The 70,612-nt window shown below is 51.0% G+C and overlaps 2 protein-coding genes across 3 annotated transcripts; one reads left to right on the top strand and one right to left on the bottom strand.

The window, feature by feature from the left end:
* The first annotated feature begins 17,897 nt into the window (after positions 1-17,897).
* LOC113928050 (olfactory receptor 2H1) lies at positions 17,898-27,591 on the top strand. Its single transcript, XM_035728360.1, is given in 3 exon segments — positions 17,898-17,907; positions 26,742-27,056; positions 27,059-27,591. Coding segments are annotated over 3 exon segments (858 nt in total).
* A 7,135-nt stretch (positions 27,592-34,726) lies between these two features.
* On the bottom strand, positions 34,727-61,276 carry GABBR1 (gamma-aminobutyric acid type B receptor subunit 1). Of its 2 annotated transcripts, none has more exons than XM_027603334.2 (23): positions 61,001-61,276; positions 60,537-60,627; positions 59,686-59,889; positions 58,741-58,926; positions 57,368-57,388; positions 55,877-56,037; positions 52,650-52,784; positions 52,190-52,360; positions 50,940-51,041; positions 50,296-50,361; positions 49,681-49,872; positions 45,653-45,895; positions 45,029-45,092; positions 43,717-43,794; positions 40,039-40,189; positions 39,479-39,611; positions 38,313-38,429; positions 38,116-38,223; positions 37,668-37,761; positions 36,961-37,088; positions 36,365-36,493; positions 36,035-36,229; positions 34,727-35,793 (listed from the first exon to the last, which is right to left on the bottom strand). In XM_027603334.2, the coding sequence occupies exons 2-23, from the start codon at positions 60,625-60,627 to the stop codon at positions 35,620-35,622; spliced, it is 2,943 nt and encodes a 980-aa protein (XP_027459135.1). In that variant the 5' UTR covers positions 61,001-61,276; the 3' UTR covers positions 34,727-35,619. The 2 variants fall into 2 exon arrangements, with proteins under 2 accessions (XP_027459135.1, XP_027459137.1); XM_027603336.2 differs by having other exon boundaries at positions 36,035-36,178; positions 61,001-61,273.
* Between the last annotated feature and the right edge of the window lie 9,336 nt (positions 61,277-70,612).

Genomic DNA, 70,612 nt, shown 5'->3' with positions numbered 1-70,612 from the left:
AAAGTTAGCAGAAGGAAGGAAAAAATAAATCCCAGAGCAGAAATAAATGAAATAGGCATTATAAAAACAACAGAAAGGATTGATGAAACTGAGAACTGGTTCTACGATTAAGATAAACAAAATCAACAAACCTTTAGCTAGACTGAGAAAAAAAACAAAAACTCAAATAAAATTAAGAGTGAAAAAGGAGACGTTAGGGGCGCCTGGGTGGCTCAGTCAGTCAAGTGCCTGCCTTCAGCTCAGGTCCTGATCTCAGGGTCGTGGGATCAAGCCCCACATCAGGCTCCCTGCTCAGCATGGAGTCTGCTTGTCTCTCTCCCTCTGCTCCTGTTCCTCCCCTGCTTGTGCTCTCCCTTTCTCTCAAATAAGTCAATAAAATATTTTTAAAAAAGAAAAGAAAAAGACATTACAACTGAGACTGCAGAAAAATGGGATTGTGAGACTAAACAATTACAAGCCAAAAACTCAGATAACTTAGAAGAAGCAGATCCAGTCCTAGAAACAAGCAACCTACCAAACTGAATCAGGAAGAAATAAAAAATCTGAACAGACCAATAGAGACTAAATAAATTGAATCAGGAATCAAAAACCTCCCAACACAGAAACCTGCCCCAGGACCAGACAGCTTCACTGGAGATTCTTCCAGACAGTCAAAGAAGAATTAACACCAATTCTTCTCAAACTCTTCCAAAACACTGAGGAGGGAATACTTCCAAAATCACTTTGTGAGGCTGTAATACCAAAGCCAAAGAAGGACTCCACAAGAAAAGAAACCTACAGACCAATATCTCTGATGAATCCAGATGCAAAAACTCTCAACAACATATTAGCAAACTGAATTCAAGAACACATAAAAAGGATTATACATCATGAGCAAGTAGGATTTATCCCTGAAATGCAAGGATCATTAAACATACACAAATCAATAAGTGTGATACATCACATTAATAAAATGAAAGGAAAAAATCACATGATCATCTGAATAGATGCAGAAAAAGCACTTGACAAAATACATCGTTTCATAAAAACCCTCAGCAGATCAGGTATAGAAGGAATGAACCTCAATACATTAGAGGCCATATGTTATGAGCCCATCGCTAACAGTATACTTGCTGGTGAAAAATTGAAAGCTTTTCCTCAAGGAGCAGGAACAAGATGTGGATGCCCACACACACCACTCTTATTCAGTTTGGTATTAGAAGTCCTTGCTAAAGCAATTAGGACAAAGAAATAACAGGCATCCAAATCAGGAAGGAAGAAGTGAATCTGTCACTGTTTACAGATAATATGATTCGGTATATAGAAAATCTAATAGGCTGTTAGAGTTCAGTCAAGTTGCAGGAAACAGAATCAACTTACAGAAATCGTTTATGTTCCTATACACTAAGAATGAAACATCTGAAAAAGAAATAAAGAAAACTACCCCATTAACAATAGCATGAAAAACAATAAAATATTAGGAATAAATTTAACCAAGGATGCGAAAGTCCTGTAGAGTGAACTATAAAACTTTGCTGAAAGAAATCAAAGAAATGGAAAGACAAGCAAATGGAAAGACATCCTCTGTTCATGGATCAGAAGAATTTATATTGTTAAAATGTCCTTCTTGAGGAAAAAAAAACAAAACCAGAGATATCACACTTCCTGACTTCAAATTATACTACAAAGCTTCAGGAATAAAAACAGTATGTTACTGCATAGACAGACAAAAATAGACACATAGACCAATGGAACAGAATAGAAGGCACAGAAGTGAACCGCTGCTTATACAGTCAAAAAAAATATTCAACAAGGAAGCCAAGAACACACAATGGGGAAAGGACAGTCTTGTCAACAAGTGAGGTGGGGGAAAACTGGATGAGTACATGCAATGAAATTAGACCCCTATCTTACACCAGCACAAAAATTCACTCAAATAGATTAAAGACTGAAACAGAAAGACCTGGTACTGTAAAACTCCTAGAAGTAAATATAGGGAAGAAGCTCCTTAACATTGGTTTTGGCAATGATTCCTTGAATATGACACCAGCAGCACCAAAGACAAAAGTGAAAATGAACAAATAGGGCTCCAGGAAACTTAAAACCTTCTGCACAGCAAAAGGAACCATTAACAAGACAAAAAAGCACTCTACAGAATGGAAGAAAATTTTTGCAAGCCATACATTGGATAAGGAGTTTGGTTTTTTTTTTAAAGATTTTATTTATTTATTTGACAGAGAGAGACACAGCAAGAGAGGGAACACAGCAGGGGGAGTGGGAGAGGGAGAAGCAGGCTTCCCGCAGAGCAGGGAGCCCGATGTGGGGCTCCATCCCAGGACCCTGGGATTGTGACCTGAGCCAAAGGCAGACACTTAATGACTGAGCCACCCAGGCACCCTGGATAAGGAGTTATTACTGAAAATATATAAAGAACCCATACAACTCAAAATCAAAAACAATTTGACTGAAAAATGGGTAGAACAAGACCTTTCTTCCAAAGAACACATCCTAATGGCCAACAGACACATGAAAAGATGCTCCACATCACTCATCATCAGGGAAAATGCAAATCAAAACCACAATGAGCTATCACCTCACACCTATCAGAAGGCCTATTATCAAGAAGACAAGAGATAAAAATTGCTGGCTAGGGTCTGTAGAAAAGGGAACTCTTTCATGCTGGTGGGCATGTACATTGATTCAACCACAATGGAAAACAATATGAAGCCTTCTCAAAAATTAAAAATAGACCCAACAATGATGCACTGTGATTCCACTTCTAGGTATACACACAAAGGAAATAAAAAGAGTTTTTAAGAGAGATATGCACTCCTATGTTTACTGCAGTGTTGTTCACAATAGCCAATAAGTGAATGGATAAAGAAGATTTGGTATATAAATACAATGGAATATCACACAGCCATGAGAAAAGAGGACATCCTGCCATTTGCAACAACATGGTGGACCTTGTGGAAATTATGCTAAGTGAAATAAGTCAGACAGAGAAAGACAAATACTATAGGACATCACTTATAAGTGTAACCTAAAAAAGCCAAACTCACAAAAACAGAGAGCAAAATGGTGGTTACCAGGGGTTGGGAAGGGGAGGGGACAGGGCAGGTGTTGCCTAAGGGTACAAATTTATAATGAATAGTGAGCACAGACAACAATATTGCATTATAATCAACAAACTTGTTAGGAACCTAGAACTTAATTATTCTAATGACTAAAAAGACAGAATAATTATATAATATGATAGAGGTGTTAATTGTTGCAATCATATTAAGATATATAATGTATTAAGATACATAAATATATCAACATGGACTCCTTAAATTTACACAATGTTATATGTCAAATAGATCAATTAAAAAATGGATCAGGGTCAAGATCTGGGTAAGTCTATAGCGTGAATATCAAAGCAAGGCTGTGAATCAGGTCACAGTCGAGGACAGGCTAAGGGCCTGTGTCAGTTAAGGATTTGAATAAGGTTCAGGGTCGGGATCAGGGTTCAGGGAAGTTTCATAATCAGTATGTGGCTGGATCAGGATCGTGAGGATCAGGAACGTGATCAAGTCCAGCAGAGGTTCAGTTAGATTACTGTTAGTGGAAGGGTCAAGGTCGGTGTTAGGGTGAGAATCAAGAAGAGGGTGACGGCCAAATTCACATGAAGTCCTGGGTCAGGGTCAGTGTCAGAGTGAAGGTCGGAAGGATCAGGGTCAGGTTAAGGTTGAGTTTTGTCAGTAAGGTGTGAGGGTGTCTCGGGGCCTGAATGACAATCAGTCCCATCAATCCAGGGTTGTTGAGTGTTAGAATCAGGGCCAAAACCAGGGTTAAGAGTAGGCTCTGATCTGTGTGAGGGACAGTCTGGGTGATGGTTGGGTTTTGGAGTCAGGGTCAGAGTCCAGTTTATCAATAAGGGAAGATCAGGGCTAGGGTCAAATTTAGATGACTCTGAGTTTTATGGTCCAGGTCATGATAAGAGTCTGGGTGAGGATTATGGTCAGAGTCAAAGCAAGCCTCAGGGTTAGAGTTAGGATAAGGTCACAGTCAGGGTCGTGGTAAGGGTCAGATAGTATTAGGATATTTTCAGAGTGAAGTTCTGACTGAAAATCAGGGTTATGTGAGGGATGGAGTCAACGTCAGTGTCAGAGTCAGACATGATCAGGGGAGGTTCTGGGTGAGACCCTCAGGTAAGAGTGAGGTTGAGTGAAGGTCAAGTTGTGGGTAGGATTAAGGAGAGCATTACTGTTAGAGTGAGGGTAAAGCTTAGGGTAGAATCAGAGTCAGGATAATAAGTCAAGGTCAGGGTTAGAATTAGGGTGTGTGAGGTTGAGGTTCAGGGTTAAGTGTAACAGGGTCATGGTGAAGGTGAGGGTGAAGGTCAGTGTCACAGTGAAGTTGGTCAACAATCCCTTCCCCACCACCCAGCACCACGTGCAGTTTTTTTTTTTAAGATTTTATTTATTTATTTGAGAGAGAGAGAGAACGACAGAGAGAGCACATGAGAGGGGGGAGGGTCAAGGGAGAAGCAGACTCCCTGTCGAGCAGGGAGCCCGATGCAGGACTCGATCCAGGGACTCCAGGATCATGACCTGAGCCAAAGGCAGTCGCTTAATGAACTGAGCCACCCAGGTGCCCCCACGTGCAGCTTTTGCAGATGCCACCTCCTGAAACGCTCTCCTGCACTGAGCTCACCTTCTTGGGAGTCCTCAGTGCTGCCTAACCCTCCCTGCAGACCTCCACGGGGATACAAGTGTCATGAAGGCAGGGATCTTGGAACAGAATGTTTTGTACATTGATGGATTCCAAGCACTCAGAAGAATCTGTGGCCTACAGTAGGTGTTCAGTTGAAAGCTTATTCATTAAGCAATGAGTATCCATTAAGGTATTTCTAGAAGGAAAAAGTACATCTGGAAATGTACTTTTTTTTCCACAGTAGTTCTCTCTGTGGAAGAATTACAAGAAACGTTCATGGTTGACTTGACACATGTCCAAACTATTTAAAATTTTTAAAAATTAATGTCAATTATTTTATAATGACCAAAAATGGATTCTTCCACTTTGAGAAAAAAACAAAGAACTCCAGGTAAAGTTCCTGGTAAAGTGACAAGAGACTCATTGCACTGTAGCTATTACCCAAACCTCAAACAACTGGCAGTCTTTTGGGGAGCCTTGGAGCATCCTTGAAGAAACCCTACTCTAGTTCTCTTCTCTAAGGAGGAAAGAGAAACCAAGAGACAAGACAACACGGAAGGTCTATTTATTCAACAGCAGCTTTGAAAATGAATCCTTGAGACACTGAGGCCATGTACTTCCCCATTTCTACTTCACTCCTTTCCCACATGGTTCTGTCCTTCACAGGCTAGAGCCTGATGCAGAAAAGGTGACTGTCTTAGATGTACTTAGACACGACCCTGGAGGGCACAGTCTGGAGGTGCAGACGGACAGACATTTGTAAAAGTGGGACAGCAGAGTCTCACTTTAGCCCACCAGGAATTAGAACTTGTGTGCAGTAGAACTTGTGTGTAGCCCACCAGGAACTAGAACTTCTGTGCCCTCAGGACCAGGGTACAGATCTCCAACTGGTTAGCCCAGCACTTTAGGATCAGCTGGTCGGCCAGACACCCTGGGAAGGTGCCCAGCATGAACTTCCGGAGGAAAACATCCTCCACGGTTCACTCTGCAGCATGGTTCTCCCCATCCAGGTTACCTGAAAGGAGAAGGGCACCTCGAAGACTCAGCAGAAACTCCAGAGGTAACATCCAAGAGCCTGGGCACTCAATTCCACCCCGACTCTGGCTTCTTCCCTCTTCTTCTACAAGTGGAATAAAAATAATAACACTTTAAAGTTCAAAGTACATTATTTCATTACATTTGCAAACAAATCCTGTGAAGTAAGTATTATCAGTTATTGCAAAAGGGAAGACTGAGCCCTTAGCAGGGCACAAAAATCAGATGATCCTTTCCTGCCTAGCCTTTCCCACTCTTTCTGGACATTTAGAGAAGCACTGGCCATCCCTTGGCCCAGAGAGATGAGGCCACCAGCTACTTCTGAGACTGTGGACATGAGCTCTATAACCGGCCAGGGCCATGGCCTCAACCAGTGGACTCTCAGTGTAGATCCTTAGACTCCTACACCTCGTACAGTGTGCCTGAAGAGCCTCCACACCCAGACACCTGGGTGGCTCAGTTGGTTAAGCGACTGCCTTTGACTCAGGTCGTGATCCTGGAGTCCTGGGATCGAGTCCCACATCGGGCTCCCTGCTTGGTGGGGAGTCTGCTTCTCCCTCTCACCCTCCCCCTCTCATGCTCTCTTTCTCTTCATTCTCTCTCTCTCAGATAAATAAATAAAAATCTTTAAAATAAAAAAGCCTCCACACCCATCCCCAGACCTCCACAGCCATCCCCAAACCTCCTCATCTATCCCCAGACCTTAGAACCAGAACCTGGAAAGGGTGGGGGACAGGAATCTGTATTTTAAGTTCTCTAGACAGATGGATCTCAAAACACCCAAGTTGAGAAGCCTCATACTAACAAAACATAGCTGATTCTCCTTAGTTCCCAGTAGTTATGGTCTATAAAGTCACCATGAGCAATGAGTTAGGGAACACTGAACCCTTGCTCCTTGGGGAAAACAGGGTTAAGTCTCTGAATGCTCCGAATGCCCTGGGTTAAGATAATTTGATCAACCTTGTTTCATGTGTGTCTCTGCTTAAAGACCCTTTCTTTAATACACATGACCGATTAACACTGAACTCTCTGCCAACGGCATTATAACTTGTGCCTGAAGGAAGCTTACCTAACATGCATATTTTCTCCCCAATGTATGTCACACCTTCCTATGCTTCACACTTCAGCATTAGGGCTATTTTAAGGCAGCAAAATCACTGACAAAAGCACAAAACTGTAGCTTTTTTCTTTTGGCTTTAGGCTTGGTGAGGCAAAGGTGCAACTTTCTTTGGTCGTCCCAAATCTGGGTTCATCCAACACCCACCACCTCCGCCATGCCACCTAAGTTCAACCCCAATGAGATCAAAGTTGTGTACCTGAGGTGCACCGGTGGCGAAATTGGTGCCACGTTTGCCCTGACCCCGAAGATCAGCCCGCTGGGTCTGTCTCCAAAAAAGGTTGGTGATGACATTGCCAAGGCAATCGGTGATTGGAAGGGTCTAAGGATTATGGTGAAACTGACCATTCAGAACAGACAGGCCCAGATTGAAGCGGTACCTTCTGCCTCTGCCCTGATTATCAACGCCCTCAAGGAACCACCAAGAGACAGAAAGAAGCAGAAAAACATTAAGCACAGTGGAAATATCACTTTTGATGAGATTACCAATATTGCCCGACAGATGCAACACTGATCTTTAGCCAGAGTGGGCTGCAATGTTGATGGCCGCCACCCTCATGACATCACAGATGACATCAACAGTGGTGCCGTGGAATGCCCAGCAAGTTAACTACAAAGGAAAATGTTTCAATAAAGGATCATTTGACAACCAGTGGATGTTTTGATGTGGTCTCTTCCTCGCGGGAGCTAGCTCCTTTGTGGTCAAATGGTGGGCCAGTGGGGCCAGGGTGGCAAAACCTGTGAAGTAGTAGCTATTTGGGTAACAAGTTCCTTCTGGGTAACAGATTGATGCCCTGTATGGGAATAGCTCAGAGAAGACACCTGGAAAGGAAGTTCTTGGCCTTTTGTAGGCTGCATATGCATAGAACTCTTCATAAGAATAAAATTCTTTGCCAAAATAAAAAAGGCACAAAACTGTAAACATGGGGCACGAATGGATTTCAAAAAGAACACTTGTTTACAGCATAAGCACAAACAAGAAAGCATGCCCTCAGTGAGGAAGGTATGTGCAGGGTGCCTGGTCTACCCACATCTCACAGTGATTCGGAAAGGGTTCTGAACAGGAGAAAATGCATGCCCATCCCAGTGAACCCACACTTACAACAGCCACATGGCCACAAAACCTGAGCCTGACACTCACCCTGACCCACACCCTCAACTCAGCCCCCCAGGAAGCTCACCAAAGCTTGGGCCATCAGGCCTGCCATGCCCCAAGGTCCAAACCCTAACCCTGGTTGGCTTCTGAGGGGTCTGTCCCTAGAGTCAGGGCTCCAAAGCCCCAGGGATTGGGGAAACGTGAACAACACCAGAGGACTCAGCCTCCCACCAAGAAGGAAACTGCACCATTTAGAACTCCGGAAAGGATTCAGAGCAGGAGAAATCTGCACGCCCACCCCATTGAACCCCTACTTTGAATGACGCCCTTGTCACAAGTGCTGAGCCTGACACTCACCCTGACCCATGCCCTCAACTCAGCCCCCCCAGGAAGCTCACCACAACACCGGCCAGTCAGGCCCGCCATGCCCCGAGGCCCAAACCCTAACCCTAGGTTGCTTTGGAGGGGTCTGTTCCTAGATGCCGGGTTCCAAAGCACAAGGGATTGGGGACACCTGAGCAACACCAGAGGACTCAGCCTGCCACCCAGAAGGAAGCAGCGCCATTTGGAACTTCAGAAACGATTCAGAGCAGGAGAAATCTGCACGCCCATCCCAGTGAACCCCCACTTTCAGCGGGCTCCTGGCTGGCAAAAGTGAGCCTGACCCACACTCCAACACAGCCCCCTGGGAAGCTCAGAACAGTGCCGAAAGATCGACCCTGCCATGCCTCTAGGCACTAACCCTACCCCAAGGTTAGTTTTTAATGGCTCTGTCCCCAGTGGCCTGGTTCCAAAGCCCCAGGGACTGAGGACACCTGAACAATACCAGAGGATTCAGCCTGCCACCAGGAAAGAAAATGTGTCATTTGGAACTCCAGTAAGGATTCATGAGCAGGAAAACTCTGCATGCCCATCCCAGCCAGCCCCCACATTCAGCGGCCCACTGGCCACAAACCCTGAGCCTGACACTCACCCTGACCCATGCCCTCAACTCAGACCACTGGGAAGCTCACCAAGGCAGGCAGACCTGGTCATCCATGCCCCTAGGTTATAACCATAACCCTAGGTTGGCTTCTGTGAGGTCTGTCCCCAGAGGTCTTGTTCCAAAGTCCCTCATACTGGGGACACCCGTGCAATAGCAGAGGACTCAGCCTGCCACCCAGAAGGAAACCGTGCCATTTGGACTTCAGGAAAGCATTCAGAGGAGGAGAACTCTGCATGCCCATCCCAGCAAAAACCCTACTTTCAGTGGCCACTGGGCTGCAAACCCTTAGCCTGACACTCACCCTGACACACGCCTTTAACTCAGACCACCAGGAAGCTCAACTCAGCAACAGCAGATAGGGCCTGCCAGTCCCAGAGGTCCTAACCATAACTGTAAGTTGGCTTACAAGGGGTCTGTCCCCAGGTCCTGGCTTCAGAGCACCAGGAATTAGGGACACCTGAGTAGTACCAGAGGACTCAGGCTGCCACCCAGGAGGAAATGGCCACATTTAGAACTCTGGAAAATTTTCAGAGCAAGACAAATCGGCATGCCCTTCCCATTCAGTGTGCCTCTGGCTGCAAACCTTGAGGCTCACCCTCTCCCTGACCCACGCCCTCAACTCAGGCCTTTGGGATGCTCGCCACAGCGTGGGCAGATCTGGCTTACCTTGTCCCAGGTCCCTAACCTTAACCCTAGTTTTGTGTCTTTGGGGTCTGTCCCAAGAGGCCTGGTTTTAACACCCCAGGGATAGGGGACACCTGATCAATACCAGAGGACTCAGCCTGCCACCCAGAAGGAAACCGAGGAATTTGGAACTAGGGAAAGCATTCAGAGCAGAACTCTGCATGCCGATTCCAGCGAACCCCCACTTTCATTGGCCCTCTGGCCACAAACCTTGAGCCCGACACTCACTCCGACCCACCCCCTCAACTCAGACCCCAGGGGAGCTCCCCACAGTGCAGACATATAGGGCCTGACTTGCCCCTAGGCCCTACACTAACCCTGGATTGGCTTAGGATGGGTCTGTCCCCAGAGTCCTCGCTCTAAAGCACAATGTACTGGGGACACCTAAGCAATACCAGAGGACTCAGCCTGCCTCCCAGAAGGAAAATGCACCTTTTGGAACCGTGGAAAGCAGTCAGAGCAGGAGAACTCTGAATGCCGATCCCAGCGAACCCCCTCTTTCAGGGGTCCCCTGGCTAGAAAACCAGAGCCTGACGCTCACCCCGGCCCACACCCTCAACTCACCCCCCGGGAAGCTCGCCATAGCGCAGGCAGATCTGGCCTGCCATGACCCCGGGCCCTAACCATAACACTAGGTTGGCTTCTGAGGGATCTGTCCCCAGAGGCTAGTCTCCAAAGCCCCTGAGCAATACCAGAGGACTGGTATTGGAGGACTGAGACTGACACTCACCCTGACCCATGCTCTCAACTAAGACACCTGGAAAGCTCCCTACAACACCAGCAGATAGAGCCCACCATGCCCCTAGGCCCTAAACCTAACCCTAGGTTGGCTTCAGAGGGGTCTCTCCTCAGAGGCCTATCCCCAAACCCCAGGGATTGGGGACGCCTGAGCAATGCCATAAGACTCAGGATGCCACCCAGAAGGAAACCACGCCATTTGGAACTCCAGAAATCATTCAGAGCGACAGAACTCTGGAGGCCCGTCTCAGAGAAACCCCACATTCAGTGGACCCCTGTCCGCAAACCCTGAGCCTGACACTCACCCTGACCCACGCCCTCAACTCAGACAACCGGGAAGCTCCACACAGCATCAACAGATCAGGCCTGCCATGCCCCTCGGCCCAAACCAACACCCTAGGTTGGCCTCAGAGAGGTCTGTCCCCAGAGGCCTGGCTCCAAAACACCTGAGTAATACCAGAAAATTCAGCTTGCCACCCAGAAGGAAACTGCCACATTTGGAACTCTGGAAAGTCTTCAGAGCGGGACAAATCTGCATGCCCTTCCCAGTGAACACCCACATTCAGTGGGCCTCTGGCCACAAACCCTGAGCCTAACACTCTCCCTGACCCACACCCTCAAAAAATACCCCCAGGAAGCTCACCACAACGTGGGCAGATCTGGCCTGCCATGTCCCTAGGCCCTAACCATAACCCTAGATTTGCTTCTGAGGGGTCTGTCCGCAGAGACAGAACTGGAGGGTATTATGCTGAGTGAAATAAGGCTGTCAGAGAAAGACAATTGTCATATGGTTTTACTCATATGTGAAACATAAGAAATAGCACAGAGGATCATAGGGGAAGGGAGGGAAAACTGAATGAGATGTCATTAGGAGGGAGAAAGAGACTTTTTTTTTTAAGATTTTATTTATTTGACAGAGAGAGACACAGCAAGAGAGGGAACACAAGCAGGGGGAGTGGGAGAGGGAGAGGGAGAAGCAAGCTTCCGGCCGAGCTGGGAACCCGATGCAGGGCTCGATCCCAGGACCCTGGGATCATGACCTGAGTCAAAGGCAGACGCTTAACCATCTGAGCCACCCAGGCGCCCTGAGAAAGAGACTCTTAATCATAGAAACAAACTGAGGCTTGCAGGAAGGGAGGTGCATGGGGGGGATGGGCTAACTGGATGATGGCCATTAAGGAGGGCATGTGATGGACATTGCTGCTATAAACATCGGGGTGCACGTATCCCTTCGGATCACTACATTTGTATCTTTGGGGTAAGTACCCAGTAGTGCAATTGCTGGGTCCTAGGGTAGCTCTATTTTCAACTTCTTGAGGGACCTCCATACTGTTTTCCAAAGTGGCTGCACCAGCTTGCATTCCCACCAACACTGTAAGAAGGTTACACTTTCTCAACATCCTCACCAACATTTGTTGTTTCTTGCCTTGTTAATCTTTGCCATTCTAACTGGTGTGAGGTGGTATCTCATTGAGGTTTTGATTTGGATTTCCCTGATGCCGAGCGATGTTGAGCACTTTTTCATGTGTCTTGGCCATTTGGATGTCTTCTTTGGAAAAATGCCTGTTCATGTCTTCTGCCCATTTCTTGATTGGATCATTTGTTCTTTGGGTGTTGAGTTTGATAAGTTCTTTATAGATTTTGGATACTAGCCCTTTATCTGATAGGTCATTTGCAAATATCTTCTCCCATTCTGCTGGTTGTCTTTTGGTTTTGTTGACTATTTCTTTTGCTGTGCAAAAGCTTTTTATCTTGATGAAATCCCAATAGTTCATTTTTGCCCTTGCTTCCCTTGCCTTTGGCGATGTTTCCAGGAAGAAGTTGCTGCGGCTGAGGTCGAAGCGGTTGATGCCTGTGTTCTCCTTTAGGATTTTGATGGACTCCTGTCTCACATTTAGGTCTTTCAACCATTTTGAGTCTACTTTTGTGTGTGGTGTAAGGAAATGGTCCAGTTTCATTCTTCTGCATGTGGCTGTCCACTTTTCCCAACACCATTTGTTGAAGAGACTGGTTTTTTTCCATTGGACATTCTTTCCTGCTTTGTCAAAGATTAGTTGACCATAGAGTTGAAGATGTGGTATATATATACAATGGAATATTATGCAGCCATCAAAAGGAATGAAATCTTGCCATTTGCAATGATGTGGATGGAACTGGAGGGTGTTATGCTGAGCGATATAAGTCAATCAGAGAAAGACATGTATCATATGATCTCACTGATATGAGGAATTCTTAATCTCAGGAAACAAACTGAGGGTTGCTGGAGTGGTGGGGGGTGGGAGGAGTGGGGTGGCTGGGTGATAGACATTGGGGAGGGTATGTGCTATGGTGAGCGCTGTGAATTGTGTAAGACTGTTGAATCACAGACCTGTACCTCTGAAACAAATAATACATTATATGTTAAAAAAAAAAAAGATAGTAGGAAGGGATAAGTGAAGGGGGGAAATCGGTGGGGGTGACAAACCATGAGAGACTAGGGACTCTGAGAAACAAACTGAGGGTCTAGAGGGGAGGGGGGTGGGGGGATGGGTTAGCCTGGTGATGGGTATTAAAGAGGGCACGTACTCAATGGAGAACTGGGTGTTATACTCAAACAATGAATCATGGAACACTACATCAAAAACTAATGATATAATGTATGGTGATTAACATAACATAATAAAATTACAAATATATATATATATGTATGTATAAAGGAGGGCACGTGATGGAATGAGCACTAGGTGTTACACACAACTGATATATTATTGAACATTACATCTGAAACTAATGTACTATAAGTTGGCTAATTAAATTTAAATTAAACAAAAAGAACCCAAACAAACAATCTAAAAATTTGTATGGAAGCACAAAATATACTGGACAGCCAAGGCAATCCTGAAAAAAAAAACAAAGCTGGAAGGGTCACAATTCCAGATTTCAAGTTATACTACAAAGCTGTAGTCATCCTAAAAGTATGGCACAAAAATAGACACAGCGACCAAGGGAACAGGACAGAAAGATTAGACATAAACCCACAATTATGGGATCAATTAATCTTCCACAAAGCAGGAAAGAATATCAAAAGGGAAAAGGACATTCTCTGCAACAAATGGTGTTGGAAAAACTGGACAGCTATGCACAAAAGAATGAAATTAGATTGCTTTCTTACACCATACAAATAAACTCAAAACAGTTTCAAGACCTCAGTGCGAGACCTGAAACCATAAAAATCCTACAAGAGGGCACAGACAGTAACTTCTTTACATGGACCATAGCAACATTTTTCTAGATTGTCTCCTGAGGCAAAGGAAACAAAAGCAAAACTAAACCATTGGAACTACATCAAAATAAAAAGTTTCTGCACAGCAGAAGAACAATGAAAATGTAATAATAATAAGACAACTACTGAAAGGGAGAAGATATTTGCAAATATCATATGCAATAAAAGGATAGTGTACAAAATATATAGAACTGATACAACTCAACACCCAAAAGACAAATAATCCAGTTAAAAAATAGGCAGAAGACATGAGCAGACATTTCTCCAAAGAAGAAATACAGATGGCCAACAGTCACATGAAAAGATGTTCATCATCACCCATCATCAGGAAAATGCAAATCAAAAGTACAATGAGATATTACCTCATACTGTCAGAATAGCTAACATCAACAGCACAACAAACAACAGGTGTTGGATATGGAGAAAGGGGAACCCTCGTGCACTGTGGGTGGGAATGCAAACTGGTGCAGTCACTCTGGAAAACGGTACGGAGGTTCCTCAAGACATTAAAAATAGAGCTACCCTACGACCCAGCAATCACACTACTGGGTGTTTACCCAAAGAATATGAAAACAATAACTCAAAAGGATACATGCACCCTTATCTTTCTTGCAACATTATTTACAATATCACAATATGGAAACAACCCAAGTGTCTGTTGATAAATTGATAAATTAGATGATAGATGAGTGTGTACACACACACAAACACAGTGGAATATTACTCAGCCATAAAAAGAATGAAATCTTGCCATTTGCAGCCACACAGGTGGACCTAGATAAAGAGTATTATCCTAAGTGAAATCAGTCAGTCAAAGAAAGACAATACCATATGATGTCACTCTCATGTAGAATTTAAGACACAAACACACATAAATAAAGGAGAAAAAAAGAGACAAACCAAAATACAGATTCTTAACAATCGAGAACAAAGTGATTGTTACCAAAGGGGAGGTGGATGGAGGGATGTGAAACAGATGAAGGGGATTAAGAGTACACTTTTCCTGAGGAGCACTGAGGAATATACAGAATTACTGAATCACTCTATCGAACACCTGAAACTAAGATAGTACTGTATGTTAACTCTACTAGAAAAAAAGATTTATCTTTCAGTAACCTATTTGAAAAAGCTTTTGCTGGGCAATGTTCATAGGCCCTACTTGGGAGTATTTGCTCTACAATAATTGTTCACTCTGCGCCTCGAATTCAAATTTCACAGAGTTCTTATCCTTTACCTGTTAATCCTAGCTCTTGGGAGCCATGGTCCCTTTATGTCCAGACTCAGCACCTATGCATTCAGGAGCCTACGTAGAGACCGATGCCACTTCAGAATCCAGGAAGCTATTACTGTTTCTGTTTTAGTGTGAGATGGTCAGAGTGTGGGACAGGTTTCAGAGCAGGTTTGTGACGTATCCTGGATCTCTAATTCAATGGTCATTACCTGGATCCATGTGGCTAATAGCTTCCCTGTGGATGGGCTTGCCTGCCTCCTATCCGGATAAAGTTTGTCAAATGTCACAAATTAAATACAATTACAAAGCATCCCAAATTATATACCAGATGCTATAAAGAGCTCCTAAAGAGAATTCCCAAGACCTGTCAGCCTCATGGGATGCTCACACACTGCCCTCCATGACCAGTTTAGAAGGAAACCCTGGCCAGGACACGTATTCTCTGTACTCCTGGTTTCTTTCTTAATGTCCCATGGTCTTGTAATAACACACATTACAGTGATACTGTGTTCAGTGTGACTCGTCTCACGGACTTCCTGTGTTTTTATATCTACCTATGGCAGAATATGATCTCCTCCTGTTGCTAGACCAGGGCCTCACTCACAGAAGGTAGGGCGAGATCTAGGTCTTCCTTCCATAGTCTGAAGCTGGGCAAGCTCACCTCTGTGTTGTCACTGGAAAGCCTGGGAGGACTTCCCTCACGCTCCATTCAAAACCATCTTCCCAGTCTGGACGTCACAGACATTTCCTCACTGGACCGATGCCCCTCCATGCTAAGGACCACCTTGATGCCAGCCCATCTATAGTGCACATACTCTTTATAGGCCCGTGTATCAGGTCATTAACAACTTAGAGTAAATGAGTTTTGTGTGCCTCTCTTTGGGGAGGAGAAGGGAGTTGGAGAGCCAAGGGACCCCTAATCAGAAGAAGGAAAAAGGGCTCCAGACAATATTCCCATAGTTTCAAATCCAGCCCTGGGATTACAAAGTCCACGCCCACTTCCCACCATCCTCCCCTGACAGTGGCCAGTCGGGTCTGACACACAAGAGCATTCAGGAGCCAAATGAGCTGCTTCTAGTCCCAGAATCTTCCTTCAGCTTCTGTAGCTATCAGAGCCTGTCTCAACCCCTGCAGGATGCCTTCCCAGCCACTCTGCCCCCACATCCCTCATAGACTCGCTCCACATCCCTTGGAGGTGCTTTTTCTCTCCCCATCCCCACTTTCAAGCCCCAACTTACACAGAGGCAGGAAGCACTGGATGCCATGTTTGCAATCAAAGGAGCAGACACAGGAGGCTGAGGAAAAGGACTTGTGTCCAGCTTATATAAGACCTGAGCTGGAAATCCCCTGCCTGAACCACTGTGCCTGTGCCCTTTGTTTTCATGATGTCGTGAATTTTCTTTCACTTTCACTAGGGCAGAGTCAATAAACAAGAATACTCTCTGATCAAACACATTCCTCTGTTCAGAACCTCCCCAGTTAACAACCCACCACTCCCAGTCCTGACTTATGACTGCCCAGCATGGGGCCCTGGGCCCTTACCCACTTCAAGACCTTTACTACTTGATGGTGATCTCTTGCTGCTTTTGAGAGAGGACCCGCCCCATGCCATCACTCAGGGGCCTTCCTGAGAGCAAGGGTGCCCAGGAGAGGATGTAGGAGTCCATGAGGAGTGATGAAACCGTGAGCAGACAGTTCACACCAGCCAGGCAGAGTGGGAGGCATGACTCGAGATCACACAGGATACACAGCCTGCTCTGAGAGGAGATGGGAGTTCAAGTCCCGGGGTGCCACTTGCTACCTTAAGTTGTGCAAGTCTGTTCAACTCCTTAGATGCTTGTTTTCCGGTCTGAACATGAGATGATTGGAGAGAATTCAGAAAACAGCTTGTAAAATGGACCTTACATTCCTGGGTGTTGAGCTCTCTAGCACTGTTCCTATCCTGTCACAGAACCTGCAAACCAAATCTAGTGCTTAGAACAATCCTAGCCCAACAATCAAGTGCTAAGCCCACCTTCCATGTAGCAGAACAGCACACATCGGCTCTCACACGACGGTGACTCTGTTTCCCACCTTCACTGCTGGACACTCGCTACTCCCTGCACTCTCACACACACCCATGATGCTCCTTCCTCCTTGGCTCTGGAGGTTTTGATCGGGACAAAAAAGGGAGGGCACAGGCTGTGTGCCCTCAGCGAGTTTACTTGACTACTCTGATCCTCCTAACATTCCAAAGGAATCACTGCCCTCTCCTAAACTCTCAGGACAATGCCACAAAACACAATCTCAAAAAAGCCTTTATGAAAGGTACTCCCAATTTTTTCAAAGTAAAAATCCCATAAAAATGTCATTATCATCTTTTTTGCTGTGTTCTTAGTGACCATTTACTGTACCTTCAGCACCAATAGATGTCAAATGATCCCATTTTACTGCAGGACTTTCCATGCTGGAGAACTTGGGTTTATAAAAGTGCCTATATAGAGTAATGGGATCCAAGAACCAATCCAGTATTTCAAAAAAAACTCAACATAAATCAGGTTCTTCTATTTGAAGCTCTTATTAGATAGCCATAAACTTGGAAAATTATTAATTAGGTGTATTTTGCGGGGTAGACATACTTTTCAAGCACACAGGATGGGTGTGAAGGGGGAGTGCCTGATGGAACAGCCTGAAAACAGTGGGCCCTGCCAGTCTCCCTTCAGATGCCTCTCTGGGTTCCTATCATGCCCCGCGTGCAGAAACCAAGATTGTGATCTTGGATGCAAATTATTTACCCTCCCTGAAGCTTAGTACTTTCTTCTGTAAGTTGGAGGTTTCACTCAGGATTAGGCTGTGCTACCGTTAACAAACATGTGAAAAGACATGGCTTTACAAGGACAGAAGTATATTTCACTCCACGTCAAAACCCATAGGTAGACGATTCAGAGTCAGTATGGTAGTTCGCCCCCAAAAAAACTCAGGGCCATGCTCCTTGGAACTCTGCTATTCTTAGCATACAGCTTATATGGTTACGGTCCAAATGGTCATCAGCAGTCGTGCTCTGCTCTCATCTATGCATTGAGCGGATCCATCATGAACCAAGGTCAGCTTCTCTTCATTCCATCATTGTGTCATAAGGTACACCTCCCTCCAAGGCAGATAAAGGTAGTTACAAACTCTAGGACAATCCTCCCACCAAGGGAGTCTATTCCCATTCCTCTCGAGTCTAGGTTGGGCTATGACTGTGTTACGAGAACTGGCGGTCCCACCCTGGTCTCTTACAGCCCTGAGTCATCATGTAAGAAGTTTGACTACCATGTCTGAGGGACCACGTGGGGAGGTCCTAAGAGAACAGGTGGATGGAAAGGAATCCAGAAGAACTGAGACTTACGATTGACAAATCAAGGTACTAAGCATAGGAATAAAGCTTTCTTTGACACTCTAGAGTAGTCCATTTACCGCTTGCACCCCTCCAAGTGATCCCTGCTGATGCTACATGGAACAAAAGAAACACCAGCCAAACTTTCCCTGCGTCTGGCTCACAACATTATGAGATACCATTAAATAGTTGTTGGCTTAAGTCACCAATTTTGGGTACAATTGGTTATGCAGCAGTAGGTAACTTGGAGCACCCCCAGTGCAGCCACTGGTGTGAGTAAATGGAGAGGTAGAAGCAAGAATGTGGATGGCGTGGAGAGCTGAACCACTTGCTTATAGGCCTCGTGCGGCACTCGGTTTTGCTCATTCTTGATCTGGGACATTGTATTTCTATCTTATGGTAATGAAAGCTGTAACTCCTGACCTTATCCCTTGATTGGTTTGATAGAACCCAGCTCATGATGGGCAGTTCCTGACGACCCCATGGACATTTGATGTCACATGTCTGGAGCCCTGTCTCTACTAAAGCCCAGTAGCGAGCCAGGAGCTTATACACTTCTTTGCAGTAGATAGCATGGCTTGATCAGGAACCCAGGGGTTTGTGTTGTGACTCTCCTTTGGGGGCTTACCAGCAGGAACACCACTCTGAATCTTTTCCCACCACGGCGACCTCTACAGCCTGACGATCTGTTGGATGTGGTGGAGCTACTACAGAGCCCCGTTCTGTTCTGGGCTCCAGTCAATCACTGGAAATAGTCTCATAAATGTAAACATGTTGCCTCTAGAATAAAAGGATGATGAGGCATTAGTGGTGTTACCCTTAACTGTGTTAAATATGACAAGGAATAATCTGTCCTTTACTTTAGAGGCATGACCTGGCATGCTCCAGACCAATGGCCCTCTAGAAACTTCAGGGATGTGGAGGGCCTTGAATGTTCACAGGGTTCTCTCTCCCACTCTTGGGAGTACATTTATCTTATCAATACCACCAACATATTCACAATTCTGGCTCATCTTGCTTGAATAATTATATATCATCAATATGATGGAAGCAAGTAAGGTTTTGTGGAATGTACAGAAGGCCCATGTCCAGAGGGTACTGGAACTGCCTCATATTGTCTCATGAAAGGGGCACCTGGGTGCCTCAGTGGGTTAAGCAGCTGACTTCAGCTCAGGTCATGATCCCAGGGTCCTGGGATGGCGCCCCTCGTTGGGCTCCCTGCTCAGTGGTGAGTCTGCTTCTCCCTCTCCCTCTGCCACTCCCTCCCCACCTCCCCACCCCCCCATGCTCTCTCTCAAATAAATAAATAAAATCTTTGAAAAAAAATATCATGAGAGCTGTTAGATTTTCAGGCATTTTGCAAACCAGTTGTTAAATACAGCCATTAAAAATAAGTCATTATAAATTTGTAAGTGTCATTAAAAGCAGAGATAATATTTAAAACTGATCATTTCCTAGTTATTTTACTATATTCTGTGATTTTTTTTACTTTTATTTGCATTTATTTCATCCAGAATTTACTCCCAGGCCATAGATTTTTGTTTCTTCAGTTTCTTCTGGGATATCTTTTTCTTCTGTGCAACCTCCCCTTCTGGTTTAGGAACAATATGCTCTTTCTCGGTAAGGATCATCTCAGTGTGACAGGGATAGCTCACGTGTGGGTGAATCTGACCTTGAACCAGGTAATCTGTATCTCATCTTGGGGCTTTGCTCACCTGGATGTGCTCAATGACCAGAGAATCTACATCTAAACCCTTAAGCTCAGCATTACTCTCTGCATTTTTAAGCATGTGCAGTAAAATTCAGCACTCTTTTTGGGCCACCAGCCCTGTGTCCAGCCCCACCGTTTGGCCAGGGCACACCTCCCAACTCCACCGTTGTAGCCAGGGAGTGGCGCACGCTGCTTCTGCAATGTGACATCCTTCAGATACTTGGTGGCTTTCCAGATATGCATATTCTTGATGGCATGGGCAGTTTCAGGTGTGTTCCTAAAGTGAACACAAAGATTCGAACCTCTTGACTGGCATGATTTTGTAGGATTTTCTGGGCCAAGTGAATAGTGAACTATTTTCAGAGATCACCTCAGGCTGCTTATGGAAAGAGCTATATTTTATGCTAAACAGTCTTATTGACATCTATTGTGTCTATATGATAAAAAAAAAAATACTATAATATACTGCATGGGGGTGTGTTACCATGTACAGCTCTCCAAATCTGCATTTTCAGTAAAGTCACACCGGCAGCTTAAAATTGGGTGTGGTAGAAATATTCACTCTACAGAAATCAGCAAATAGGACAAACCACACTTTTCTGACTATAGTACCAGCACATGCTGTCCACGTCCCTTTGGACCATGTCATGATGCCAGAGTTATGATATAGTAACATAAATGTACAGTTGTACACACACCATATGTGGATGCAAACTGCTTCTCGTCCTCCATCCTGATAGTATTTGAAAACACATTCACCAGTACCCAAGAGCCATGTAACCGAGCCCCAAACCACCGTTAATCAGGCATGAAAGCTGCAGTTAGGACAACTACCTGGTTGCATTTCTGGTGGCTCATTGTCTTCTTCCAGGATCTGGTCTGGTGTTTGTAGTGACCAGAGTGGTCAATGAAGTGGAGAGGATAGGAACAACCACCTCCTGCATCAATCTCCACCATTTCCTTTGGATTGTGATATTGCTCTGGACTTAGTGTCTTTGTGGAGAAGGGAGTACAGATTTGGGACTCCCACTCAGCATCCTCCTACCATATCACTTACTCCACTGGCCCAAGAACCAATGTGGGGATTCTGCCAAACACCAGGTGTATGCATTCCAAGTGCACATTCAGGAACTGTAAAAATGACTACTAGGTAGGTCCATGGACCTCACAGAGCCACTGTGATTTGGACCAGGGCCAGGGTGCCATTGATTAGCTGACCCCATGAGCCCCTACTGCAATGGAGGACAGGCATGTTAATGACTCAGCTATGTTGTATGAGCCTTAAACTGTTCCAGCCCTAAGGTTTTGTGATTCTGTGCTGCTGCAGTCAGGTCCAACTCAGACAGAAGTCGATGGAACAGAAGGAAGTTGAGCACTTTAAAAAAGTGGGATCCTACATGATTGGATCAGAGGCTTGGGGGAATATCTAGAAGCCTAGGGGAGTCTCTGGAGTGGTAGGAAGGAGACCACCTTGTTATTCCTGACAGAAAGAAGCAGTGGGGGACCTCTTTACCTACCACAGGGATAGCGAATGCTGGCATGGTTCCTCTAGATAGTCCCCTGCCTCTCTACAACAATCAGGGACTAATTGTCTGTGGACTGTGGGACCCTAAGTTCTTAATAAAATTAATGAGCTTTGTCTCCATAGGATGGGAGTCATGCAATCGCTCCCTCCAGCACCAGATCAACCCTTCTAATCCCTGTGCCCCTGAAACAAGCTACCTTCTCCCCAGCCCGAGGGCAAATGCTGTTCGCAAGCAGGAGCGTCTGACCTCTGGGGGCCTCACCTTCCCTGCAGGGACACGGTATGCTGAGGTTGGCATGCAGCCCCTGCAACCAGCCCACTTAGGTTCAAATATCAGCTCTCATGCTCACTGACTGTACTGTCTGAGACAAGGGATTTAATCTCTCTCTGCTTCAGATTCTCTACATCAAAGGGAGAGGGTGCACAGAGTTGCTGTGTGGGTGATCAGAGGCATGCTGGTAAGTGTTTGGCAACCAGTTTGGTTGGGGGAAATACAGCCCCCGATTGAAGGACTAGCCAATTTCTGTGGTGTAAATATTCCTAAAATGGCTAGTCCAAGCTACCAATAGTTTAATTCTCTCTCACAAAAGTCCCCAAAATTTAACAGTCAGGAGCTAGTATGAGCCAACTCCAGCACATCCCATGTCCATGTGCCTAGAGAAGTGCGGATTCTGCAACAGACAAATACAAAGACTTCTAAGGGATGGAGACTTCTAAGGGATTCACCTCAATCAAGCATGTTAATTAATGACAATAACAGCATTATCTGGAGGCAAAAGTTCTAGGACTCAGTAGTTGGAAGTAAGGACCACAAACCAACCAAACATCATCATCAGGACCCTACTTCCCTTCTACTATCTTTAATGAAGGAAGTGGTGAAAGAGGTGGTAATCTGTCTTCAAGATGGGTAAAAAAATTTCAGGACCCTTAGCATGAAATGTTGGAAATTCCAAAAGACACTTCATACCCGTGCTTATTTCTTATTTTGTTACCCTCAGCCTATCCATACTCACAGACTATGCTTACTGACCTACCAATTAACTTATAAATTACTATATACTAGTGCTATGGATTATAAGTATTATTTGGGGTATATAGATCTTAATAAGCAGGACTAAACCACAGAATTTACAACAAATCTCTCAGCCTTCCAAAGGCAATTAGTTTTGTTTTTTTTTTAAACATAATCAGAGTAGGGGCGCCTGGGTGGCTCAGTCGTTAAGGGTCTGCCTTCGGCTCAAGTCATGATCCAGGATCCTGGGATGGAGCCCCACGTTGGGCTCCCTGCTCGGCAGGGAGTCTGCTTCTTCTCCCTCTCCCACTCCCCCTGCTTGTGTTCCCTCTCTCGCCGTGTCTCTCTCTGTCGAAAAAATCAATAAAATCTTAAAAAAAAACATTCAGAGTAAATATCAAACAAAAAAGTTTAATAAAGTCATAGTCACTCTTCTTACTCCCAGTGAAATTTTATTTTATTTTTTTATTATTATTATTATGTTCAGTTAGCCAACATATAGTGCATCATTAGTTTTCGATGTAGTGTTCAACGATTCATTAGTTCCTTATAACACCCAGTGCTCATCACAATCTGTGCCCTCTTAATGCCCATCACTCAATTCCTCATTCCCCCATCCACCATCCTTCTCAGCAACCCTCTGTTTGTTTCCTGTAATTGAGTCTCTCATGGTTTTTCTCCCTCTCTGATGGCTTCCCATTCAGTTTCCCTCCCTTCCCCTATGATCCTCCACACTATTCCTTATGTTCTACATATGAGTGAAACCATATGATAATTGTCTTTCTCTGATTGACTTATTTTGCTCAGCATAATAACCCTCCAGTTTCATCCACATCGATGTAAATGGTAAGTATTCATCCTTTCTGATGGCTGAGTAATGTCCATTGTATATATATATACCAGGTATATACATACCTGGTAGTGCAATTGCTGGGTCATAAGGTAGCTCTATTTTTAATGTCTTGAGGAGACTCCATACGTTTCCCAGAGTGGCTGTACCAGCTTGCATTCCCACCAACAGGGTAAGAGGGTTCCCCTTTCACACCTGCACCCCAATGTTCATAGCAGCAATGTCCGCAATAGCCAAACTGTGGAAGGAGCCGAGATGCCCTTCAACAGACGAATGGATAAAGAAGATGTGGTCCATATATACAATAGGGTATTACTCAGCCATCAGAAAGGATGAATGTCCACCATTTGTATTGACATGGATAGAACTGGAGGGCATTATGCTAAGTGAAATAAGTCAAGCAGAGAAAGTCAATTATCATTTGGTTTCACTTATTTGTGGACCATAAGGAATAGCAGGGAGGACATTAGGAGAAGGAAGGGAAAATGAAGGGAGGGAAATCGGAGGGAGAGATGAACCATGAGAGACTATGGACTCTGAGAAACAAACTGAGGGTTTTAGGGGGGAGGGGGGAGGGGTGATGGGTTAGCACGGTGGTGGGTATTAAGGAGGGCATGTATTGCAATGAACACTGGGTGTTACACGCAAACAATGAATCATGGATCACTACATCAAAAACTAATGAAGTACTGTATGGTGACTAACATAACATAATAAAAAAAAAAGAGGGTTCCCCTTTCTTCACATCCTTGCCAACATTTGTTGTTTCCTGCCTCGTTAATTTTTGTCATTCTAACAGGTGTATCTCAGGTGTATCTAACTGGTATCTCACTGTGGTTTTGATTTGTATTTCCCTGATGGCTAGTGATGTTGAACATTTTTTCACGTGTCTGTTAGCCGTTTTTATGTCTTCTTTGGAGAAGTGTCTGTTCATGTCTTCTGCCCATTTCTTTTTTTTTTTTTAAGATTTTATTTATTTATCTGACAGAGACAGAGACAGCAAGAGCAGGAACACAAGCAGGGGGAGTGGGAGAGGGAGAAGCAGGCCTCCCGCGGAGCAGGGAGCCCGATGTGGGACTCGAGCCCAGGACCCTGAGACCACGACCTGAGCCGAAGGCAGACGCCCAATGACTGAGCCACCCAGGTGCCCCTTCTGCCCATTTCTTGAGTGGATTCTTTGTTTTTTGGGTGTTGAGTTTGAGAAGTTCTTTATAGATCTTGGATATCAGCCCTTTGTCTGTAGTGTCATTTGCAAATATCTTCTCCCATTCTGTGGGTTGCCTCTTAGTTTTGTTGACTGTTTCCTTTCCTGTGCAGAAGCTTTTGATCTTGATGAAGTCCCAAAAGTTCATTTTTGCCTTTGTTTCCCTTGCCTTTGGAGACATGTTTTGAAAGAAGTTACTGTGGCCGATGTCAAAGAGGTTACTGCCTATATTCTCCTCTTGGATTTTGATGGATTCCTGCCTCACATTTAGGTCTTTCATCCATTTTGAGACTATCTTTGTGTATGGTGTAAGGAAATGGTCCGGTTTCATTCTTCTGCAGGTGGCTGTCCCATTTTCCCAGCACCATTTATTAAAGAGACTGTCTTGGGGCCCCTGGGTGGCTCAGTCTTTAAGCGTCTGCCTTCGGCTCAGGTCATGGTCCCAGGGTCCTGGGATTGAGCCCCACATCAGGCTCCCTGCTCAGTGGGAAGCCTGCTTCTCCCTCTCCCACACCCCCTGCTTGTGTTCCCTCTCTCTCTCTCTGTGTCTCTCTCTGTCAAATAAATAAATAAAATCTTAAAAAAAAAAATAAAGAGACTGTCTTTTTTCCATTGGACATTCTTTCCTGCTTTGTTGAAGATTAGTTGACCATAGAGTTGAGCATCATTTCTGGGGTTTCTATTCTGTTCCATTGATCTATGTGTCTGTTTTTGTGCTGGTACCATACTGTCTTGATGATTACAGCATTGTAACAGAGCTTGAAGTCAGGCATTGTGATTTCCCAGTTTTGGTTTTCTTTTTCAACCTTCCTTTGGCTATTTGGGGTATTTTCTGGTTCCATACAAGTTTTAGGATTGTTTGTTCCAGCTCTGTGAAACATGTTGATGGTATTTTGATATGGACTACATTGGAAGTGTAGATTGCTCTGGACAGCATAGACATTTTCACAACATTTTTTCTTCCAGTCAATGAGCATGGAACATTTTCCATTTCCTTGTGTCTTCCTCAATTTCTTTCATAAGTGTTCTGTAGTTTCTAGAGTATTGATCCTTTGCCTCTTTGGTTAGGTTTATTCCTAAGTATCCTATAGGTTTTGGAGCTATTGTAAATGGGGAATCGATTCCTTAATTTCCATTTCTTCAGTTACATTGTTAGTGTATAGAAATGCAACTGATTTCTGGGCATTGATTTTGTATCCTGCCATGTTGCTGAATTGCAGTATGAGTTCTAATAATTTGGGAGTGGCGTCTTTGGGGTTTTCCACATAAAGGATCATGTCGTCTGTGCAGATAGAGAGTTTGACTTCTTCTTTGCCTATTTGGATGCCTTTTATTTCTTTTTCTTTTCTGATTTCTGAGGCTAGGACTTCTAGTACTATGTTGAACAACAGTGGTGATAGTGGGCATCCCTGCTGTGTTCCTGACCTTAGGAGAAAAGCTCTCAGCTTTTGCACATTGAGAATGACATTTGCTGTGGCTTTTCACAGATAGCTTTTATGATACTGAGGTATGTTCCCTCTATCCCAATATTTTGAAGAGTTTTAATCAGGAAAGGATGCTGTATTTTTATCAAATGCTTTTTCTGCATCAATTGAGAGGATCATATGGTTCTTGTCTCTTCTTTTGCTAATGTGATCTATCACGTGACAGAGGGGATTTTAATCTGACTGAGGGTAAGTCAAAAGTTTGTTCTTCTCCAAGATGTCAGCTCCTACCTGGCCCCCAACAGTGGAGCACCAGGATGGAAGTTAAGCAGGGTCTATACTCCTGGCCCTGGCACCTACTGGCTGGGTGACCTTAGCCATGTTTCTTAACCTCCGAAACTGTTCACTTCTTGATACAGTTGGAATAAGAGCATCTTGTTTGCAAGGTTGCTGTGAGATCCAGGTGACTGGGTAGCTGTGAGGCATGTAGGAAGCACTCCACACATGCTAGCTACTAATAGCAGTAGCAAGTAGCTCTGGATCATCACAAACTCTTTGGAGTGGGCCCCCCACCCATGTCCTGGCTCCCATCACACTGCTGGCTGGCACTCCTGGAGCCCAAGAAACGAATAAATGCAGAAACCACTGACCGACTGTGTCAGGGGGGAAGAGCCAGGAACAAAATGGTAAATGAGAGAGTGTGGAAAAGACAGAGACAAGGGAGAAAAGGCAAGGTGCCACTAAGGAGAGGCCATCTACAGGGACTCAGGAAGGAGTTGGGGGGGGAGCCCCAGGAGAATGAGAGATTCAGAAAAGCAAACAAAGTGATTAGAAAGAAATTCCTACCTTCTGACCCTGGTGGGCAACACCCTCATCATTCTGCTGTCTGTGTGGGACCCCAGGCTCCACTCCCCGATGTACTTTTTCCTCCCTAACCTGTCCTTCTTGGACCTCTGCTTCACCACAAGTTCCATCCCCCAGATGCTGGTCAACCTCTGGGGCGCAAAGACCATCAACTTCCTTGGCTGCTCTGTTCAGCTCCTCATCTTTCTGTTCCTGGGGACCACTGAGTGCATCCTCCTGACAGTGATGGCCCTCGACCACTATGTGGCCATCGGCCAGTCTCTCCATTATACCACCATTATCCACCCCACCTGTGCTGGCAGCTGACATCCATGGCCTGGGTCATCGGTCTGCTGGAGTCAGTAGTCCAGACACCACCAACTCTCCGCCTGCCCTTCTGTCCCCACTGGCAGGTGGATGACTTTGTGTGTGAAGTCCCAGCTCTAATCAGACTGTCCTGTGGGAACACCACCTACAATGAGATCCAGATGGCTGTTGCCAGCACCCTCATCTTGGTTGTGTCCCTCAGCCTCATCCTTGTCTCTTACTTTGCCATTGCCCAGGCAGTGCTGAGGATTAACTCTACAAAAGGGTGGGGAAAGACATTTGGGACCTGCTCCTCCCATCTTGCCGTGGTCTCCCTCTTCTACAGCTCAGTCATTGCTGTCTACCTCCAGTCCTAAAATTCCTATGCTCGCAAAAAGGGCAAGTTCTTTGGTCTATTCTATGCTGTGGGCACTCCAGCACTTAACTCTCTCATTTACACCCTGAGGAACAAGGAGGTAAAGAGGGCCTTTAGGAGGTTGCTGGGGAAGGACAGGGACACAAGGGGGAGCTGAGAACTGCTCCTTGTGCTTTCCAGTCCATAGGAGGTCCTCGTGCTTTTGGCAGGAAGCCTGTGTTCCCCCCACCTGTGCCCTCCCCCACTGTGCCATGCCGGTGGATGATAGCCATGTGTGTGCGTGCATGTACTGTTTGTGTGTGCCTGTAAGGCAGAGACTGGAGGTGGGCTGAGGAGGAAAGCATACCAATACGTGAAACAGGATAGATTTCAGATTGAGTGTTTCTTCTTTGCTCTATTTTGTCTTTAATGGTCTTTGCCTCCACCAGGATGTGCCTAAACCATTATCTGTCATAACAGTTTCACCCCCATTTCTGATCCCTGCCACATCATTTTGCTTCTCCCTCCAGTTTTTTCCACTTCCTTCTGTGTGTTTTGCATTGTCCATCCATTTCATCCTCCCAAATGACAGCAGGAGAGGGGAGCTGAGGCCAGACAAGCTCTGAAACCAGACCAAGAACACACACTTTAGACCTAAGATCCAAGCCATGCAACCTCCCTTATGGTACTCAAGTGTCCCCGCACCTTAGGCTTTAGGAACAGAGGAACCTCGGGAGAGAGAGGGGAGAGTCACTTGAGTGCCTGCATTTCTCACACACACACACACACACACACACACACACACACACACACACACACCACAGGTCACCTCCGCACCGGCATTGCTTCCCAAATGTGTCCATGGGTCACCTCGGCTCCTCCATTCCTTCCCCCGGTGTCCACAGGTCACCTTGGTCCCTCTATTCCTTCTCCCAGCGTCCACGGGTCACCTCGGCTCCTCCATTCCTTCCCCCGGTGTCCACGAGTCACCTTGGTCCCTCCGTTCCTTCCCCGGAATCCACGGGTCACCTCAGTCCATCCGTTCCTTCCCCCGGTGTCCACGGGTCACCTAGATGCAGGCGTCTTCCACCCCAGGCCAATCTCGGAGCCAGGAGCACCCCCACCTTGGGGACTGGGCAGGAACATGTCCACCAGGTGGGCTCTGGCAGCTTCTACTGGTGGAGTGTGGCACAGCACCTGGCTTCTCTTGGAGGTCATCATCAGTCCCACACTCTGCTCAGACAGATGGAAATGGTGACATTGTCATCATCGAGTATTTATGTATTGATTAGAGCACTCCAGGTACCATTTAAAGTGCTTTATGCATATTGACTCATTTAATCCCTGTCACAACACCATGAAGCAGATCCTACCTTTTTCAGATGCACAAATAAGACACAGATTTAAGCAGCAGCTTAAGGTCAGTGATTTGTCCCCAGGAGGCCGACTCAAGTCTCTGTGTACTTAACCCTGTCTTTTGGTAGAAACAGTATTTCCATCACCCAGGTGAGAAGTCTCAGCTTCTCAGTAAACCTTGAGGAAATCATCCCCATCTAGAAATATATCTAATCCGATTTTGCATCCGAAGGAGGTTTCCTTCCTGGGAATAAGAGTTTATTGAATGCCTCAAAGCATCCCACATGATCAAGAAACAGTATCTGCTTGGAAGAAGTTTTGTTACGGCTCATGGTGTGTGTTCCTGGCTTAGATCCCCGACTAGATTTCAGACTCCTGAAAGGCAAGGGCCAAAATGTTGCAGAAAATTGGCACCCAATTAATTCTATGAATGAATGAATGAATCTCTCCAAAGAATGCGTGTAGCTTTCTGGGGGTCTTCATTGCACACATGCTGTCTCAGCTTTTTCATGGCAATGACAACACCAAATCCTCTTTGGTGCATGCTGATGAAATAAGAAAATGGAAAAACCCTACTTTTATTCTAATCCCAACACAAAATGGCTTTGGTGGAACTTTCTCCCGGCACCAGCACACAACAGCACCCTTAACTCTGTGTTCACCCTACTCTTCCCAGCCATCCAGTTGCGGTAATCTTATTGTCTCCTCAGGCTCCTATTAGACTATACCCTGATCTTAATGTAGACCCCCATCTGATATTAATATCCCAATCTCATTCCTACAAGTATTGCTAACCCTAATCCCACTTTTCAAATCACTTATGTAATTTCTTTTTCTCATGACCCCTTCTACCTTTTCGCTCACCTGCACCTGCTCTTCAGCTCTGTACACAGAGAATTATATGAAGCAGTCTGAAAGAAACTGTTTAAATGGAACCTGACCTGTTGAATAAATGGTTTAACACTCGCATCTCATTCTGAATTAATTCTACCTGTGAAGTTATCTACTCAAAACTTAAGGGGAAAGTCTATGCTAACTCAGTCATAATCCTCAAAGTGTGCAGGGAAGATAGAGATGGTCAGAGACATATTTCCAGCTTAAATAACTGAGTTTGAGGCTGTTAGCCTTACAAGTAAAAACTGCCAGTTATCACACCAGCACAAGATGGGTTTACTCAGGAATTAAAAAAAAAAAAAAAAGAATTGTAATCTGGGACAAATAAGGTGCAGCAAAACAGTAGACAAGTCCAGGAAACACAGGAGAGGCACACTTTTTTTTTTTTTAAGGCTAAAGGGGTGAGTGGAGAAGGCTGTTAGGAACTAGCAGTCCACTGCAGTAGGCCGGGGATGGGGGTTCGAATTGTGCTGGCTCCTCACTGCCTTAGTGGCTGGAGGGGAGGGGGATGAGAAAGCTCCCTCATCCCGCTGGAAGAGTAGAGTGGTATCCACCTGCGAGGTCCCCTCCCTGTCTTCCTGTCGGGCCTGCTGGTCACCAGGAGCGGTAGGGCTGACAGCTCCCTCTGCTGGCCTCCCAGCACCGTTGGTGTGAGATCTCCCATCACTCCTCACAAGGAACCCAGACAAAGGAACAAAGTGCGTGAGTGCCTGGGGGTGTGGGAAACAGAAGGTTCTTCCTAGAGGTTTGAACCACCGCAGAGGAAGCAAAATTAACATGGAATATTTGCCGATGTACCGCGTGTAAAGAGCTAAACGGTCTTGAGTGATGAGGGAACAGAAAGCTACCTGAGGACAAAGCGGAAGCTGACACCCCACAATCCCCACTCCGTGGGATGTATGTGACATTCCTCAGGCATTCCTGGCTGACCTCAAGGAAAAACAAATGGCTAACTAATGAAGATTACAATCCTGCAAGACCTTAGTCTCCCTCAGTTTACAAATGTCTTAGCAATCTACAAGAACAAAGCATTTCTATCAACGGCCTAGCTTCCAGAAGAGACTGTAAATAGAATTAAACGTCCTTATAACCTGCAGCCCATTGACAGAGACTTTAAGCGGGCAGAGTGTAATGTTCCTCCAGGAATCTCCCAACTATTATTAATGCCTTGCTAGAGGGAAAAACAACCTTAACTTGACAATGGCAAGGCCTCCGGTTTCCTGTGAATCTTCTTTAACATATGAAAGCTTTCTCGAAACCTCCCTTTTTCTTACCTCCCCCAGCCTCACAGTATATAATCAGCCTCTCCTCACAAGCCCGGGGCAGCTCCTCTTTCTGCCCACGGGTCTTGTCCCCGAGCTTTACTAAAACCACAATTTTGCACCAAAGACGTCTCAAGAATTCTTTTTTGGTCATCGGCCCCGGACCTCACCTATATTCCAAAACCCCATCATGAGGATGGGATGCTGTGGGAGAAGAAGTTACACCAGGGAGCGGAGTCATTAAGGAGGAAGGTGGGGATTATTTTAGGAGTGCATGCGGGCTATACTGAACTGGACGAAACGAGAGAAAGGGATCCCTCAGAAATGCTTGAAGCCTGTAAGAATTAGGTCCCATGAGGACAGGCACTTACCTGCCCACCTAGCACAGCACTTGCGTTGGAAATATTTAAAGGCCAGCATTCAAAAACTCTGGGTTTTAGCTGCCTACTCAATATGGACACCAGCTCCCTTCTGACAGGCTCCCTGAATCCTGAGCAGACGCAAATGCACAGGGCCCAGCTCCCGCTGCTTGCCTTTAGCCCCTGGTGGAGCCAGGTTCCTGTTTCTCCCATGCAGAATTAATCACGCACCCTGGGAGGAGGGTACCAGCGGACACCTCCAAAATAGGCCTCTTTGGCATATGGATTATTTTCAGCTAAGGCCGTTGAGGACCAGCCAGCCAGGAAAAGCTCTAAAAGCAGGGCAAAGTAATTCACATTTGTAAAGGTGCCTTCCTCCCCGAGACAGGGATCTTCACACCGTCTATCAATGGTGAAGTCATTGACTTAAATCTGCCTATAACCCAACTATGCAACCCCCCCTTACCTCTCCTTCTCTGACTTCCTTCCTTAACTCCCCTCAACCAGCCTTTCCCTGTTTGGCCTAAAGTGGTTAAGCCCCACCTGTAACCGGCCCCTTGGGTCACTCATTATGGGGTGTCCCACATGTATGTGCGATGCAGTGTTCAAAAACGTGTTTGTCGGGGCGCCTGGGGGGCTCGGTCTTTGAGCCTCTGCCTTCGGCTCAGGGCATGGTCCCAGGGTCCTGGGATCGAGCCCCGCGTCGGGCTCCCTGCTCCGCGGGAAGCCTGCTTCTCCCTCTCCCGCTGCTCTGATGCTTGTGCGCTCTGTCACTCTGACAAATAAATAAAATCTTATAAAAAGCAAAACAAAAAAATGTGTTTGTCTTTCTGTTGTGAACGCCTCTAGCCTTCCCTTCCCTGCTCTAGGGGCCATATAAGGGACAGCGTATTGGAGAAGTATTTTTGAAAGTCACTGCCGTTTGGAGGAGTGGGGAGCCTGCCCTCTGATTTCCCTTGTTAACAGACTGAAGCGCAAAGGAACAAAATCCCTGCTCCCATAGCCTGAGTCCCCAGTGGCCTGAAATGACGAAGGATGGTGGGAGGGTCCACCATTGGCAGAAAAGGCTAGTGTAGGACGGCTGCTGGCCCTGAATCGCCCAGAAGTAAAGGCCCCTGCAAGAGTCTGACCGCCAGCAGGCAAGACTGGGCAATCAGAGTGGGGTGCAGGCGCGCGGTGTGAGGGGGTGGGTGACCCGGCTTCTGAGTAGGCAGACCAGCACAGCAGGGGATGGATCGTTCTTTCCAAAGGCAGCTGCAACAGCATATTTATCCCATCCCACACGGTTTCTTACAACGTGATGCTCGTCCCAAGAGATGGGGTCTGTGTTTCTTCCCCTTGAACCAGGGACGGCCTGGACCAATGGGATTCAGCAGAAGTGATGCCACGGGACTTCCAAGGCTGTGCTGGGAAAAGGACGCTCATCGGCCTAGCTGGCTCCCCTCCCCTCTCTCCCAGGACACGCCCCGTTGGAGCCCAGTCCCACCGTCGTGAAGAATCCCAGGCCGCACAGCAAGGCCACGTGTAGGGCTCCACCGGCAGCCACTGAAGTCTCCGCTGACAGCCATCACCCATCTTCAGTCCTTTCCCATGACTCCGACCCCCAGCCTTCAAGCCTCCGGGCATCTCCCCACCAACCCGTGCGAGTTCCTGACCCACAGAAACCAGGAGAAAAAATCGTTAGTGTCTTAGGCTACTGTTTAGGGTGACAGGTTCTGCAGCAGTAAATCCCAACAGGCACGGCTTGCCAGCAGGCTCCACTCCTCGTTAGCGGTGCGACCCTGGGCAAGGGGCTCCCTGTCCCCGAGCTGCAGTCTCTGTGCCAGAGCACACAGCACCTTCCTAAAGGGCTGCCCTGAGCCTCGGAGCTGAGAACTGCCACGCCCAGCACTCCAGGCTGCTCTCCCACCTACCTGTTTCTGTCCTTGACCCGCTCCGCAGTTACTCTGCCTTCCCACGGCGAGAATGTGCGTCCGGTGAAGCCCAGTGCCCAGAGGGACGCCTGCCCCAGCAGCGCTCCCCGTCAGAACTCTCTCACAAAATCAACACAGCACAGAGTGCTCCGAAATGCGCTGCTAGGGACCGAGTGGGCAGAGAGGCCAACCCCACACGCAGCCCAGACCCCGGCGTGCTCCAAAGTCAGGAGACGGCGCTGACGCCCGCCTGTGGGTGAGTCCTGTCTGGACAGAGGCGGGGCTGGAGGACGGCTGGGTGCTGCTCTCACCACCTCCCTCCCCCAGGGGCCTCTGCCAGCCCTCCTTCAGCCCTCCGACCTAGCACACCCGTCTCTGTCCATCCCAGCTCTTCAGCTGTCTCCTGAGACCTGCTTGCAGAGAAAATCTGGCTCACCCTGGGCCCCAGCAGGACTTCTGATCCTTTGTCTGTAATTTACACCCCACCTCAGTGCAAAGAAAGTTGGAGGTGGGAATTCTGGTCTTTTCGGTTCTACCCAGGGCGGTTCTGAAGCCAACTGTCCATTTTCCACGCTGCAGGCTTATCCACAGGCATCTCCCCCTTTCTTGGGAATGTGCCACTGTGGGAAGAGGGGAACTCGTATTTCTTCCAACTGGCCTGAGCCAAATAATCACAGTGGACTGGTGTTCAAGCACTGGTCTGGCAGTTAACCTGCATGCGTTCCCATGGAACTTCAGAAACTGGCTCCTGAACAGGATGATGGACCCACTCAACCCTTCAGGTCTTTTGCAAAAATGTGAGAATGGCTTAAGAAAAAAAAAACCAGTGCCAAAGGGAAAGAGAAAAGTCCAGCTGCAAAGAAACAGTTCTCTAAGAGGACACAAAGATTTGTAAGGGTCTCAGCAAGTTTCCTTTCCCTCGTTGAGCACTCAATACTTTCTTTTCTTGGACAGTAATTTCCTTCCCAGCTGCTCAGAGCTCTCAGAGACTTTGCAGGCTGGAAGCCCTCACAGGCTGTGTCATGGGCTGTCTCACCCGCTGTTCTTGGTTCTTGGGAGGGAGGGTGCTCACATCTGAGCAGCCACGTCCTCTGGGCTCCCAGGAAGTGCCCACCACTGTCAAGAGGGCTCGTTCAGCAGGAGTGACCGTGGCTAGCAAGGACGAGCATACTCCATGGGCCAAGGACAGTCTGAGCACCGGTCCTTCCACCCAGCGTGACGGCAATGAGCAGGATGTCTGCTGTGATCTTCACAAACGAGGAGAGGACAGAGATCACGGAATTTGTTTCCACGTGGTGGTGACTGACGCTCAGGTCGGCGGACCCCAGAGCAGACCCCTCCACACTTGGAGCCCATCACTTGTCTCAGCCTAACCCTGTCCCGATTTGTCCTGCTAGGCCCTCAGGGGACCAACCCAATACCTCTTTCCACCCCTCCACCCCAGTGCCTTTTCTCTAACATGGAGACCCCTGAGCCTCCCTCCTTGGACTGAAGCCCAATCTGTTCACAGTAAGGGACGAGCCGCTGAGTCACACTGTTCACTGGTTTATTGAGACTGGGGGAGATCCCTCCCCAAGAGACACCACGGCGTGAAGGGGATGCCTCCGTCTGTCTGTGCCAGTTGTCACAGGGCCTTCTTGTGGTTGGGATTCTCACCAACTGTCTACTGGAAGCAGCTCCCCAAGCCTGCCCCCATTTCTTCTCCCTTAACTCCCCCCAGAAAAACACAAAACCAAAGGGAGCGGTCCCGGGAAGGAGGACTAGGAGTGTGGACCTAGTGCAGTACATGAGCACAAAGGGGGGTTCAAGCAGAAAGCGCGTGAGGGTGGGAACTGGGGAAGGTGCATCATGATGTGTAGGGTGGGTGCCTCTGGCTCTGTTGGGAGAATACAATGATTTTAAGGTGCAAAGGTGAGGGTACCCAGGTCCCATGAGCGCACACAGGGAGAACGCACGGGTAAACACAGATGTGCGCCGGTGGGGAAGGCCTCCGCGCGGCAGACAAAGGGCGCAGTGGCCACGAGAGCGCCGGAGGGAGGCGAGGACAAGGCGCACACGGGAGCACAGGAGGGAGAAGAAAGCACGTGTGAGCACGCATGCACACGAGTACGTGTGTTGGGAAGCATGAGCACACACAGGGCAGAGGCAGGAAACTCCAGAGGGTCGAAGCTGGTGGAGGGGTGAGGCGTGGGCCAGTGGAAGGAGACCAGGTAGGGAGAGAGGGCGCTAGCAGGAGGGGAAGGGGCGCGGCGCACTGCCGAGGGGCCAGGGAAGCTGCAGCCAGGCACCAACTGGACCGCGCAGTGGCTATAAAACAGCAAGCACACGAGAGAAAACACACCGGTTCCACAGTCCTGGGGACCCAGACAACCCGGCTCACAGAGGAGGCCTTCCCCCAGCCCCTCCTTCTCCCCTCGGGCCCTCACTTGTACAGCAAATGAACCCGGCTCCCGTCACAGCTGAGCCGGTCAGGGGGCTCATGGGGGCCCCTGGGCAGGCCCCCCGAGGGGTCTGGGGGCGTAGGGGGGTGGCGCCGGGGGCGGAGCTGCTGCCGAGACCGAAGCTGATGGCGCAGCTCGGAGACACGCTCCTCTTTCTGCAGGAAGAGAGATTGGGAGAGGTTGGAAGCATGTGGGGAAGGTGGGGTGTGGGCCTGAGACGGGACGGAGGCCAGGGTGGGCAGCAGACGTGAAAATGAGGAGAGAGCGAGGAGAGCTAAAGAGCAGCGGGGGCAGCGGGCGGAAAAGAGGGGCCAGGGAAGTGAGGCGTGGGGGGCCGGGCGGGGGAGGGAGGTCCCTGCGCACGGATCTGCGCCAGTGCCCCCGCCGCCCTCACACCTCAGCGATGATCTTCTCCAGCTCCCGGTTCTCCTTCTCCAACAGCCGGGACTTCTCTTCCTCGTTGTTGTTGGTGGACGAGCCCGTCTTCATGGTGTCCTGCGCCTCCGACTGCCACTCCCCCCGGGTGATCAGCCTGCGCATCTGGGGGCGAAGGTTTGCGGCATGAGGTGGTGGAGCCCCAACTGTCGGCGACTAGCAGGTGGTGGGTTGGAGTCGAAAAGAATGAAAATAGAGGGACAAGCTGGGCCCCAACCAAGGGCAGGAGCGGGAGAGGGTCCCAGGAAGTAGGGGTGGACCGTGAGGGCAGAGAAGCGGGGAGCGCCTCACCTTCGGCACGAAGAGCACGACCAGAGTAATATAGGAGGAGAACACTATGGCAAGAGATGCGAAGGCGAAGGCTGCGTCCTGCTGGCTGGACAGGATCATGGTGACCGGGGCGGTGATGAGGCACAGGACCTGTGGGTGGACCCTGTTTGGGACCTCCAGGCTTTCCTCCCCCAGGAGAGAGCCCCCGAGGACAGGTCCTGGGGGAAATCCCCATCGGAAAAGGGTCCAGACTCCAGGCCACCCTCAGCTCCAGATTGTCCCACTCCAGGTCAACCCCTCCCTCAAGGCAGAGGTCCTAGGATCCGCACACACGCACATTCAGAGTCCCCAAGCATCAAGAGTCAGGGAAATCTGGCAGGAAGCTGACTCGGATTCCAGCCCGGGAACCACAGACAAGCCATCTAACCTCCCTGCTTCTGCTTCCTCACCTGTGTAGGGGGACACTAACGTCTGCTTCATGGGTGGTCAGGGGAAGATAGTGTGCTTTACCCACTGGAAAGTGTTTTACACACCGGAGGCACTAACTTCCGCCCACTGACCCAGCCCTGATTCCGCCCCGGCAGCCCTGGGGTCAGCGCCAGCTGTCCGGGGCTCACCGCCACATTGTAGATGGCCATGCCCACAGCCCGGTGGTCGTTGATCTTCTCCGTTGACACGCTCTTGGTCTCGTAAGCAAGAAAGATGCCCAGCAGCAGCAACAACCCCTTGTAACCATAGAAAATGCCTGGAACGGAGCAAATGGTCACCTGGGCAACAAGACCCCACGCACCCACTCCCTCCCCACGCCCTCCACATCCTTCACCTACTGCTGTTCTGCTCAGAGCTCCAGTCGGCCCCTCCGACCTAGCACACCCGTCTCTGTCCATCTCCCCAACGTGTCCAAACCTCACCACCTCCTTCTGGGACATGGGAAGAAGACTGCTGAGAGCCGGTGTCAGCCACACAATGTCTCACCTCCTCACCCTCCAGGCTGAGGGGAGGCTTTGCCTTCCCTTCTGGTCACAGACCAATGTTCAGGATGCCAAAAGGGGCCTAACCCAGGCCCTCACAGCCCTGGCCTCACCCTAGGAAGCTGACCAGACGGATGGTGTCAGGCTGTCCCCACGGGCCACTCTGCCACCAGCTCTGCCTCATCCCTGCTTTAGACCCCCCAGCTCCTCACGGAAAAAGACCAACTCCCCCATTCCCAGAAAGGACCAGTGCAGCGACACAGAGGAGGACATTTACACTGCCCCGTCGCCGAAGACCCTTCCGTCCCCCAGCCTGCTGTCCTCGCCCCACCGCTCCCCCACACCCCACGCACCAAGCCACGTATTCATCTTCTTGGAGCTGCAGTGCTCCAGCTGGGGCAGGATGGACACGTCAATATCTTCCTTCGGCTCCTCCTTGGCAAAAGTCTAAGGGAGATTTAAATAGGGCCCCAGGGAAGACGGCGGTCACCCTCCCTGCCCCACCTCTGCTCAGTCCCCGACCCCCAACTCTGCCCCCTCTTTCCCATGCCAGGCCCCACTCTAGGCTCAGGAGTGCTTTCATGAACACCACGGAAGTGCACGTCCCCCAGCTTTCCACGATGCCTGGGACGTCTACACGTCCTTCCTGGATCCCCACCACCTGGATCCCCACCTGCGCTGGGGCTCCTTACAGCTGCTGTTGTGCAGAAGGACGGAGAGCCCTCTCCACGAGTGGCTTTCCTCCTCAGACCCCAGGCAGCGCAGAGACCCTGACCTCCAGTGCCTCCCCTCAACGGGTACCTCAATGGTCCGGTGCAAAGGGTCCACGATCTGCCAGATGGCAAGAGTGAGGACATCCATGCCCACCAACAAGCCCACCGTGGCATACAGCTTCCAGGGCTCCAGAGTCTGGATGGACACAGAGCATAGGCAGGTCAGGGAACCCTCTAAACCCCAAGAGCCAAGGACCTAAGGGCTGAGGTTAAGCAGCAGCTCACCTTCCTCCACTCCTTCTTCTCCTCCTTCTTTGTGAAGACCGTGTGGACCCACCAGATCTTAGTGAACATGGAGCCGTAGCCCAGGCTAAAGCCCAGACCCAAGAGCCAGAGACGCGCCTAGGACAGGAGAGGGGGCAGGGCAGAACCGTGTGCAACAGAGGTGCAGCCAGGAGCGAAGGGGGTGTGCAGAGGGCCAGCAAGCTTCGTCCTACCCACCTTCTCCTCTGCCAGCAGGGCGACCTTGCTGTGTGATCTCCTGGGGCGAATCCCTTTGGACCCCCAGCGTGTGGTGCAGCACCAGACCCTTCACAACACGGCCCCAGCCATCGCCCCAGACTCCTCTGCCCTTTTCTTCCCCCAGGCTCCAGCCATACCGACAGGCTCACCTGATCTACTGGCATCTCCATCCCTGCAGGCCACATGAGTGACCACCCTAATTCCTCCAGCTGAGGAAAGCCCACGCATCTTTTGATATTCCAGTGCCGGTCCAGCTACCTCCTGAGCAGCTCCCTCTTTGCTCCCACAGCACTTTGTGCAGAGACCTCTCATGCTGCCCTGCAGCTTAGCGCCCACCCACCCCCCACTGCCCTCTGGTTTCACTGGGGACCTACAGCCTCTGGGGAAGTGTGCTTGTGTGTGCAAATGCCATGTGCAAGCTGCATGGTCAGGACAGGGCACAGGAAGGAGGAGTACGGACGGGCAGGGACAGGGGCCTGTTTCCTACCAGCAGAACAGAACTGCACAAATAAGACTACTGAAGCCTTTCCCACACCCCAAACACCAAGCACGCACCTCCTTCCTGCCCCCAGCCCCCTGCTGTCAGGTCAGGTCTCTACCTCGGTCCTTCCCCCCTCCCCCTGGGAGCGCAGTTCCTGGGCTCAGCCCCCACAGCACAGACAAGCTGCCAGGGTTGGAGGGTTCTTTGTGCAGACCCCTTCCTGTACCCTCAGAGCCTCCCCCTTCTCTGTGAGGCATGCCATGGCAACCTTGGAACTGGCTAGAGCCACACAGTGAAAAGGTCTGGAGGTCAGGAAGAAGGGATGCAGCCAGGCAGAGACCAGGGGGAGCAGGGACAGCGGAGGAAAGGCCAGGCACTGTGCCTCCAGGAGCAGCTGCAGGGCAGGGCGAGCCACGTTCCATGGGGAGTCTGCCCACCTCCTGCTCACCTGGCAGACGAAGGGGAACTGGCTTCTCCCGATGTGGTAACCATCCAGCCCGAGGGGGAAGACGGCAGCCAGCGCCAGGGAGCAGCCCACAGCCGTCAGATTGTTCAAGTTGGGCTGGGAGTTCTGGATATAACTAGGGCAGAGGCGGGAGAGGAGAAGAGTTAACCTCTTCTTCAGGGAGGCTCGGATCTTCAGAGCCACCAGGGCCTGGCCCAGCCTGCAGCCATGGGCCACGGCAGAGTGCCTGGTGCAGCCTGGGCCAGGGGCGGGCGGTGCGTGCAGAGGGCTCCCAGCACCCCCACTGCACACACGGCGTACAGTCCTCACTGCTACCCCAAGAACTTTTAGTTTTCGGTGAGCTGCTCTGGAGCTGGAATGGGACGTGGGTCTGGTTGCCCCTTTGGTCGTCACGGTCGCTGGGAAGGCATGGGTCAGAGTGGACACCTCGACCCCCCACGACCTCAGCAGTTACACAGGTCTCATCTCAGTCCCTGCCAGGGGCATGCTCACTGTCTTCAAGGGGCAGACAGAAGGAGGGCAGTGACAGAAAGGAAACTTACCGGACATGAGAGTTGTAGATATTAAACGACAGACAGACCACAGCCAGGACAATGCCCAGGCTGGAGAGCACAGAGACCGAGATGAAGAGTTTCTGGGACATGAAGCGGAATGTCTTGATGACCAGGGTCTGGTCAGCCGGGGGGGCCCCTCCTGCAGGGCATTAGGGGTAAGGGGAGTCCTGGTCAGCTGGAAGATCCTCCTGCAGGGCACTGGGGGCGGGGTCTGGTCAGCTGGGGGGCCCTCCTGCAGGGCACTGGGGGCGGGGTCTGGTCAGCTGGGGGGCCCTCCTGCAGGGCACTGTGGGGAGATGGTCTGGTCAGCCAGGGAGCTCCTCCTGCGTGGCACTGGGGGAGTCTGGTCAGCTGGGGGCCCCTCCTGCATGGCACTGGAGGGGGAGTCTGGTCAGCCAGGGGTTCCTCCTGCATGGCATTAGGGGTAAGGGGAGCTCTGGTCAGCTGGAAGATCCTCCTGCAGGGCACTGGGGGGGGTCTGGTCAGCTGGGGGGGCCCTCCTGCATGGCACTGGAGGGGGAGTCTGGTCAGCCGGGGGTTCCTCCTGCATGGCATTAGGGGTAAGGAGAGCTCTGGTCAGCTGGAAGATCCTCCTGCAGGGCACTGGGGGGGGGTCTGGTCAGCTGCGGGGCCCTCCTGCAGGGCACTTGGGGGAGATGGTCTGGTCAGCTGGGGAGCCCTCCTGCAGGGCACTGGGGGGGATCTGGTCAGCTGGGGAGCCCTCCTGCATGGCCCAGAGCGGGGCTCTGGCCAGCTGGAAGATCCTCCTGCAGGGCACTGGGGGGGGTCTGGTCAGCTGGGGGGCCCTTCTGTAGGGCACTGGGGGAGTCTGGTCAACTGGGGGGGCCCCTCCTACAGGGCATTAGGGGAGTTGGTCTGGTCAGCTGGGGGACCACTCCTGCAGGGCACTGAGGGATTTGGTCTGGTCAGCTGGGGGCCCCTCCTGCATGGCCCTGGGGCGGGGGTGGGTCTGGTCAGCTGGGGGGCCCCTCCTGCATGGCACTGGGGGGTGGGTCTGGTCAGCCAGAGGGTTCCTCCTGCATGGCACTGGGGGGGTGGGTCTGGTCAGCCAGGGAGCTCCCCCTACATGGCACTGGGGGGGTCTGGTCAACTGGGGGGCCCCTCCTACATGCACTGGAGGGGGATCTGGTCAGATGGGGGCTCCTCCTACATGGCACTGGAGGGGGAGTCTGGTCAGCCGGGGGTTCCTCCTGCATGGCACTGGGGGGGTTCTGGTCAGCTGGGGGCCCTTCTGGCATGGCACTGGGGAGTTGATCTGGTCAGCCAGGGGGTTCCTCCTGCATGGCACTGGGGGGGTGGGTCTGGTCAGCCAGGGAGCTCCCCCTACATGGCACTGGGGGGGGTCTGGTCAGCTGGGGGCCCCTCCTGCATTGGCCCTGGGGGGGTGGGTCTGGTCAGCCAGGGAGCTCCCCCTGCATGGCACTGGGGGGGTCTGGTCAACTGGGGGGCCCTTCCTGCATGGCACTGGGGGAGTTGGCCTGGTCAACTGGGGGGCCCCTCTTGCAAGGCCTTGGAGGGGGCATCTGGTCAGCTGGGGACCCCTCCTGCATGGCACTGGGGGGGTGGGTCTGGTCAGCCAGAGGGTTCCTCCTGCATGGCACTGGGGGAGTTGGTCTGGTCAGCCAGGGAGCTCCTCCTGCATGGCACTGGGGGGGGGGGTCTGGTCAACTGGGAGGGCCCCCCCTGCATGGCACTGGAGGGGGTTCTGGTCAGCTGGGGGTTCCTCCTGCATGGCACTGGGGGTCTGGTCAGCTGGGGGGGCCCTTCTGCAGAGCACTGGAAGGGGGTCTGGTCAGCCCAGGGGCCCCTCCTACAGGGCACTGGAGGGGGGGTCTGGTCAGCTGGGGGGCTCCTCCTGCATGGCACTGGGGGGCGGGTCTGGTCAGCCAGGGGGTTCCTCCTACATGGCACTGGGGGGGTGGGTCTGGTCAGCCCAGGGGCCCCTCCTACAGGGCACTGGAGGGGGGGGGTCTGGTCAGCTGGGGGGCCCCTTTTAAATGGCAGTGGGGGGGCGGGTCTGGTCAGCCACAGGGTTCCTCCTGCATGGCACTGGGGGGGTCGGGTCAGCTGGGGGCCTCTCTTGCATGGCACTGGGGGACGGGTCTGGTTCAGCCAGGGGGTTCCTCCTGCAGGGCACTGGAGGGGGGTCTGGTCAACTGGGGGCCCCTCCTGCAGGGCACTGGAGGGGGGGTCTAGTCAACTGGGGGCCCCTCCTGCAGAGCACTGGAGGGGAGGTCTGGTCAGCTGAGGGGCCCTCCTGCATGGCACTGGAGGAGGGGGTCTGGTCAGCTGGGGGGGGCTCCTCCTGCATGGCACTGGAGGGGGGGTCTGGTCAGCTGGGGGGCTCCTCCTGCATGGCACTGGAGGGGGGGTCTGGTCAGCTGGGGGGCTCCTCCTTCAGGGCACTGGGAGATGGGGGGGAAGGGACAAGGAAATGAAGATGAGGCAGAGAAAGGGGCTAGGGACAGCTGTCTCTAGCCCTGAGGAATGGGGCCCTCGCTGCCCTGAACCCTGAGTCGGGGTTGCTACAGTGGAGTGCTCCCTACGGCTCGGGGTCTCGGGAAGCGGTCAGAAGTGAGAGGAGGGAATGCAGCTAGAGGCTAAGATGTATCTCCAAAGCTGCAGTCTGTTCTGTTAATGTTTGTTCTGTGTTTTCTGTCTTTTTGGCAGCAAAGGAAATGGGAGGGAAAGAAGGGAAAGACTGAGAGGTAAAGTTCACGAGGTCTCTCAGAATTCAAATCAAAAGCTGCAAAAGGCAGTTGTAGAATCATAAAGCTAAAGAGTTCAAAGTATCCAGTCTGGTCTCCTAACCTCAGGAAAAACACCTGATCTGTGATTTTTAACCCCAGCAGGATGATATTCCCAGAGGTGTTTTCTAGTTATTATTAAGAGGAAGCTCAAATTTGTCAACGAGTTCACAGCGGGGGGAAAAAAAAACTAATTTCAATTTGCTTAGCTTTAAAAAGAAAAGTGTAATTTAGGCCAGGCAGCATTTATAGCAGTAGAGAATACTGTCCTAAATTCAAATTATAAAAAAAACATGTCAGAACTCCAGCAGTGCTGGGAGCTAGGAGCTTCCAGTTGGGTAGGGTAGCAGGCAGCTGCCTCCATCCCTAACATGCCAAGCCTTTATTTATCCGCAGGTCCTTCCTTTTGTCCACCTTGAGTATCTTTCCCATTTTCGGTTGTTTAGCCCACCAAGCGCACAAGGAATAATTGCTCACTTTGTCTCTTTAAAAAGCACGTTTGAGTGGAAGACAATCATATGAGGTTTTGCAACCTCTCCTATAATTTAAGCAACCAGTTTCCTGAGAGAGATGACGAGGCAACTCCATCTCAAAGTAGCTGGTTCAGATACATCAAGGTACCAGAACATCTGGGAAACCCAAACGGGGTTTCCATGGCTACCCCCTGTGCACCCACCCTTCTGATCCTATTACTTGAGCAATGCATTATTTTTGCTAGTGCACTGCTCCCTCTCCAAATACACAGCTCCCCTACCCACGTCTTAACCCGGACCCTGGCCCATCTCCCTGGCACACTTCAAGCTAATGGCACCTGCCGCCCCACCCTCATTCACATGCACAATGCTTCCCCTTGGTTGCTCAGAGGCACTGAAAGAAAACACAGACAGGACCTGCTTACCGATCCACTTGTCCGTCTTGGACCAGGAAAGATCATCCTTGGTGCTGTCATAGTAGCCGATCTTCTTGTAGCTGCCCCCTGGGCGGGAGACAAGAGGGGGGTGAAGAGCCCGGCCCAAGCACTAGCTTCCCACTCCCCTGAAGTCACTCTCCCTGCTTGTGCCTGAGCCCCTGCGGGGTCCCTGGGAGCACCTGACGGCTCTCTCGAGTCCGCAACCTGACTGTCTCCCTGCTTGTGCCTGAGCCCCTGCGGGGTCCCTGGGAGCACCTGACGGCTCTCTCAAGTCCGCAACCTGACTGTCTCCCTGCTTGTGCCTGAGCCCCTGCGGGGTCCCTGGGAGCACCTGACGGCTCTCTCGAGTCCGCAACCTGACTGAAAGGCAATGGACGGTGGATGCCAAGGCAGCGCGAAGACAAGTACGGGGAGCATCTTGTATGTTTGAGGCCTCCTTGGAGAGGGCTCCACAGACACATCCCTCAGCCTCACGCCTCTCCCGGCCGTCGTCTGGCACTTTGATTCTGGCTTCTAAAGCTTCAGCGTTTCTGCTGATTCTCCCTCTCATGACAGACAGAATCACAGGATCTAGTTTCCCAGTGGCTTTCATTTTAATTTTAGAAATTTCTCCTCTGTTGGCTTGGGTTCTAATTCCTTGGAAAGTTGCATCTGCCTCTTAGAGCCATGAGGGGGGAATTCAGCCATTCCTAAGAATTCCTGCTCCAGAACTTTTCCCTCAGAAGCCAACCCACAGCCCTCTGCTCTGGGCTACAAGGAAGATCTGCGGACGGGGTGGGGCGGGGGCGGGCAGAAGGAGCCTTTGCACGTTCAAGGAGGCTGAGAGCGGCGTGTGGACAGTCCAACTCACAGAAGCTCGGCAAGTACGTGTGTGTGCTGACGTATAAGGAAATACAATCTAGAAAAGCCAGACTACATGTGAGACACGAAAATCGGGAATGCTAGCTTATATAGCAAGGAAATGCAACAGGTTCCTCGAAAAATAGCAGGTTTGCTAGGTTCGGCTTGCCCGGAGTCCACAGGGGTGCACCCGACAAGGCGTTAGCCCCTCAAAGCCAGGCCACCAAAAGCAAATTTCTGAAATCACAAGGGAAGCCACTGGAGAAAGACTGTGTCTGCCCCTTCCCAGCTCCGGGCATCCCACCCCTCTGAGCTTTTTACTCTTCTTACTATGTAAACACACGTGATGAACCAGTTCAGAGAAGGGCAGGAGGCAGGTAGGCACCTTCCCCAAGTCCCTCCCCGGGCGGTGACCCAGCCCAGTCCCCACCTGGCTGCCCGGCCCCGCGCCCGCGCTCACCCTGCAGCTGCTCGATGAGCGTCCAGGCCATCCGGGCGCCACTGGCATCAAACACCACGTGACCCTGAGTGCGGGAACAGGCGGGGGCCGGACAAGGTGATAAAAGCAGGAGCCAGAAGAGAGCATCAGGCACTCTCTGGATCCTTATGTGTTTGATGTAATTGAGCCTCTGAATGAATTCTATTTATGGCATTTGCCTGCATATAGGACATACCCCAGATGCCCATACCCTAGATTTTAGAAAAATTCTTCTTTGGAAAAGAAGCTTCACCCATGGGGGATTTGAATGGGAAACATCCCCAGCTAGAGCCCCAGGAGACCTGGCCCCTGGCTGTGACCTGGGCACATCACCAAATCCCTCTGGACTCTAATTTCCCCACTTTGAGAGCAATAGGAGATGATCTTTCAGACTACCTCCTCTTTTAAAATCCTATGATTCGCATCTGACTCATCAATATCTGGAGATACACGAGGGAGAGGTTGAAAGGAAAGGAATACAGCATTTTCCCTTCTGGTCTCTTACGGGTTTTCTGGTTTGGGGGTCTGAGACCGATTACTGCAGGAAGGAGGGCGCGCTCTCTCTCAGGGGAGGACAGGGGAGCGTGAGGGGGTGCTGTCACTCACAGAGACACCCTCGAAGGACGAGGAGTTCATTGCCCGGTAGATTTGGTCAGTGATGGTCTGGTTGTTATAGTTGAAGTCTTCCAGGCGCACCCCCGAACGGCCACCCCCTCCGGACGTCTTGTTCAGGGCCAGCGCCAAGGCCCAGATGGCATCGTAGGCCAGCGGTGCCTCCTGGAAACCACCTGTCTCCTCGGGGTGTCTCTTGAGTCTCTTGGTCAGTTTCTCCACAAACTCCTGGGATGTCTGTGGAGGGAAGGATGGGAAAAGGGCTGGCGTGGGTGGGTGTGTGGGGCACGGCTTCTGATTCCAGCTGCAACACTTGTAATCAAACGATGGTTTGTGTTCCTGTTGTCAGAGGGAGCAGACAGACATGCGGAATCTGGAACAACACCCGTGTGCCTGTCTTGGAAGCTGCCGGACTGGAGCTGGGGTGAGCGGGGTCCAGTGGCCTCGGGTGCACAGATACTAGCTCAGAACTGGAGCCAAAGATCTAAGGGAATGGACACTCTGCATGATGAATGGCCGAAGAGAGTAGACATGGAGCTGCAAGGCGATGTTCTCCCAGGCTCAGACTCTCTCAGGGGGCTGGACCCGGGACCTCACAGCTCCTCCGATTCTCAAACAGCCTAGAGGGGCCCCCGCGGAGCCTTCCTCACTGGGCTCCTCAACCAGTGTGCTACCTCCCTGAGCATCCTCATGTGCTTTCAGCTACAGCCCCCCAGACGGTTTTCGGGAGACTGAGGCCCCAGAGACACCCTCCCTGTGTTTGAAAGCCAGTATTCAGTCCCTACCCATACCTCTCCCCACCCTCAATCTTTGTCCTCCAACATATATAAAATGCTGGGTATAAAGTTAGTTTCTCTTTGTAAATTTCCCTGTCTCTCAACCTCATCTTTGTCACTGATACTCAGATCTACAGTCCAGCTCAGCATTTCATGTCCTGTATCTCCAACTGCTCTGAGGCATTTGCAGCTATATGATCGATAATCCAAAATTAAAAATATCTAAGATGAAGCTCCACTTTTCCTCACTCCCTGGCACTTCCCAGTACGTGAGACTGAAGCCTTGGAATCACCACGTCCTCTTAATTGTCTGTTGAAATGTTTCATTAAGACCATCAGTGCCTATACAGAACAGTGTTAATAACAATAGCTAACATTTATATTTCCTGACAATGTTCCAGGCATTTTTCCATTTTTCTGAGGTATGTGTATGTGTACATATGTTATATATATATATATATATGTATATGTATGTATGTATATAGAAAGAGGCACAGAAAAGTTTAACTTGCCGGAAGTGATACTGCATGGCAGGGCTGGGATTCAAGCCCAGGCAGCCTGGCATCAAAGCCCATACTCTTCCTAACCACCTCGCATTGCTTCTGCACGCTGACATGCCTCTCTCCAAGAGCACCTGCTCAGCAGCCAGCCGCGAGGCTGAGACTTCCTGAGTAATCCTTCACAAGTCTATCCAATCTTCAGTTCACAGTACACACTAGATCAGAAAAACATCCAGATGGAAAGGGATTCATCTGCCCTGCATGGTGCTCTCCCCACCCAGATCTTCAACTCTCCGTGGGCTCCAGGTCACTCGACCAACATGCTTACCCAAAAAATCATTCCGCCTTGGGCCAACAAAGATACCTTTGCAAATTTTCAGGTGGAAACATTACTAAGCAGCTCAAGGAAAACTGAACAACAGCAAAAATTCCACAACCCATAGAAATTAGTAAAGCAATCAAGGGCAACTTTATGACCCTAATTTTCTATCAGCCCTGCTGGCTGTCTCTATGTGAGGGACATGACACCGATGCCCGACTGTGACCTAAACCATGTATCCTGAGGCAGCTTCCGATTTTGTATTGTATTGAGATCTGATGGGACCTCTATCCCAATTTGTGAGAACTGGAATAGAATCTTACCCCCAGGTAAGGCCACCTCCCAGCTGCCCCTCTAGCCCAGAGCTGTCAAGTGTCCCCAAAACCACTCCAACCCACTGGCCCATTGCTGGCTCCTTTCTAAACCAGGGTTTCTCGATCTCTGCTCTACTGACATTTGGATCAGGAGAATGCTTTGCTGTGGGGGACTGACCTGTGCATTACAGGATGTTTAGAAGCATGCCTGGCTTACCCCATAGATGAGAGCTGTGACAACCAAAATTGTCTCCAGATATTGCTCCAGCCAATAGTCCTCAAAACCAGTAGCATCAACATCCCTAGGGAAACTCATTGGAAAGGCCCACCCCAGACCTACCAAATCAGGACTTCCGAGGGAAGAGCCCCGTAATCTGTGTCCTAACTAACCCTCCAGGATGGTGTAGACAGCTCTGCTTCTCTTCTAGATCTCCATGGCTCTGGGTCCCCAGGTCCAACCCTTGCTTCTGATCTACCTCTCCTGGTCTTGCTTGATTCATCTACGATCCATTCCCTGGTCAGCTGTTAAGGCTGCTTCTACCCTCTGGAATATCCTGGCTTTTCCACCTGGCAATTTCAGCTACCAAGCAGGCCTGCAGTCTCTAGAAGCCCTACGGCCTCAAAGGCAGGCACCACCTTTCTCTAGAGACCAAGAGCCAGAAAGACGACCCTCCAGCGCATTCTGCTCCAAAGCCCAGATGTCACTTCATACCCCTAACCAAGCCCCTGCTCCCCACCAGGGGCTCCTCTAGTCCCCTGCTATGGGGTAGAAGCCATGATGGGCAGGTCCCAGGCTCAGGGTGCCAATAAACCTCTTGGCTTTGGGTCCAGCTCCTCTACTTCCCCAGGTCTAAGGATGACTCACTTCTCAGGTGCTCTACAGGGAAGTGATCCTCCAGAATCTTCCCACTGTATGTTTCAACCAAGATATCTTAAACATGAAGTTTAAGGAATTTCCTAGGACAGTGTCCAGAGTCCGTGTGACACAATCCACGGCTAGGACAGACTGCCTGAATTTTCTTCCTCTCTTGCTTAAAAACTGCCATCAGCAAGACAGTATCAGCCAATAAAGGCACAGACCCTTTAGTCAGATTTCATGGTTTTCCACGCAGGGTGACAGGGCAGAGTGGTTTGGAGTTAGACTCAAACAAGGGTCAATTCTGGCTTCACCACTCAGCAGTTACCGGGCCTGGGCCAAGTCCCTCAACCTCTCTGAGTCAGTCTCCTGGTCTGTAGAATGGAAATGAAAAACCTTCATCAGAGCTTGGCTGGGAGGATCACAGAAACCACGTCCCTAAATTCCTGGTTTACTGCACAAAAGCAATGATGACTACACTTTTGTTTTAATGAGATATTTGGGGTTTTACAACCATTAACTTGCCCCTAGCATGCTTCCCAAAACAGGTCTTCCAGACCTGGGGCTACCCCTGGTGATCATAAGCAGACATGGAGGTTGCCTCATAAGCTCGCTCAAGATTCCTGTATTCCTCCAGATAGAGCCCTGAGCAAGACAGAGTCTCAGCCTCACACCCCACTTCCTCATGCCCCTCGCCTGCAGGGCTGCCCCAGCCTTCCCAGATCAGAGGACATGTCTTCCAGCCCCAGGCCTGTCACCAATCAGCTCTCTGGAACGGACGGATTTCAAAAGTCCCTTTTACATCTAAAATTCTGAAAGAGGATCATTAAAAAAACATCAGGAGCCAAGCTAATGGAGTGAATATTAAGCAACTCCGAAGGGCTCTGAAGTCACTGAGAAAACAGAGCGTAGTTCTGCTCAGTAACAGTGCTGGTGTCAAGGTGTGCTTCCGTATACACAGCATCTATATTATCATTAACGCCTCTCCCTCATTTGACTTCTGGCCAACCAGCCCTCGTTGCCATGGTAACAGCCCTCCGTCTCGTCAGGGGCCTCGTGAACATACCACTCCCATCTCTCTCTCTGGTTCCTGCTCAAAGAAGTCAGCGCAGAGATGGATGCCACAGGAAACACGGTGCAAACAAGCCCTGCGTGCCCTCCTGTGCCTGCAGATGCCACTCCTGTTCCCCTCCCCCGCAAGGCACCCTCAGCTCTCTCCACCTGCCCAGGGGCTGGCTTCTCGGTCCCCACGCTCACCATGTTGGAGATGCTGCGGGTGTTGGCAGGGTTCAGCATGACAATCTCGGTGGTGATGTGGCCTTCCACGGCCTCGGTCATCTCATCCACTGTGCAGTTGATGGATGGGTCATAGGTCTTGAACCAGTTGTCAGCGTACCACCCAATGAGGAACCAGACATACTTCTTCCCGAAGAGCCGCTCCTTGTACACCTGAAGGCAGAGAAGGAGCAGGGCGGGGGCTTTGTTTCTTTTTCTGTCTCATTTCCCTTGACACTATCCAGCCTCTTGGGAATCAGAGAAGAGCAGAAAATTGAAAAGAGGAATCTACAAGTCTTGGAGGGAGTAGGAGAGACTCAACTCCTCCTCCTCCTCCTAAGTTCCTCCCCAGCAAGTCAGGAAAGATGGGGTTCAAGGGTTCCTGTACATACACACGGGGGTAGGAAATGAGACCTGGAGAGAGAGCTGAGTGCGAGAAGCCAAGAGATGGAGTCAGAGCCAAGAGACAGGGACGTCCTACTAATCATCGCCTCAGATCATCTGCTATCAACCTGAGCAGACGTGCAGAGAGACCCCATCAGACACCCAAGGTACAGAGCCCACCCAGGCCCCTCCCGCTTTGGATTCCAACTCTACCTCACAAAACACTTTCCGGGCTTCAGTCTCATAGAAAAGTCCCACGATGATTCGGGCATCCTGGCGCTACAGACGGAGAGAAACAGAGCTCCTGAGGGAGGCCTGGAAACACCCAAGCACTTCCACACCTTGGATTCCCTGCCCTGGAGAGCTCAGTGTAGGTTTTGCTCACAGGGTGGTGGATAAATGCCAACTGGACGATGAGAATAAACGTCCCCAGGAGATGCTACTCTCTCCCAGCATCAAATTCTGTGATGTAATAGAGCTGTTAGCGAATGTTAATCACATTGCAGTGTATCAATGTATCAAATCAACACTAAGCTTACACAATATCATTCATCAATTGTATGCAATATATAACTACATATAATATATAAGATGTATGATACATTATATAAAATTACATATTGTAGATATGTATATATAAAAATTTATCAAATCAACTCTTTGCACACCTTAAGCTTATACAATGTTATATGCTAATTATATCTGGATACAAAAAAACAAGACAAAAAAACAAAAGAAAACAAACAAACCAAAAAAAACCCCACCTGCCCCTGCCTGGTTCTCCTCTCCAACCTCCCACTTTGTTCCCCCAACCTGGTCCCTCCGCAGGCTGAGTCCCCCACTCCCGAGCAGCACACCTTAAGGTTTTTGACTGGCACGGCTGGATCTGAGAAGAAACTCTGGCGGAAAGTAATCTCAATTCCAGCCTCCTTCACTCGCTCCTCGAGGTCGTCCAGAGTCTTGGGTGGGCATGAGAAACAAATGGAGAAAACTTGGGGTGTACAATGGGGTCAAAACCAGAGATGTTACCTGGGGACTGCACACTCAGAGCAGGAGGAACAGCAGTTCTGAACCCTCCTTCAACCAAGTCTGTGCCCGGGGTGGGGAGAGCTCGAAGGAAAGCATCTGCCGTCTCAGAATGTAGACTCTACATACGAAGGTGCTCGAGAGCCCCTCCTGAGGATCTGTGTCCCGGGAAGCCACCCCACTCACCCCACTGCCACCAGACAGCAAGAGTGGGGGAAAGGAGCGCAGAGGACGTGGGGAAAATGAGTCAGGGTCTGGTGTGCACAGGGTGGTCTCAAGCTCAAGAGGCAAGTGCAGACAGACAGAGGGATCAGAGAAGAGTGCCCTGAACCCCTGAGAGAGTGGGGGAGGGTTAAAGGGCCACAGAACCTAAGGGTGGGGTGGTCCAAAGACTAGAATAGAAGAGAGGGGGCTGACTATCTTTTCCAGGTCGGAGCCCTGCCCTTCCTCTTCCCACTTCACCTGTCCCGTCTCTCTCTCCCTCTCATTCCCTCCTTCTCTGCTCCTTCTCCGTTCCCCCTGTTCCTACTCACACACACACACCACCCCTGCGTGTCTCCAGAACTTGCTGCCTTTCTGCGTTCCTATCTCATATTCCCTCTCTTATCTCAACTTTGGAGTGAACCTACTTTAATAGAAGTGGGTCATTTGGGGTCTGTCTGGGAAAGAGAGCATCAAAGGGAAAAACTGTCCTAAAACCAAAACCCAACTCTGTTTATTCCTCTGGCTACAGAAAGAACATGCACTTAACCCACTCAGAACATATTTGCTTTTGATAAAGAAACAGGCTCTTTGGGGCGCCTGGGTGGCTCAGTCACTAAGCGTCTGCCTTTGGCTCAGGTCATGATCCCAGGGTCCTGGGATCGAGCCCCGCGTCAGGCTCCCTGCTCGGCTGGGAGCCTGCCTCTCCCTCTCCCTCTCCCTCTGCCACTCCTCCTGGTTGTGTGCTCTCTCTCTCTTTCTCTCTCTGTCAAATAAATAAATAAAAATCTTAAAAAAGAGAAAAGAAACAGGCCCTTCTCCCCAAAAGGAATCCCGGCCACATCTCTCCGCACTGAAGTTCGAGTGCATGCACGCTCACCGAGGTGAAGACCTCAGTGGTCTGCTGGATGGTGGCGATCTTCCTCCAGCCCCACTTTTCAAAGAGCTTCACACGGGTAGGATTGTGGAGCGTGGCCGACGGATGAGTTCGAAAGAATGTGGGAAAGCGCTGCCTGTTGGACAGGGCCGGTGAGCTGGAGCCGTAGGAGAGCTAAGGGACAGAGACACAGAGCAGGACATGCTCGCCCGGAGCTCCGCTGCAGCCCTCCTCGCTGCCCCCAAGCCTCCTGCCCAGCTCTGCCCCGCGTGCACCGGTTCTCAAAGGCCCACAGCCCCTGGCACAGGCGCTCACTTCCTGCTGAGGAGGAGCAGCAGCTGGGCTCTCAGGCCACTGCTGGAGGGCCGTAAAGGACCGTGAGTCCTGAAAACGGGTCCCCTCCGCAGTCCCCTTAAATACAGAGCTGCAGGACTCCCCTGCTCAGCCCCACGGCCCGGCTTACCACGATGAGGTTCCACATCCTGGCAGCCTCAGCCACAAGCGTGGAGACGGAACTGCAACCAGGCATGAGGATGATCTTGATGGGGTCGTTGTAGAGCAGCTCATACAGGTACTTGGTGGCTTGGCCTGGGTCACACTGAATGGGGACGGGGTAAGTGTCGGTCACCCGTGCTCCTCCTCATTGCATCTCCAGCAACCTAGTTACTTCCCAAGTACCCATCCCTCCGCTGGATCCCTTCTGTCATGAGCACCATTTTCTCCTCCTTCCTGACATCTCTTCCCGTCCAGTCTCTCGGTTCCCCTCATGCATCAAACACCGTCCCCCGTGCTCCCCCTGCCTCCTTACCCACGTCCTCTCCTGCACGCACCTCCATCAGAATTACTGCACAGACCACCTTTCCTCCCTCAGCCCCTCCTCAGACCTCCCCCAGCCGACCTTCCTCTATCACCCCGTCCCCTTCCCCATGTTTCTAAGCTCCAAACATCGGTGAGTCTGCAGGAATGTGAATGAGTCCCCAGATAGCCTCCTCAGAACCATGCTATGAAACTTCCTCCTTCATCTCTGCAAACTCCCGCTCCCCACCTTCCACTTGCCCCTGGCTCCTCTCTCTTCAGGGCTAGCGATAAATAAACACAAGGAGAACAGGGAACAAGACCACTAGGGAGTCCTGCTGGGCCCTGACATTTGACGGGTCCATTAGAAAAAGAGGCACTTGGGGAGGGCTGGAAGTGGGGGTGGAATAGGTGAGGAAGAACTGGGGAGAGTAAATAGGGCGAGACTCTCAACAAACCAGAGGGTTTAGGGGTGCCTGAAGGAGGGGCAGGGAGATGGGGAAAGTAAACAATGCAGAGCTGGGGAGGGGAGGGACGGTGGGAGGAAGAGCCGCATGGTGAGCCCCTGCCTGTTCCCCTCCTGCTGAAGTATGACATTTCAGAAGCTGCTGGAACCCCAAAGGAAGTCGAGAAGAAATGGACGGCAGTGGGCAGCCAGGGTAGAGAAGGAGGAAGAGACAGGAGGCACAGGGGCTGGGGAGGGTGACAGGGGGCAGGCAGAGAGGGAATGAGGAAGGCCCCCTAGAGCCTGCTCACTTCCCACTGGGGCCTGACATTTGAGACGCCGTGGGAAGTTGGAGAAGGGGAGCCAGAACCCTCTGCTGCCCCCCCCCCCCCCCCCCCTGCTAAGAGGTGTTTTTGAAGGCTCCTCACCCTGGCAGCTCTGCCATTCTCAGGCCCCACCTTCCTGCACTCTCCTAGCAGGTTACCCCAGATGCGGCTCCAGCTCCCCCTTGCAGCCTGGGGAAGGTTGGCAGGAACAAGGAGGGGCACCGACAACACACACACAGGCTGACCCAGGGCTCTTCTCTGGCTTGCTCATCCCTCCCCTACCTTCTCTCCTTCCACACTTAGTTCCTCCCGGCAAATTCGCTGCTTCTCACCCCCTCCCCAGCAGACTTCCTCTCAGCCTCTCTTCCGCTCTCTCTTCTGCATAGGATCTGGGCTTGCCCGCAGGAAAAACACACATTCCAGTTTGCGGCTTTCCACCCCCCACCCCCTTCGCTGCCTCTTCTGGTTTCTCTTCCGTCTCCCTTCTCTCAGGCCCCCCATCTGCTGCCCAGCACCCCTAGGGAGTCACCTGTCATGGTGGATGAGTCTGGGCTAAGACACGGGGCTACGGGGCTCCCTGGCTCCCTGTGACCCCCTCTCCTGACCCCTGCACCCATCCCTCCCAGTCTCTGGCCCCAAACTCCCACCTCCAGCAGACCTGACCCTCTGCTCCTCCCCCTGCCTCTCCTCTAACACCTAGTTTTTTTCGTGTGCGTGGCTGGTCTTCCATGGGGATCCTGAGGGTGGCTACTGAGACATCCACCAGGGCAGAACGTGTAATGGCAAAAATGCAGATGCCTGGGACTCGTTCCTGACCAGGAAGTTAGAATCCGTTTTAAACCCACTCCTCTGGTGATTCTCATGTACCCCGAAGTTTGGGAATCCCCGCCAAAGTGTCAGGAAGGGTTTGAATCCTCTCTCCAAGCCCCTTACCATCCTTGCTCTCTTCTCTCCAAGCACCCCTTCAGCCCCACTCTGCCCACTCCTCCCTCACAAACCTGCTTCTCAGAATGACTACATCCGGGGTCCACCCAGGTGAAGACGACCAAGTCCTCACCTCCGTACTCCACTCTACTCTCTCCCAGTCCCTTACGATGCTGGGGCCACATGTCAGAGAAGATAAATTTGAGGTCCCAAGTCTCTTTCCTTCCCTGTGGCACATACTTCCCCATACTCCCAATTACTCATAGGGAATAGGGTGGGAAAGGAATCTTACGGAGCCACCCTCTACACCCGACCCAAATGTTCTTTCCTTCCCCCTTTCTCTGTTCCGCGCCTCCCTCACCCTACATCCTATTTCCCTTCTCACATCTCAGAGGCCACACGCTGTAAGGAAGATAAACTCAAGACCCAAGTTCCACAGGATGCCCAAGAATTGATCTCTAACCCACTCCTCCTCATCGCCCCCCTCCCCTACCACCATTCTTTCCTGCTCTCTCTCCTGCCTATACCCAGACTCCCCTCTATCGCCATGCAATTGTAAGGGCTCCTGTGTGGACCTCAAATCCAATTCATTTTCCCAGGGCCTCTGCCCATCTCCTGACCATTAGCTTTCCCAAACTATAATATGCCACATACCCCACAGTCCAGGAATCTTCAACAGAATAGGGCTCACAGCTACCCTGCTGTTTCTTGTGATAAATAAACCAGAGCCCTCAAGTCCCTCATATTTTTCCTTATTCAGAGTTCCAACCTGCTGCCAAGATTTACCTTGTTACCATGGTAAATCTAAAGCCCTGCTCCAGCTCCTCACCTCTGACACCTCCTCCATCCCCTGAACCCATCCCAGGGTGAGTTTACTCCCAGAGGACCAGGATCAGCTTGTACCCTAAATCCACCACCAGTTTCCCCAACCCTCCCCCCCCCACTTCCACGCATCCTGGGGAGCAGAAAGGTCTGCCTCACGGCCTGATTAACCCTCTTAAACCCCCAGACCCTCATCGTGAACCTCCAGCCCCTGTGACTCTCCCCAAGCTCCTGCACCCCCAGCCCATCTCCCCCGCTCGTCACACGTGGGAGGGGTCTGCTTCGCAGTACCAGAAGTCACTCAGACGGAGGCCCGTGCAGCTGGCCCCCTGCCCCCCCAAGCCCCCACCGCCCGCCCACTCCCAGGTCGGGGGCTACCTTGCTGTCGTGGTGGATGAGCTTGAGCTCATAGTCCGGCAGGATGTCCCTGCGGCTATTCACGTCCTCCAGCGCCATCTCCACCGCGGGCTGGCAGGCCTGGCCCCCGGGCCAGCCCCCGCTCATGGGAAACAGCGCCCCGATGTACACTGCGCGCCGCTCTGAGGAGGGGTGCGGGGGGACCCGCGGGTGAGGCCGCGGGAGATGAGGGGAGTGGGAGGCCCACAGCGGAGCCACCCCCGCCGCCATCACCACTAGGAGCGGCAGCGGCCACCCCGCCCGGGGAGCCGGGGCCCCCGGACCCATGACCGGGAGGAGAGGGGCTGTTTGGGGAGGGGGAGGAGCTCAGGGGGGACACTTTTCCCGGGGAGGGCTGCTGAGGGGGTGTCGAGGAGGCGCCTCCATCCTGGCCTGTGTAGGGAGGAGAGGGCGAGGGCCCCAGGGGAGCGGGGAAGGTTGGCTTCCTAGGGCCCCCACGGCTCCAGCTCCCGCCCCTGCCACCGCCACCTCCACCGCGGACTCTCCTCGCGGACTGACTGACCGACCGAGGGGAGGAGGAGGAGGAGGAGATGTCAGGCTGGGAGGGGGCCCTGACGTCACGGGCGGCGCGCGGCAGCTGCGGGGGGAGGGGCGGGGAGGGAGGCGCGCGCGGCCGTGGGAACGACAGGCCGAGGGGAGGGGCGGGGAGGGGCGGGGCGGAGGACGCGACCCCCCCACCCCCCCGCGGGAAAGGCCTGGACCGGGAAGCAGGGGGAGGTCCCAGCTAGGGGGCGGTCAGGGAGGAGCCGAGAGGGGAAGGGGCGTGCCGGGAGGGCGGGGGGAGCCGCAGCTCGGGGGAGCCGGGGGTGGAGACGCGAAGGACGGCGGTGGGACGCGCGTGTCTGAATCGGGGGTGTGGATGGATGGGGCGAAGGGCTGAGGGTGTGGGGGACAGGGCGATGGCCGCGGCTTAGGAGAGAGGTGGTTGGGTGGGAAGGGGGTGGCGTGAAGGGGAGTGATGGGGCGGAGGCTGGCTCCCCGGGGCTGGGGGGACACAGCTCGGGAAGGACTGGGAGCTGCGAGAAGGCAAAGGGTGGAGGTGGAGGGACCGCGGTGCGGAGGGGCCGAAGGGGGGAGAGCCAGGCCCGGCCAGGGGGAGACGGCTGCGCGGGGCTGCCGGGGTGGTCCCGCGGAACCCCCGGGGAGCCGGCGGCGGGCGCGCGGGGTCTGCCCGCGCCCCCCGCCCCCGGCCGGGCTCTGCCCTTTGGCAGGAGCGGAGCCCAGGGCAGGGCAGCCAAGCGGGGAGTTGGGAGGGACCGCGGCCTCGCAGGAAACCGGGACTGGAGGCAGAAAACAGGTAGGGAAAGAAGGGGCCGGCCGCGAACTGGGAGGGGGTGGTTGGGGGAAGATGGACAAGACCCCACAGCCTGCGGGCAGAACCCCTGGGGGTGGAGGGTGAAGAGTGAGGGGTAAGGGGATTGCAGTGCGCGAGATGAGGGTTTCTGATCTCACCTGAGTGCGGCGCTCGATTCACTGGCAGCAGGAAAGACGGGGATCAGAGAAGAGTTACCACTGGCGCCCAGCTTCCCCGGCCTGATCCCCAGCCCCCTCCCACACCTGTCCAGGCCGGAGAGGACCGGGTAGAGCAGAAGCCTGCGTTTCTGAGGGGAGGGTGCCTGGGGATAAGAGCAAGGTGGGGCTGTGGGTCAGGACCTGTCGGTTTTCTTCTTTTATTTTTCATAGGACAACAGAATTTGAGACAAGAGTGCCAACAGCTAAGACATGGGCAGATCCTGGTTTTGTGGAGCCTAAATATTATAAAATGCAGGGGGTCTCTCTTTAAGAGAAAAAAAATACAAATTACAAATACAATTGATTTTAAACTATTGCTTTTAAAATCTTACTTTGGCATTTTTTACAAAAAGCTATGACCATGTGAACACATTATTAGAGCACAAGAAGAGACCTGGGTGAATGAGGAGCCCTGACGCTTAAATTGCATTAGCTTCATGGTAAATCCACCCCCGGATGGCACTCTCAATTTCCACAATGGGATGGTAAACTACAAGCAGAATAATTACGTTGAGGGAGGAAAGCCAGGTCCAGGACCTTGAAAGATTCTCCAGGAATAGGGGAAGCATGGGGTATGCCTGCATCTCGCAGAGAAGACCGCAAAGGGGGAATCTGGGTGCCCAGGAAAGGGGGAATTCGCAGACCTGACTGACAGAAAAGGTGCTGCACACAAGACTGAGTCCCTTGGGAAGGACGGAGCTTGTCTGAGAGTTCCGGAAAAGGACTGTCCCCTTTCCCTCCCCAGCCCTGGGTGGTCCTTAGCACCCTGAGAGTTCTGCCCCCAATTTTAAGTCTTTTAAATTTTTACCCTGATAATTTTCCACCCCAGATATTCTTTCCAATCTTAACATTTTTTTTCTAAGTATGACATATGATTTATTTCTGAGTCTTTACAATAATTCAGTTATATAACAAATGGAGAGGAACCAGTTGTAGAAGAGGGTTATGCATAGAAAGTTCTAAGTTTAGAGAAAGGGACTGAAGCTATGGGAAACTGGGGTATTTAAACCTTAAGAAAGGTGATGGAGGGCGAGACTCATAGAGGAAGAGAGAACATGTGGAGAATTGGGAGCGGGGAGGAGATATAAAAAGAGGGAGGGAGAGGAAGGAAGCCCCCAGTGGTAAAAGGCGCACTGGGGCCAGCAGGAGGGGGCTGGAGACAGGTGGGAGAGGGGAAAGAGTTGGGTTTTCACCTTCACTCCCCCAAAGCCCCCCATGTTGCACAGCACCCCGTCTTTCCCGCCAGCCCTTCCCACCCCACTCCCATCCTCTGCAAGCGCCCTCAGCTGCAAGCACGCAGCCATTCCCCTCACCCTGGCAGTGGGGCTTGGGGGTGCTCCACTGGCCCTGACTACAGATGCTCCGGGAGCTGCCCACAAGATGGAAGTCAGGGTCACATCGGAAATCCACCCGGGCTCCGTCCAGAGTGGGGAGGTCCCCACCCGTCAGGAAAACCTTCCCATTTTCCAGGGCCAAATAGGACTTGGAGCAGATGCGGACTGTGGAGAGAGATGAAAAATGAGAAAGAGAGGCACGTTGGGAAAGGCTCCTTCCCCTTAAAGAGCAGGGGTCTCAGATTGGGGTTTGGGGCCTCAAGCATCCTACTCTGCAGGAAATCAGGGGTGCAAAGGATTTGCGTTTCTAGTTTCCATTCCTCCCTTAACCCTATAAGCATCCACACATTACCAACAGAAAAAAGGAAAAAGCGTTTCCATGGTAGGAACCCGAGATGGAGCTAGAAGCACACAGAAATGGATCTTTTCAAAGTCAGTGGCAGTGGGCTGTTCCCTGGCTTTGAGACATAGAGATGGATGTAACTTTAGATGCCCAATCAGATTTACCTTTCTTATTATAGTTGACTTACACTAATGTTAAACTGGGTTTTGCTTTGTGGGTATATGATCTCTGCGTTGGAGACAGGTATTCAAAAATGCCATGAAATCATTTTGAGTGTTTTTGCACAATCTGTCACTAATAATCCTCAAAGAGAAGAACTCACAAGATGAATAATCAAGTTATTTTATCAGTCAGTGGCCTAATGCAGGGAGGATGAAATGAAATGAAAGGTGTGGTCGGCTAGCTTGACTGCCTCCAAGTGCACATAGTAAAATCCTTCTTACATAGTGTTCGCTCAATAAACGTATTTGTGAATTTTGTTACAGTGGATTTAAAGTGCTGACTTGTAAGCAATGATGGTAGGTTTGAGGCAGGAAGAGGAATGGTCTTGAAGAGAAGAGGGGCTTTGCAAGGCTACTCACCGCATCGGCTGGGTGTGTCCATATCTGTCCAGGAGCCGTTGGCCAGGCACTTTCGGACCTTGGGCCCCACCACCTCGCGCTCTCCCCGGCACACATACTCAATCTCATAGTCCACCGGCAGGAAGTTGATAGCCTTCACCTGGTCGCGAGTCAGGCCCCTGTACCTGATGCCCCCTTCCCAAGGCGGGTGTATGATCTGGCAACCTGAGGGGTGAGTCCCAGGAGTCAGAGAGGGAAGGGGGGGGCGGGCAGAGTCAGCTGCGGGAGGCGCAGGAGCATAGGGCGTGGTCAGTGGGCAGGTGGCGACCAGGGGCCCAGATGGGATGTTAGGGGGTGCGAGTAGGAATGGGTACAGAACCCTGGGCTAAAGGACAGAGAGCCCTGAGCCAGGTTTAAGGCCAATGAGAGAGCTCACAAGTGAGGAGGGAAGCGTGCTGGTTGGGGGTAATAGGGAAAATTAAGAATTCATGAAAGGGTAAATATGCCAGTGAGCTTGGTAAAACAAGCTAAAGGAGGATTTTTGAGTAAATTAGGGTGAGAGTACAGGGGAGGCTTCTTAGGCTACCCAGGCAGCAGTGTGGGCAGGAAGGAGGGGTGCGGTCGAGAAAACAATGCAGGGTCACCGAAAGGTGGCCGATGCAGTGACGTGAGGCAGAGAAGAAGGGGTGCTGGGTCATAAGTGGCGTGAGGGAAAGGAGGTCAGGGGTGTTAACGTGGGGCCAGGCAGACAGGGTCGCCAGGCCGGGGTGCTAGCTATGTAGGGCTGACGGGATAGTAATGAGGACCAGAAAAGGGGGGTGCAAGGAGGGGCAGAGTGGGTGGGGTGCCCGAGGTGGCCGGTGAAGGTGCACCTTCTGAGGTGGCGTTGGGGGTCTGCGCCCCGCCCGCGCCCGGGGGGCGGAGGAAGAGCGGCGCCAGCGGCAGCAGCAGCGGCAGCAGCATCTGAGGGACAGGCGGCCGTGAGGACTGGACCGAGCCCCGCCGGCGCGGCCCAACCGGGGTGGGGGGGCAGCCTCGCTCGCCGGGCCCCGCAGGCTCCGACCCGGCTCCGACCGGGCTCCGCCTGCGGACGAGACGCGCGCCCCGCGGAGGAGGCGGGGGCGGAGCCCAGCGCGGGGGCGGGGGGGGGGGGGGAGGAGAGAGCGCCTGTCCCCACCCTCCTCCTGCCTCCCTCGGCCCCCCACCCTCCCGGGACTCCACCTCTAACCACCTCCTCTCCCCCGGCCCCCGCGCTCCCGGCCGCGGCCCCGCGCGCCCCGGCGCGGCCCTCCCCCGCGCGCCCCTCTCGGAGCCCGGCTCCCGGCCCGGCTCTTACCTCGGCGCGCCGGCCCAGCTTCCCGGCTCTCCCGGCCTCAAGGCCCCAGGCCCGGCCGCTCCTCCCGCTCCCCCTCCTTTCTCCTCAGCCTTCCCCTCCTCCCAGCCCTCCTCCCCGCGAATCCGGGCTCCTGCCCGGCCAGGGTCGCGCTCCCCCAAGCCCCACCCGGTCTCTCCTTCCCGGGGCGGCGGCGGCCGCGGGAGCGGGAGCGGGAGCCGGGAGCGAAGGAGGCGGCGCCGGGGACCGGGGGAGGCTCCGGGCGGAGGGAAGAAGGAGGTGCGGAGAAGACGGGCGGGGGGAGGGAGGGGGAGACCGAGCCGAGGGCGCCTCCCACAAGCCGAGCCCCGGGAGCCGCCCCGGATCCCGGCCCCGCCCTGGACCGCCCACGGCGCCGGGGGGCGGGCGGCGGCGCGTGGGAGGCTGCGGCGCGCCCCGCAGCCGGGTGGGGGCGACGGCGGAGGAGCGGGCGCCGAGGCTGGGAATCTGGGATGCAGGTGGAGCGGCTCGGGGTCGGGGTGAGAGAGAGAGAGAGAGAGGCGGGGGCCGGAGCCACGAGGGGAGCGAGGCAGGTGGGGGGGAAAGGGGAAGCCTAGGTCAGGCCGGGAAGGGCGGAGGAGGGGGGCGAAGGCCGGGCGCCCCGAGCGGCTCCCGCCGCCCAGCCGCTTCGCCTCGCTGCCCCGGGCAGGCAACTCGGGGGAGGGGCAGCAGGCGAAAGCCGGGGAGGGGAGCCTCACAGGAGAGAAATGGAAGTAGGAGAAGGGAAGATAAAGGGGACGAAGGGGCCTCCAACGGGCTGGAGCCAACCTTATCTTTCTTCAGTCCAGCTGGGCCTGTCAGCATTTCTGGGTAATGGGGAGCTGGGAGCCTGGAGACTGCGGGAAAGTGCAGGCCTCTGGACAGTTCCCTTGGCTCCTCGCCTTTGTGCGGTGATGAGGGTGTGTGTGAGTGTGTGTGTGTTCGTGGGAGTGAAGGGCGTGAGTGTGTGTTCGTGGGAGTGAAGGGCATATGTGTGTGTGTGTTCATAGGAGTGAAGGGCATATGTATGTGTGTTCATGGGAGTGAAGGGCGTGTGTGTGTGTTCATAGGAGTGAAGGGCATATGTGTGTGTTCATGGGGGTGATGGGTGTGTGTGTGTTCATGGGAGTGAAGGGCGTGTGTGTGTGTTCATAGGAGTGAAGGGTGTGAATGTGTGTTCATGGGAGTGAAGGGCGTGTGTGTGTGTTCATAGGAGTGAAGGGCATATGTGTGTGTTCATGGGGGTGATGGGTGTTGTGTGTGTGTTCATAGGAGTGAAGGGCATATGTGTGTGTTCATGGGAGTGAAGGGCGTGTGTGTGTGTTCATAGGAGTGAAGGGTGTGAATGTGTGTTCATGGGAGTGAAGGGCGTGTGTGTGTTCATAGGAGTGAAGGGCATATGTGTGTGTGTTGATGGGAGTGAAGGGCGTGTGTGTGTGTTCATAGGAGTGAAGGGCATGTGTGTGTGTTCATGGGAGTGAAGGGCGTGTGTGTGTTCATAGGAGTGAAGGGCATATGTGTGTGTGTTCATGGGAGTGAAGGGCGTGTGTGTGTGTTCCTGGGAGTGAAGGACATATGTGTGTGTGTTCATGGGAGTGAAGGGCATGTGTGTGTGTTCCTGGGAGTGAAGGACATATGTGTGTGTGTTCCTGGGAGTGAAGGACATATGTGTGTGTGTTCGTGGGCGTGATGGGCGTGTGTGTGTGTTCATAGGAGTGAAGGGCATATGTGTGTGTGTTGATGGGAGTGAAGGGCGTGTGTGTGTGTTCATAGGAGTGAAGGGCATGTGTGTGTGTTCATGGGAGTGAAGGGCGTGTGTGTGTTCATAGGAGTGAAGGGCATATGTGTGTGTGTTCATGGGAGTGAAGGGCGTGTGTGTGTTCATAGGAGTGAAGGGCATATGTGTGTGTGTTCATGGGAGTGAAGGGCGTGTGTGTGTGTTCCTGGGAGTGAAGGACATATGTGTGTGTGTTCATGGGAGTGAAGGGCGTGTGTGTGTGTTCCTGGGAGTGAAGGACATATGTGTGTGTGTTCCTGGGAGTGAAGGACATATGTGTGTGTGTTCCTGGGAGTGAAGGACATATGTGTGTGTGTTCGTGGGCGTGATGGGCGTGTGTGTGTGTTCATAGGAGTGAAGGGCATGTGTGTGTGTTCATGGGGGTGATGGGTGTGTGTGTGTTCATGGGCGTGATGGGCGTGTGTGTGTGTTCATGGGAGTGAAGGGCGTGTGTGTGTGTTCATGGGAGTGATGGGTGTGTGTGTGTTCATGGGAGTGAAGGGCATATGTGTATGTGTTCATGGGAGTGAAGGGCGTGTGTGTGTGTTCATAGGAGTGAAGGGCATATGTGTGTGTTCATGGGGGTGATGGGTGTGTGTGTGTTCATGGGAGTGAAGGGCGTATGTGTGTGTTCATAGGAGTGAAGGGTGTGAATGTGTGTTCATGGGAGTGAAGGGCGTGTGTGTGTTCATAGGAGTGAAGGGCATATGTGTGTGTGTTGATGGGAGTGTGTGTGTGTTCGTGGGTGTGAAGGGCGTGTGTGTGTGTTCATAGGAGTGAAGGGCATGTGTGTGTGTTCATGGGGGTGATGGGTGTGTGTGTGTTCATGGGAGTGAAGGGCATATGTGTGTGTGTTGATGGGAGTGAAGGGCGTGTGTGTGTGTTCATAGGAGTGAAGGGCATGTGTGTGTGTTCATGGGAGTGAAGGGCGTGTGTGTGTGTTCGTGGGCGTGATGGGCGTGTGTGTGTGTTCATAGGAGTGAAGGGCATGTGTGTGTGTTCATGGGGGTGATGGGTGTGTGTGTGTTCATGGGAGTGAAGGGCGTGTGTGTGTTCATAGGAGTGAAGGGCATATGTGTGTGTGTTCATGGGGGTGATGGGTGTGTGTGTGTTCATGGGAGTGAAGGGCATATGTGTGTGTGTTCATGGGAGTGAAGGGCATGTGTGTGTGTGTTCATGGGAGTGATGGGTGTGTGTGTGTTCATGGGAGTGAAGGGCATATGTGTATGTGTTCATGGGAGTGAAGGGCGTGTGTGTGTTCATGGGAGTGAGTTTGGGCTGCTAGAGGAGATAGGGGGAAAAAGCTCGTCTCTGTCTGGTCCTGCAGAAGAGGTGGGAAAAGGCAAATAGTGTGAGACTGATGATAACAGGTTCTCAGCCTTCAGCCTTTCCTATAACAAATATCTTGCAGTGAATCCTTTACTTCACTGAACTGAAATTCATCAATGATACAACCTACCTACGCACATGACTTTTAAAAAGTCAACATGCTTCCCTATCTGTGCCATAAAGTGGCAATGAAAAAGAATAATTTGTAATAAAAGAACATGATCTGTACTTTACCGTGTGCGTGTTGAGCCCTGACCAAGCCAGAGGTTGTAATGAAGGAGGCGGATGCTTGCAGCTGTGCATAGACTCACAAGTGTGGGACTCTGCAAGTGCACATACACACAGGTGCTGACTCAGCACCTCCAGCATGTTGCCATCAATGAAGTGATTTAAAAAATGTTGAACATTTGATAGCAAAGTCATTCTTCCCTAAATTTACATAGGACTGTACTTGCATTCCTAGAAAGCTCATTGTATATTAATACCATTTTTTAAACAGTATTAATTTCTAGGCTCAGATAATTAAACACAGGTTTTCACCTACATGAACGTCCTAGGGGACATTTGAGATTCTGGATGAGGGACAATTCATTGTGCAGGCTGTGCTTGGAAGACTATCTTATTCCTCTGCCTTACTCATCAGTGCCAACGAGGGTCCCCCCATCGCTGTAATTACAAAAGAAAAGCCCACAGCTTTTTTTAAACATTCCCTAGGGAATGGTTGAGACCCACTGAGCTAGAAAATGGGCAAAAGAGAAGAGACGGGGGCAGGACTTCTAACCACTCAAAGCGAGAGCCACCCCTCCTCTGAGTGGCCTGCTGTCCTCCCAGCAGGGCAGGACCAAGAAATGTGAGTGTCAAGGAAAATAATGTTCTTGACCCCAGGGTGAGAAATTTCCCAGACTACTTTGAAAAGAAGAGTTTCCTGCCTGTGCCCAGTCTGCAGCTAGTTCAGCGGTCTGGCCAGAACACCATCTCCCCGTGCCACTGTGTGGTCCTGGCTGCTGGCCCGGAGGACACCCTTCCCAGACCCAGCATGGCCTTTCCGTAGGGGAGGATGTGCACAGACGCCCTCTCGGGAGCCTACAAGGGGGTCCTCGAGGTCCTCCTCTCATCCTCATTCTGGCAACTTGTCCCTGGCTTCCCCAAAGTCCTGACTGCTTTGAGGGCAGTGAAAGAGTAGAATGCCCCCTGGAAGAGGAGTCTGTGATAAAACGAAATTGGAAATTATTCTGGTGATCTTTATTGCCACACCGCTGGTGCTAAACCGGGAAAGGTAACCACCGTCCCGTCCAAATCACAGGGTATTGGTTTCGCACATTGGAATGTATCCATTCAATGGAATAGCTATGAAAACATTTTAAAAAAGAAACTAATGACATTAACATGGGAAAATATGAGAATTTGAGGGGAAAAAAGCAGAATACAAAATTTGTACAACTGTGGTATATATATGTTTAAAGCTGGAAGAAAATGCATCAGAATGTTAACAGTAATTGCCTCTGGGACCATGAATCAATGGCCTCCTTTGTGGTGGTGTTATTCAATTTTTGCTCAAATGTTTTACAAGTGTTACCTTTATAACCATTTCTTTTCAACTGCCCTAAGCACTTGGAAACTGTTCACCTTTTTCCACCAACAGCTGCAATTTCCTCCTTTCACACTGTTTCATCCTCAGACGTCCCTTCCCAGATCCCGGCCCACTTTCCTCAGGACCCTTGCTGAGGTCTTCCCCAGCAGTATGCCAACCCCACCCTCCCACAGCCAATCCACTCCTTGCCTTCCACACCGAGCACCAAACTCCTCTCCTCTGGGAAGGACCCACTCAATCCCGTCCCCTAGTCCTTGTGCCTTTGGTGACACCGAAAAGGATACTTTTCAGAGACGGTAGCATTCCTGCTCAGATTATCTGAGAACGGGACCCGTCTTCCTGTTCATTTTATTTCCCATCCTTCCTCTTCCTTCCCTGTCTTGCCTCATCTTCTGCCCGTAGAGTACAGAGCCCAGAACTTAACACCCCACAAGCCCTGGTGATATATTAACCAAAGTAGCCAAATTAACGATGGTCTGCTGGGTGCTAGGTGACTTCAGAGGGCATCTAACATAATTCTTGCCCAGCCATGCAAAGTACATATAATGGCCTGAGTTTGGAGACCAGTCAACTGCGATTTGGGGAAAATAAGTACAAATCAGAGGTCACCCAGCTATGAAGTTGACGGAGCCAATATTTGAACTCAAGCCTCTTGGTCCGTTTCCAAATTCTTAACCCTAACCCTCCTCTGGACCAACTTCCACGCCGAGGCATCCTTGTCGGAGGTCAAGGAGCATCTCAGTGTTTCCCATCCAAATTAGTGGGGAATGGTCTGTGTGAGAAGGGGGGTATTCAGTTGAAAGTCGTGCCTTCAAGGACGGTCGTCTGTCCTACGCAGCTCCTGCGATTTAGATAACGGTGTGGGACGAAGGCTTAAAATTCAAACATGAAGTTATTTACAAGCCAAGCCTCGCCTTGGCTTTTTCGTGAGGGCTGGAACCCTTTCTGCCATACTGCAGCACCACCAAGACATTCCCGTTGGTCTGCGAGGGCTCCCCCTTCCCCGTGTAATGGGATGGGCTCACTGCACTGCCCCTGTCCAGGAGAGGGTCAGCAGTAAGGGAAACCTTTCTTTAACAAATGCCCTCAACTGCTCCCAATGCCCAGTTCTAGTCCAGTTGTGCATTCTTGACTGGGCAGGCCATGGGGCTTTGTGCCAGGAAAAGGAAACAGCAAAGTTACAAAGTTATTTCCAGTATGCCTTCCCAGGCATGTACAGGGAAACCCAGAGTGCAGTTCAGAAACTTCAGCGAGATACAAAAGCCCCTTTGCAGTTCCTGCAAAGGAACTGCCCCCTCCCCTCCCACAAGATGCTCAGGGTCTGGGGACTCACGGGTGCTCAGGGCCAATCGCCAGATTACAAGGTTCACACTGTTGCTTCTGTAAATAACTTCTCCGTAAGGGAGGCCTTCTGTAATAAATAAATGAACACAATGTCATGAAATGCTAGGCTAACCTAAACAACAGAAAGGAAAATAGCTTGTTTGTCCCTCCTTCTGGAGGGTATGTGGGGCCAGGTTAACAGATTTAGAAAAGATCCAGTTCTCACAGACAAATGCAGTGAGTCTTTCTATTCCTGGAACTACAAGAGGATCGGATTTTTAAGATTTCAAAACAAAACTAGTATTATGTTTAGTTAAATATATGTAATTAAGTATATACCAGGTATGAATGTTCATACCAACCCAAAAAGCGTATGTATCGTAATGCATGTATGCATTTGGGCATCGGGTTGGTAGAGTTTTTGTTTGTTCATTTTGCTGTAACAGATTTCTCTCATTATGTCCAGTTCAGGAACCGATAATGATTGTTCATTTATTCAGAGCACACCAGGACACCATCCAAATACTCAGAGAAAAAAGACACATCACCGCATTTTTTTAAAAAGATTTTTTAAAATTTATTTGACAGAGAGACACAGCAAGAGAGGGAACACGAGCAGGGGGAGTGGGAGAGGGAGAAGCAGGCTTCCCGCGGAGCAGGGAGCCCGATGTGGGGCTCGATCCCAGGACCCCGGGACCACGACCTGAGCCGAAGGCAGACGCCCATCGACTGAGCCACCCAGACGCCCCTCATCACCACATTTTTCTAGTAGAAACTACGGAATGCTGGGAAGTCCGCTATTTGACATGTGTGTACAGGTCTAACATCTGTAATAAGCACAAATATATCTCTGCAGTAAAATACATGAGTTTTTTTTAAAGATTTATTGATTCATTTGAGAGAGAGAGAGCATGAGCGGAAGGGCAGAGGGAGAGGGAGAGAGACTCCCAAGCAGATACTTCGTTGAGCGTGGACGTGGAGCCTCACACAGGGCTCAGTCTCTCGACCCTGAGATCGAGACCTGAGCCAAAACCAAGACTCAGTCGCTCAACTGACTGGGCCACCCAGGTGCCCCCAAATACATGATTATTAACATTAGGTGCAGTAAATAAAGACCATGAATACCTTCACATCTGGTGTTGCCACCAGATGAGTTAAAAACAAAATTTTTGCTTTTCAGAGCACTGTGGGTTTTGGAATTACAGAATAGGGTGTGTGGAACAGTGTACAAACATGAAAAAATATTCACAAATGGACATTTTAGGAGTCAAGTGAACAAATCTGAGGCAACAGACTAGAGATTCGATTTATGGAAATACTATAAAAACACCAGCAAGGACTCCCATAATGACCCTGTATGGAAATTGTGACCCTACTGCAGTGGGTGGGATGGGTCCTGCCCTGTCCAGGGACCCAAATGGACAATTCTAATCCGAGCAGAAAGGAAAGCCTGGGACAGATGTGAGGCAAGCTCTGCCTTTAGCGATGAAAGCAAACAAACACCTGCTGAGTTTTAACTTTCCTTCCTTGTCTTTCCAAGCCGTCACTCTGAAATTCTGAAAGCCAGCATGACTCATACACACCTTTGGATGCTTTCAGTATTTATTAAACTTAGATCAGTGCAGAGACATACTACCTTATTGGTGCATCACCTACAAGCAACTCACATTATCTGTCTTAATTCCCCCAACTGTCTCTGTGCGCTGTGTTATTATTATGATCCACTTTCGGAAGAGAAAGCTGCAGCTCAGAAAGGTGAGGGGACCCGCCCAAGGTCACACAGCCAATGCCGGCAGAGCTGAGCCTCCAGCCCAGACCTCTGCTCCTCCCTCTTGCTCATGGTGCTCCAGCCATAAAGGCCTGGATGCATTCTTTGACTTTGTCCAAATACTTTCAGCTCAGGGAGCAAGCAGCCTGGACACAGCCGCTGCAGCCTGCACACCCCGTGCCATCTTCTTCTCATTAACCACTTTAGTCACCTCCTGGAGACCCCACCCCACCAGCCAGGTGCTTTCCCAGCACAGCTTTCATCTCAGCGGTAATTTTTTTTTTTAATTATAGAACCATTTACTTAATACCTGACTTCCTGAGTGGACCTTAAGCTCTATGGGAGCAGGGACCCTGAGCATGGTGCTCATTTCCTCCCCACCACAAGAACTGCACAGTGCCTGCTACCTGGTTAGAAGCATAATGAAAGATCAATCAACAAAAACATCTTCTGACTCAAAGATCAGTTTTCACTCCACGGTGTGGGATTATCTCACCAGTTTCCAAGCCTGTGAACCTGTTGCTGGTCTCTGTTGTTTGTCACAGATCTCCTAGGCACTGGTGACATGAGATGTTTTCTTCCACGGGCTGTGATCGTGGTACCTCCTCCGCACATTTAAATCCTGGCACCACATGTCCTCCAACAGCCCTGCGGGTAGGACTTCTGGTGCATGCAAGTTCTCGTCCACATGGCAGCACACAGGGTGGCACACGGCAGCCTATCAGCAAGCAACGTGGTGCCGGGAAGATGGTCTTGCTGCTCTTCCTGCTGCTCTTAGGAATGTGCCTTTCCAAAGATCAGCCTCTCTGGTCATACCCCCAAAATCCTGCTATGAAATAGGGGCAAAAGTGGAGAATTTCCAGCTGTGTCGAGAGCAAACTTTCATCCTGTTTGGGTAATTACAAGTAGGAAAGGGGGAGGAGACAAGAAAGGAAGGGAGGGAGGGAGGGAGGGAGGAGGAAAGGAAGGAAACAAGAGCTGATAGACCCTAGGAATAGGATTGGTGGCCCCATTGTCCCTGTTTTTTTGTCAAGCAGCCAGCCCCTGAGACAGGGCTCTCCCCTCTTCCTCCTGCGCTGGACACCCTCACTCCTAGATCTGATGCCATGCTTGCATTCTCTCTCCTACATCCAACCCAAGTGAAGCCATGGTGGGAAAATGTCCAATTGTACGAGGAAATGTATCAAGCAAGTATCCTTCACTTTTCTAGTTTCTTTTTTTTTAAGATTTTATTTACTGATTTTAGAGAGAGAGACAGAGATTGTGAAAGAGCACAAGCGGGGAGGAGAACGAGAAATGGCTCAAAACAGAGGCACAACCATTCCCCTTGAGTTTAACTCCTGAGTGATTTCCTCCTCTGGGCTTTGAGAGAGCACGCGAGAAGACATGAACAGTGCGGTACAGTCACATCTGCTTTTCTCAGCTGTAAGACAGTTTCACAGGCAATATAATTCATGAAATTCTTTGAGATAAAGGGAGGCAAAGCATAGCTCAAAGAGGTAAAGTCCAAAACCCAAAAACCCGGAGTCCAGTCTGCCGTGTGGGCCAGGAAACAGCAGCTGCTGTGAGTGAGCAACTTCTGTCTCCTGACCCCTGGCTTCTTTCCCTGCCAATGGGGGACTGTCCCCTGTCTGCTCACTTGCTTCAGGACGTCGTTATGAGGCTCAAACAAGCTAGAGTGCTCTGTAAGCCTGAAACACTGACAAATGTTAGTACTTAAAATTTTATTATGGGAGACAAGTATATGAAAGAGGAACAATGATCCAGTCCTCCAAGAAAGTAAGGGTCTATGTGTCAGGTTACAAAGTG

Source organism: Zalophus californianus, chromosome 7 (genome assembly GCF_009762305.2).
Source record: "Zalophus californianus isolate mZalCal1 chromosome 7, mZalCal1.pri.v2, whole genome shotgun sequence".
NCBI classification, from domain to species: domain Eukaryota; kingdom Metazoa; phylum Chordata; class Mammalia; order Carnivora; family Otariidae; genus Zalophus; species Zalophus californianus.
The sequence above is the reverse complement of the archived record's forward strand: the minus strand, read 5'-3'. Positions and strand labels throughout refer to the sequence as shown.

What these genes read in the sequence shown, in the direction of transcription:
- GABBR1 (XM_027603334.2), bottom strand. Translation starts at nt 60,627, where the DNA reads ATGCTGCTGCCGCTGCTGCTGCCGCTGGCGCCGCTCTTCCTCCGCCCC. An exon ending in ATCTACAACTCTCATGTCCG is followed by an intron (nt 39,612 to 40,038) that starts GTAAGTTTCCTT and finishes CCTCTGCCCTAG; the next exon opens with TTATATCCAGAACTCCCAGC. An exon ending in AGAAGAAGGAGTGGAGGAAG is followed by an intron (nt 38,224 to 38,312) that starts GTGAGCTGCTGC and finishes GTGTCCATCCAG; the next exon opens with ACTCTGGAGCCCTGGAAGCT.